A 72,089-nucleotide genomic window follows, 5' to 3' on the forward strand; every position below is an offset into this window, starting at 1 on the left:
GTAATGCAAGGTGTAAAGAAATGATGGACTTTGTGAGACCCAGAAATAGGTTGAATTCTAGATGAAAACCCCGAGAGATAACCTAGGAAGCTCAATAAGTCTGAAACTGACTTCTCTTGTTTGTTGGATTGTAAATTTTTTCAATTCTAAACACAGACATGCCTGTATACTTCACAGAGGCAGTTAAATGACACAGACGTGCTTGAACAGTGCACAGATGCATTTTTGAGATTTTATGAAAGCAATTTTCTTTAGGATGACATAGACGTGTTTTTGTACTTCACAAACACGATTAAATGACACAGACGTGTTTCTATCAGACACAGATGCGTTTCTGGAAATTGAGTGCAATTTTTCCAATTTGTGAAGTTGTTGTTGTGACCAAATTTGAATTTTTTGACTGTTTTTCATGACAAGATGACACAATGTTGATGAAGACTCAATGTTTGCAAGTGTTTAGACTCAAAATGACAAAGAAAAGTGTGTTGTTTAATGTAAAAATGTTTTGCATACACTTGAAGACACAAAAGACACAATGTTTTGATGTTTGATCTTGAATGTTTGATTATTTAAAATAAAACAAGCACAATTCTTATGGTTGGCCAAGACAATAGTTGTTGATCCCACATGGGGTTTCCCTCAAGGCTAAGCTATTTAGAGCGGATACTTAGATGCTTGACCCCACTGGCTCCACCCTCGGCACTTGCTTCTCTAGGGCAGCCAAGCATCAGTCCCCACGAAAACTCCCCATGGTGAAATTTGTATCTCTACTAAGAACTGTATGTGTGTGGGTCGCTCCAGAGGTTCGACCTCCTGCCCCAACAACTAGAAAGATTTTGGCTTTCTAAAACAAAAAGGTGCTAGTAAGGGCATCCGCTCGTGTGGCCATACATGCGGCACTTTCAGCTCTGTAAATACAGAAGGCTCCCAGCCGGTAGGGGTTACACCCTACAACTGATCAAATAAATTTGATCAAATAGGTTTATGGGGAGACATAGTGTCGATATGAACTAATCAACACACATTACCCATGGCTTTCACCATGGATACAGTTATTTATAGTGGTTCGGAAGAGGTGGGTTTTCCTCGCTACCACTTGGGTCGTTCTCTCCTCACTAGTAGTCCTAATAACCACACGAGGAGACAGGCCCTCTAGAGATTAAACAAAAAGAGTTTATTGCCCAAAACACAAAAGACACCAGGTTTCAATTTTAGTGCACCAATTGAAGTGTTTGGTAATCTATGAAATAAGGCACACAATAAAGATCAAAAACCCTTGCCAAAATTTTGCAACAAAGTTTTGTTAGTATTTTTTCAATAATAACCTCCTGCAAGCACACAACTTAGGTAAATTTTAGATCCAAAAGACTTTGTGAAATAGGGGTCTTCAACAATGTGTTTTTTGACAAATTCAAAGATCTGATTTTCCATGAGTTTTTTTGCATCATAAAAAAATAGAGAACCTATAAAATTTCAAGACATTTCCAGAAATGTAAAAAAATCCAAAAAAAATGCTAATTTTCTCCAAAAATTAATTTTTTATGAAAAATCATAAAAAAATTCATATAAAATTCACAAGTGATCCAAAAAATATGAAATTTTTACTAGACACTCCTGATATCCTTCCAAACATGCATAAAAAACATCTTACAAATATTCCAAGCAGTTTGTGAGATATGAACAAAATAATGCAAAACCCTAATTTTCAAAGATCTGATTTTCTAGGAATAATTTTGCATCAAATTTAAAATCACAAAGAACAGATCATGTGTATAATTCTGAGAGATTTCCAAAAATGTAAGAAAATCCAAAAAATTCGCTCATTTGCTCTCAAAATTAATTTTTAATGCAAATACATAAAAAATTCATAGAAAATTAAAATATAATCCAAAAAATCTAATTTTTTACTGAGCACCTTTGATAATGTTCTTGACCTGCAAAAAAAAATTGATGACAAAATGAAAAGTTGTTTGTGAGATCTGATCAAAATAATGAAAAACCCTAGTTTTTAAAGATCTGATTTTTTAGGAAATATTTTGCATGAAAATTAAAATTACAAAGAACAGATCCTGTGTATAATTCTAAGAGATTTCTAAAAAATGTAAGAAAATTCGAAAAATTCTCTCATTTGCTCTCAAATTTTTTTTTAAATGAAAATTCATAAAATATTCATGGAAAATGCAAATGTGCTCCGAAAATTCTGAATTTTGGATTGAGAGCTCTTGATACTGTCTTAAACCTGCCAACAAAATTTGGTGAAAAAATTCTAATCTGTTTGTGAGATTGGATCAAATCTCTCCAAAATCTTGATTTTGTGTCCAAAACCCTAGCCGCACAAGGTTATTCTCCAAATTATTTTACAAAAAAATAATATAGGGTTAGAAAAACCTGCAAAAAACATAGATCTAACAAAAATCCATGTCCCATCGAGCGTGCCAAAATGTTTATGGTGAAAATGGAAACAACAATATTGAAAAACTAAATGAATTCAACCACAAAACCCTAGCCTAACAACAACAAAGATCCACCATAACATATGAAGATTACCTAAGACAATGTAAATCAACAAATCATAAAGATTATACCATCACATGTCCAATAGGATTTGAATCTCCATTCTTCCTATATCCATTTATCTTGCTTGATATATTTGCTCTTAGATTTTATGTGTGCACAAGAGTTCAACAAAAAACGGAAATGTGGTTGCAAGTAGGCTTGACCACATATGAAAGTTCAAAAGCGCAGTTAGGAGCTGAATAGAATGATTAGGGTTGATAATGAAAAAGAGTATCCTCTTATATAGAAGACACTATAAGAAATGGAGGGATAAGATTGAGAGGTGTAAAAGATAAATGGTCGGCTAGGATTAGAGGGTAGGTAGAGGAAATAAGAAAATAATGAGAGGGTAGGTAGTGTAGGAATTAAGAGATAAATGACATGTGTCATGGGTAGAAAAGGCTAATGAATTAATTAAATAAATAAAGATTTATTTAATTAATAGAAGAAGTGGGATCAATTAAATAAATAAGATATTTATTTAATTTAGGAAAATGATAATTTAAATAAATAAATGTATTTATTTAAATGAGGAAAAAGGCTACAAGAGGATAAATGAATTAATTAAATAAATAAAGATTTATTTAATTAATAGAAGAATTAGGCTAAAATAAATAAATAACTAAAGATATTTTAGGTGTCTACAATTTTAGGTGTCTACAATCACAACCACAAAAGAATTGTATGGTCACAAGATAGCATTCATGGAGCTTTCACAGATACAACTACAACATAGAGCAATGATCTAGGACCCTATAGCAATGAGACACAGTCATAGTACCTTGTTATTCACTGTCAAGGTGAGATGCAACATTCATGAAAGTAAGGAGGTTAACATTTAGAACAATTATCAAGATTTCATTCAAACCATGATGAGTAGAGCAGCCACAGAGTTTCACAAGGATAAGCGCTCGAGGCATTTTAATAGCTCAACACCAGCCAATGACAAATACCGATGATCTTAGGCTCAAAGGGCAGTCATTGCTTCATGAGTATTAACGGAGAGGTTAAAGGTTCATGCCTAATGTATAAGTATGAAGTGCTACATTGACAGTGATAGTAGAAAGTAGTTTTGAAGCCACAACAACGAAGAGAAGCCTCGATACATGAATGCAATTATAGCCCATTATTAGGACAATCAAAGGATGAAGGCAATGTCGATAATGGAAACAATGAGCATGACTAATATAGAAATAGTAAGTTGAAATGGAAAAGATAGTATCATAACTGTCTTGACAGTCATAAGCATAAAGCCATGCCACATTTTTAGAGATAGCAGCTCACAGTCATGAGAAATAATAAGGGTTTGTGTGAGCAATCTAAAGAAATATTATAGCAGTCATAGTAAGATAAAGACAGTGAGAAGCTTTTTAGCAACGATGTGGATTGGTATGACAGTGCAGTAAGATAGAAGGGCAGAGGTCTCCATGATTGCTGCCATTGCAAAGGACAACCTACACTCCCATAACAGTGGCAAAGACGCATTCATGATTCGAAAGCCATTTTTTACAGTGAAAAGAAATTTGAAAAAATAGTCATCTTGATGGTCTTCAACAAAGACTATCATTAGAACAATAAAGACAGTGTTTCAAAGAGCCATAGTAGTAAGGGAATAAGCCACCAGGAATAATACCAAGGAGGACACAACCAAAGCAAATATCCGGTTTTTGTTGCCTCAAATACACAATCAAAGATCACTGTGACAAGGTCAAGAGAAAGGCAAAAGACTATCAAAATAATGATAGATAAGCAACAATATTAATGTAGCAGTCTTGACAATCTTGGAGCAACCTTCATAGCTTGGGTTAAAGACCAAAGCAATCTATTCAAGGTAGCCAATAAGAAATAATGAAGGATATTCAAGAGGCAAAGGCATTGTAGATACAGAGTCATAGTGTCTACAAAAAGACCAGTAGCAGAAAATGTGCAGCATATCATTGCTATGAGACAACCAAGAACCTTCCTAAACCAATAATCACCTATTGAGTTGTCTTTAGAAAACTTCAAAATTTTGGAAACAATCACATGCTAGTTTGGACTAGAGCTCAGTACAAACAACTCAGAAAACAACAAAAACAAATGGAAGAAGAAGATAATTCAACGTTCCAAACTTTCAGGTATACGGCTATTGATGAAGAAGCGGTCAATAACACCATTAGAGACCTTAAGAAAGATTTCAAATTTGATAGACTAATGGAAAAATTATTAGCAAAGCAAAAAGAAAAATATCTTTTGATGTTGGCAAAATCAGGAGCTAAATTGCCACATGAATTTAACATAGAAGGCTTGAAACAAGATGCGGAGACAAGTAATACTCAAAACACAGATGATCCAAATAACGAAGATATAAACAAAGAAAGCCATGAAGAAACAAGAAAAGAACATGATGATACAAGAAGAGAGTGTAGTAATAGAAGAACTTATGAAGAGACAAGGAGAAACCGTATAGATAATCCGTTGTTAAATCTCACTCAGCAAATGTAAACTCTACAACAGCAGATACAAGATATGCAGAATGGAACAAGCTCCAAGAAGTATTCATTGGAAGATATCTACCCATATCCTTTTGATAAAAGTTTGAATATGATACCATTTCTACAACATTGCGAGATCCATAAATATGATAAATACGATGGGAAATATGATCCTCAAGATCACATTAGGGATTTCTGTACTATAAGTATGGAATTTGCACACGGTGAAACTTACCTGATGCATCTATTCCCTAGGAGTTTAAATGGACAATCAATGGAATGGTTTTCAAGATTACCATCTAGAATCAAACCTTTTGAAGAACTTGTGAATAGATTTATTTCACAATACTCCTACAATGTAAGGAATGAGATAACAATGCTGGATTTATGCAATGTTAAACAAAAGAATGGTGAATCTTTCATGATCTTCTTACAGTGATGGAAACGAATGTTTAATAGGTATTCAAGAGATGTACCTGATTAAGAAAAGATGGACATATTCATTGATAATATTAACAGTGAAATGAGTTATCGGCTAAAAATGCAATGTCCTCCTTCTTTCGCTAAGATGATTGAGAATGGTCTAAAAATAGAAGACGCGATGGTAAAGAAAGGAGAGTTAAAGCTTTACAATAATTCTTACAACAACAACAACAACAACAACAATGACAAACCCAAGTTCTAGTCAAAGAATAGGAATGTCATCAATGGAGGAAATGACGACAGTAATGCTATGAAACAACAACCAATCTTTAATCTATCGAGTCAAATCCCAAACAATAACAATTAAGAAAACAATAAATCCAAGTCTTTCTTCTCCAATCCTCGCAAGAAATTCACAAACATTGGAGAACCCTTGGAATCAATTTTGAAAACTCTTCTTGCAAACAAATTGAATATTTTACTAGAAGCGAGAAGTTATGAGCCACAAGTCAAACCTAATTGGTGGAACGACAATCATTTTTGCAATTACCATTAAAATAAAAGACACCAAACTAATGATTGTCAAATATTGAAACACCTTATCCAAGATTTAATTGATAATGGAACTATCATAGTGGATAGTCATAAGACAAATGAATAACACCTAGCCTTCAAAACTCCGCTTCCAAACTATGAAAAAGGTGAACAAACTAAATCAAAAGATGACAAAGGCAAAGCCAAAGTGAACTACACTTATGCATATCATGATGTGGTAAATGTCATCATCGTTAAAGATAACACACCTTCAGATACAATCAACGTTATTACGAGAAGCAAAGCAAAGGTCACGTTTCCAGGTATAACAAATGAATCAACCTCTACTTCACGACAATATAACTTAGTGGAACAATTGCAAAGAATAATTGCTCAAATATCAATTTTGGAACTTCACAAAGTTTCACCTATGCATAAGGAAATTTTAGAAAAATCTCTAACGGAAACAACAATTTCAAAAAACTTGGATGTAGATCAGTTCCAAAACATGGTGGGACACCTTATATCCCCTCATTGCTTATCATTTCTGAAAATGGTCATGCATCCTTGCAATATCCTCACAATGCTCCCTTACATGTTGAAGTCGCCATTAATAAAACTCGTGTCAAATGCATACTCATAGATGGTGGAGCTGGCTTAAACATTTGTGCATTAAGTTTAATGAAGACTTTGGGATATTCAAAAAATGCAGTAAATCCAAAGAAGAAAATAACCATTAAGGCTTGTGATGAAAAGGAGCATTCTTCTAAAGGAACTGTGGTGTTACCAATCAAAATAGGACCTGTGGAAAGGAATACACTATGTCAGGTTTTAGATTTGAATCTCTCTTATAACATTCTTCTAGGAAGGCCATGGATTCACAACATGCAAGAAGTTCCTTCTACATATCACCAATGTGTAAAGTTTCCTCATGAGGGACAAGAGGTCACTATAATTGCAGACTCTAACTAATATTGCAATAATCTGAAGCCAACAAAAGATACAAGAGTTCCACATAACAGAGAATCAGTATATCCTACCAAAGAAATTCAAGAAAAGTTATGGGAAACTTTCGAGAAAAAGCTCAAATTAAATTATGAAGGAATGGGAAAATATTCTTTGCATAATTTTCCACTTTCACCCAAATCATATGGAAAGCCTACAAATATCCAACCACGGATCTCAGAAAAATCAAAAGAAATGTTTAATGGAGCATTTGTTAGAGCTGGAATGCTTGCAGAAGAAACTGAAGACAAGGACATTCTTGGTTGGTTGTACAAAGATGAAAATGAAACTATAGCAACAGTTGTAGAAGTCAATATTCCCATAGAGAAATATGGCAATGGTTATAAGATCATGCAAAAAATGGGATATGAAGGAAAATGACCAATTGGTAAGCGACATCAAGGTATTTCAGAACCTATTTGTCCTCACTCGCAATCTAAAGAAGATAAATCAGGACTTGGATATCCAAAATTAATTCAAAAGCAACATAATTATCAATAGCCAAAGTGGAGAATAAAATCAGTCCCTAAAGAAGAACAAAGGCAAGAATAGCTACATCAAGCAGCAGAAATAGTAGCCAATAAGCAAAAACAAGAAGAATATGAGAAACAACAAGAAGAACTTGCAATCAAAAGAGAAGAAGAATCTTGTAAACAAGTTCAAGGAATACGAGCAAATGTTAAATTTGAACAAGATATTCTAGAAGCAGTAAAAGAAGAGATGACATAAATCAAAGAACTATTTGCACCATACAATATTCTTGTATGGTGGTGTAATCCTAGACAATGGTTCAGAGACAGATTTAAATGACTATGAATGGGGTCCAGATGTATCATCTAGTGTATCAAGTGAAGAAAAGAATGAAGAGCAAGCAGCTATCACAAATGAAGACTTGTCTTTTACAAAACAAAAAATAGAGTTAGAAAGAAGACAAGAAGAACTCAGAATCCAAAGAAAAGAGGCATATACAAGACAACAAAAGGAAGAGGATGAAAAAGACCAAGAAATAACGCCACAAGAAACACAAACAGATATTGATCAAGATTCAGGAAATATCAGATTTCTATCAAATGATGAGCAAGATGTACCAAGGTATGGAAGAACCATAGAAGAACTAAGACATAGTCAAGTAGGATTGACTATTAGTCCAGAAGAAGCTGAGTTTGAGAGAAGACATAAGCTAGCAAAAGAATCCTCTATATCATGTGCACAAGTATGTCAACTTCAAAATACAAATGAATCTATTGGAATTAATGAAGAAGGAACTTACAGTATTAAAGATGTGTGTTTATATAATCCATTTGTTTGAGGGACAAATGTCAGATGAAGAGTCACTTGAGTGTGAACCACAAAATACTAATACTGATTTTGTTAGAACTGATTGGAGAACACTTGGGAGAGACTGTTCTCAAGATCATTCTATCTATGACATTACCTACTCTACGCCAAATTATGAATATTATGTCATGAACCTGGAAGCACCTAACAATGATGATGACTATGACTTACCCCTTCTTCATCCAGAACTAATTGATTGGGATAACCTAGAAAACCCTGAATTGGATGTCTTTTCCAATGACCATGACTTAGTTGTGTATCTTAATGTTTTCAAACCCATAACACCTAAGATATCTTCCATCGCGGAATCAAGTAACATTTCTTGTAGTCAGGAGAATGTCAAACTTTCCAGTCGCAAAATTGAAATAAGACAAGAAAAAAGACCTAGTGCTGAAAACCATTTAATGGCAACACTAGATCAATTAAGAGGAAAAATAAAGGACGTATCCGATGGTGAAAACCTCTTTGAGGTGCGAGAAGATGGAAAGTTTGGCATCCTTCCTGCATATTTTCAAGAGAGATCTGCTATTCTAATAGAACCAATAGAAGCAATAAACATTGGCACACCAAAGGATCCCAAGATACTTCATTATGTTGCATCATTATCAGATAAAGAGTGGAAATAATACATAGAATTATTCAGACAAAGACAAATAAATTTTGCTTGGTCCTATGCAGACATGCCAGGACTTAACCCAGATCTTATCATGCATCATTTCAATGTGGATCTAAAAGCAAAACCAGTTAAACAAAAGCTAAGAAAGATGCATCCATAGATCGCTGTCCTTGTAAAAGATGAGCTAAAGAAGTTATTAGATGTGGCTTTCATAAGACTTGTTGCCTATCCAAAATGGGTTTCAAGCATTGTGCCAGTGTAAAAGCTAGATAAAAGCATAAGAGTACACCAATTTCAAAGATTTAAACAAGGCATGTCCCAAAGATGATCTCCCACTACCTAACATTGATATATTTGTGGACTTATCAGTAGGACATGAGATGTTTTCATTAATGGATGGATTCTCAGGATACATTCAAATAAGAGTCACCCCTGAAGATCAAGAAAAGACAACATTCACCTGTGCATGGGGTACTTACTATTGGAATGTTATGCCATTTGGGCTTAAGAATGCAGGAGCAACTTATCAAAGAGTTATGACAATAATTTTTCATGATATGATGCATACATTTATGGAAGATTATGTAGATGATATACTTGTGAATCTCATACAAGAAAAGAATATTTGAACATCTTGGGCAAGATCTTTGATAGGCTTGAAAGATATCAGTTAAGATTAAACCCAAAGAAATGGGCATTTGGAGTAACCTCTGGAAAACTTCTTGGGTACATTATATCAGCTAGTGGAATTGAAGTAGATCCAAAAAAGGTCAAAGCTATCATGGAAATGGAGTCACCTAGGAAGATAAGTCAAATGTGTTCTTTACAAGGAAGATTGCAATCAATCAGAATATTTATTTCTCAATTAGCAGATAGATGTCATCCATTCACTCATCTTTTACATAAGAACGTTCTATTCAAATGGGATCAGAAGTGTGAAGAGGCTTTTATGCAAATCAAAGAATATCTCATGAATCCTCCAGTACTTGTATCACCAATCAAAGGGAAACCATTGTTACTTTATATCTCAATGACAAATGTATCATTAGGAGCTCTCCTAGCACAACATGATGAAGAAAGAAAAGAAAGAGTGGTGTATTACATCAGTAGAATACTTGTCGGCTATGAATTGAATTATACATCCACAGAGAAGACATGCCTAGCAGTTGTATTTGCAACTCATAAGTTGCGACATTATATGCTGACTCATTTTGTGAAACTGATAGCAAAAATAGATCCACTAAAGTATTTGTTGAACAAGTCAACTTTGACAAGCAGACTAGCAAAGTGGGTTATGGTCCTAAGTGAGTTTGATATAGAATATGTTAATCGAAAAGCTATCAAAGGACAAGGTCATTGTTGATCAATTAGCTAAAGCATCTTTACAAGATGGCGTACCATTGCACATTGAATTTTTTGATGCAGACATTCTAACAATAAGTACAAAATTTTGGGAGTTATACTTTGATGGTTCTTATACACAATATGGACCAAGCGCAAGAAATTTATTCATCACACCTCAGGGACACACAATTCCAAAATCATATAGGTTGCAATTTCCATGCACAAACAATACTGTAGAATATGAAACATTGACTATTGGTCTCAAAATGGCTATTGAATGGAATATCAAATAATTACATGTCTATGGTGATTCACAGCTTATCATCAGCCAAATAAATGATGATTATCAAACTAAGGATGACAAGCTCATGGCCTACAAACAGTTGGTAGAAGAGTTTAAACAACACTTTGAAGAAGTATCATTCACTCAGATCCCAAGAAATGAGAATAAAGTAGCAGATGCAATGGCTACAATAGCATCTCTTTTGCAGAATCGGGAGAATCAACAGTGTTATGGATTCCTGGTGGAAGATATCTTAACCCCTACCATTCAATCCCAGCATACCTAAATGATTTTCCATATATCGGGAACCAATCAATCCTTATACGACCAAACTTATCAATACTTAAAAGAGAATATGCTTCCTTCTGACCTATCCCGCAATCAGAGAAGAAATTTTATCCGTCAATCATCCCGCAATTAGAGAAGATTATCGATACCTTAGATAGGTGAGGTCTAGATAGTACTTTATTGAGATGTCTCGAACAAGAAGAATCTGAGAAAGTTCTTAACAAAGTTAATGTAGGTATTTGTGGTACACACTCAAGTGGATTAACACTAGCTAAGAAACTTCTTCGTATGGGTTACTATTGGCCTACTATGGAGAGATATTCATTCACATATGCCAAGAAATGCAAACAATGCCAGATCCATGGGAATCTCATCCATGCACCGACACAAGAATTGCATCCTATAGCAGGATCATGGCCATTTTCTCAATGGGGCCTTGATTTGGTAATTAAGATAAATCCTTCATCTTCTAATGGACATAAGTTCATTCTGACTGCTACTAAATATTTCACTAAATGGATTGAAGCAATACATTTGACAAAAGTGACAGGAAAACAAATATCATCATTCATCTTGAATTATATAATCTGTCACTATGGAGTTCCTATGACTATTATCACTCATAATGGAGGACCATTTAAGAATCAAGATGTGAAGGAACTATGTGAACGATTCCATATCCAACATAGGTTTTCTACACCATATTATCCATAGAGAAATGATCAAGTTGAGGCATCAAACAAGACTATCTTGAAAATCCTGAAGAAAACAGTCAATGAAGCTAGAAAAGACTGGCACATTTAGCTAAATCCTACTCTTTGGGCATACCGAACTAGCATCCGCACACCAACGGGGGCAACTCCATATTGCTTAGTCTATGGATCACAAGTCATATTACCAATAGAAGTAGAGATGCCTTCTCTACGAGTTTCCTTGAAAGGTCTTATACCAAAAGAAGAAGAAGAAGAAGAACGAGTCTCTAGACTTTAAGAACTTGAGCTGATTTAGGAACGTCGCCAAAATGAAATAGATCATTTGAAGGCATATCAACAGAGAATGGCAAGAAGTTATAATCACATAGTCAAGCCACGCATTTTTCAAATTGGAGATATAGTTCTAAGGGAGAATCTAAGAAATCAACAAGACTGAGAAAAGAAGGGTAAATTTGAACCAAATTTGTTAGGTCCTTTTGTCATAGTAGCAGCATATGGCTCAAGAGCATACAAGTTATCTACTCTTGAAAGTGATTGGTTTGATGAACCTATCAATTCTATCCATCTCAAAAAATTCTATGTTTGAGATATAAAGTCCTGGAAAAAATCAATAAAAAGCATATAAAGTCCTGAAGAAATCAGTAAAAAGCAGAAAAGCAGAAAATCCCTAAAAAACATAAAATAGTGAAAACAGAGAAAAAATCAAAATATGAAAAAAAAAATGCAATAAATTTAGATAGTGAAAATTTGGTAAACAGACGCTATCTAAAAAGTGATTCTTCCATCTATGAGATCACTTTGCACACCTATCCATCCATACTTTCGCATCTATAGCTTCCATCTATCCTAGCTCATCCATTTCATCTTTCGCATTCATTGCTCTGAACCATTAGCAGAAAATATGTAGCTTACCAATAATTATAAATCTTTGGCATACTTAGTGTAGTCATTGTCTTGGATTTTATCAATCAATCTGCATTTGTATCCCACCATGGTTTGGATCTTAATCAATTCATACATCCATAATAAGTTTTGTTTCTGCTGGAGGAAAAATCCTAAATCCTTTTGCTAAGGTGATCTTTTGAATCTTTGAAAATCCAAAACATTCGGAAAACTTAGAAAAACCAAAAATACCTAGGATTTTGAAATAGATAACGATCAAAAAAGCAACGAAGATCAAGGCATTTTTATAACAACTGAATCGTGAAACTCGAGAATCAACCAGAAAGTAATAAAGGATTATCAATGATCATTCATCAAGATGATTATATCAGTTAAATGACCATGAGAACATGTAAATGGCATACAAGATTCAGTGTTTATATCTTGATTTTATTGCTAATCATTTACTCTATGCGACTCAAGGATGTCCATGACTAGAGAAGCTATGATGGGGCATGATTATTATCTTTTGATTGTTGTATGTACTTGTCTAAGGATATGATTTGCAAAAGATCAAGGAGGACGTTCTAAGTCATGCATGAAAGGGGATAATCCTTGTTTGTTCTGCAAGAAATACTCAGGTCAGCTTGATTCATTATATCAAGTTGCTTGTATTTTCTTACAACATTTTAAATCTCAATGATGAAATTAAGCACTGTTACAAGACAACATATGAAGAATGGAAGTATCATTTTTAGTTAGATCATTTGTAGATTAGCTCATTATTCATCTACATTATAAGCATTCATTGTCAGTTGCATTATAAGCATTTCATTTCATTCACAAATCAATGGTCATAAATAAAGATTGAGTATACTTGGACAAACAAAAACAATTTGCATTCCATTAAGTACATTTCATAATCATGTAGTATATCATCATTATTATTTGCAGTAGGATCATTATCATTGTAGTTCTTTTTATCCATTAAGATCGTATAGTTGCATCTTTGCACTTTGAGTCATCATTCTCATTTGCATTTTTAAATCATCAAAATCAAAAACATTTCAATTACATATTAAATCATCATTCATTTGCATTCCCATATAGATCATTATATTTGTATCATTTAAGTTAGTAATCATTTTCATTTTGCATCCATGATCATCAAAAATAAATAAAAATCAAAAGCATTCATCATTGCATCATATAGAGCATCATCATCATAAAAGAAAAGAAAAGATCATCATCTATGTAATCAATGCATATAGATCATCATCATATAGAGTAACATGCATAATAAACCAAAGGTCATCATATAGAGTTCATGTCAGCATATAGATCATCATAAAATAATAAAAGTCCAAGAATACAATGATATCGGATAAAAAATTCAAGTGCCTCATCAAATATAAATCAAGTCAAGGTTGTCCTATGCTACTACTACCTAACTCTATCCATCTCTGTGGTTGTGGGTGAGAAGATGGACTCCAGATGCCTGTCTCACACGATCACCAGTCCTCTGAGGAGGTCCCATGACTCCACCGCTGCTAGTATCCATCCTCATAGTGGTATGATAGCTACCTGGCCTCTGGCTCTCTACGACTAAATCCTCATATAATCGTTGCCAATGTGATGTCTCCTTCCCGACCCAAAATAGTGCTCTAATGGTATCAGCTGAGAGAGTGCTCGATCCAACCTGCTGAATGTGATCAAGGAGACCCTAAGTATCCTATTGTCTCCTAACAGCCCTGTCTCTCTCTGTCATGAGTGTATGTACCTGTTCTCTAAGGTGATCTATCTGTGCTTTGAGACTCTCCAAGGTATCCTGCTCTGGCACATCTTGTTGAGGAACATGACCCTCAATCCTCTCATCTCCACCTCCCTATCCATCTGCTGGAATCTCAGCCCGAGTAGCTCTTAGAACCCATTGTCTAATAAGAGGAACATGATCCTTTGGATCCTCCTCCTCTCCACCATGAGTTGTAATAACCCTAGGGTTTGGCTAAATCTAACCAAAATCAATGCCTCTCCCGCAACCTCCATCTAGTCTAGTAATCCTGCAACCTCCTGTAGAGGGTAACCCTCTCACTAATCTCATACCTGCCCTGCCAGTATCCCTCCCAATTTGTCCTGCCTCTCGCCCACCCATGGGAAGTGGTCTCCCAATCCTGCCAACCGGTCCAAAAGGTCCTCCACAGACTCTTAATCAACCTCCTCTCCATCTAGGTCTCCTACCACCTTCGCCTCGATCTCCTCCCTCATCTCCATCGCCTTCGGCCTCTTGAGAAGCTCTAAGCTCTAATCTCTCGTCTTTGTCTTCGTCTTCTAATGATGGGATCATCTGAATCATCCTCCTCATCTCCTAAGATGGGAGGAGGGTCTGTTGGATTGGTAATTCAAGGAAACGGGTGTGCAAGCATGTACTGAGCATAATCTGCGGTCACCCTAGGATCTAGAATGTGTAATCTCAAATCATAAGCCACCCTAGGAGTAGCCAGAAACTCTGTGCGTGCTATCTCAAAAGACAAAGATGGTCCCCAATCTCGCCTATCTTTGTACCGTCGTGCATATATAGTGACACCAGTAGGCATGTGTTGAATGATACCAAACTATCTCAAAATGTGACTAATCAAGTGCCGCTCAATAATGTATGGAGTATGAGCAATGAGATATCTACTCTACATAATATATGGTAATGTTTGTGCATCATCCATCTATGGCTCACAGTCGATATAAGGTCTCCAAATAACGCTATCCAGTGAATCTAGAACCCAATGCTAATACTCCATCTTACACAGCTTATTCTAAGTAAGGATACTGATGCAGAGCATCTATCATAAACCATAAAACCTTCAATCAAGGGTATTACTGACCCAAAACTAATACAAGACCTTAAACTTGAATCAAGAGGCATATAAAAGATCAACCACTCTTCTCAACTCCAACCCAATTTCAAAGGTTATATTCCATCCCTGCAGACCTTGATTCAAGATTTAAGATCATAACATTCACCATAACATGAGAGAACAAATTCTTTATTGCCATGGAATACCCTAGTTCAGGGTTTCATCCTTTTAAAAACTATTTTCACCAAAATGATCACAAATTATTCAATTCTTAACCAAATTAAGTCAGACAAAAATAAATGGAAAGAGGATTCAGAGACTTTTCCAACACATATGGCCTTTCTTCATTACGATTCCTCATGTGACCACACCAAATACTGCAACCGGACTGTTGTTGCCTTCACCAGTCTATTTTTCACCATGAACTATAGCAAACAGTCATCAATAACTTTTTAAATATTGTTCATAAATAAAATCTCTCCAGTCCGACTTTAGATTAATGAGTTACACAAATTCTCTCAAATTTATAGCCAGATCCAACAGTTAAATAAAAAATTATGAGGATTTTTCCAAAACGGGTAACCCTTGTCAGGTTTTCGACAATTTTTGTAAAAACAAACATATCTTGTCAAATACTCCACAAAAATGCATAAGAAAGGATTAATCCGAAATATATTTCATTAATATATCATTCAATAACATCTACATATAAAAATTACACCAAATGTGATCCTCCATGGATCTATGATAGTCACGGATTCCTTAAAACCTTATGACAGTTTGAGGGTTTGATGGATAATCTGGTGCAGGAGCACCTAGCTTCATTCTCAGCTTCATTTTCATCACAGGTTTGATTTTTGTTACTTTTAAGTTGGAAAGTTGTCTAGGATGTTTTTGAAGCTGTTCTAGGTTGTTTGGATGAGTTTTGAACTCATTGTGTGGTTTTGGTTTCTTGTTTTCATCTTTTTGCTCAAAGTTGTCAGTTTGGTGTTGCCTGGCAAAATGATGGAAAAATGAGTTTTTAATGTGGTTTTTGTTTTAAAAAGTTTTAGACATGTTTTATGCTTGGGTTCTAAGTGTGAGAAGTGTTTTTAGGTGGTTGTTAGTTTTGGAGGTCAATCTTGCATTTTCTAGGCACCAAAAGTTGTCATTTAGGCATCAAAATGTCAAATTTAAGTGCCCTTGGACATGTACCTGTCCGTACAGGAGGCTAACCAACTTGGAAAGGTATTTAATCTCCTGTTTTAATTATTGTAAGGTTTGATCATTCGAAGTTATGAAGCATTTTGCAAACTTGCACTAGTTTTACTTGGTTTTTCTCTAGTTTTTAGCTCCATGTGAACAGCAGTCCGTACACCAACTGTACTTGGCCGTACTGTTCTTTCATTTTCAGATTCTAATATGTTTTCTTAATCTTTTCCCTTTGGTGGCATCTGATTTTATCAAGTTTTGAGTTTGTAGCAAAATTAGTTTGATTTGACAGTTTCACTGCCTTGTCTAGGAATTGGCAAGGATGCTTGACCAACTTGGCTTCTTGGAGTCCCAAAATGTTCATGGCTTCCCAAGAACCAATTGGTCAACTTGTAAATTATGTAAATACATGTTTTGTCTTCAAGAGTGCAGGTGTAAGGAGTTTTGTGGCAATGGAGCCCTAGGCAAGTGTGCCATTTGGCTAGGGTCTTGAAGAAATTTGATGCTTTGCTCTTCTATAGCAAGTGCATTTAATAGTTGAACAGACTTGCCTTGATGATTAAGTTTTTATGTCAAGGCAAAGAGACTTTCTAAGCCATAAGGAGAATGTTTTCATGTTTAGTTTGTGAAAATAATGTAAAAGACAGTGAGTCGCTGTTTTAGAGTCAATTTCCTTTCATTAGCCTACTCTCCATCATACATTGGAGCTTGTAAGGTTTTGTACCTCCTTCTAATTGCTTGCAAACAAGAACAAGGAGTGATTTTGATGTTATCTATGGGTTTGAAGTTGCCAAGATCAATCAATGATCTTTGAGGCAAGGTTGTAATGCTAGTTGGCTGTCACAGTCAACTAGGACTAAGTTTTACATTTTCTTTTGAAGTTATATATGTAATCTTCTCCCTCAAAATGATAGGTATGAAGGTCAATAAGCCATTAAAGACAGAACCTTTATAAGGAGCACAAAACAGACTTTTTGTAAAGAGTTTTAACAGTGAAAGTGCAGGTCACAGTGAACAAAAAAACTGTGAAAGGAAAAAGTGCAGTGACAGTTAGCATTGACAGTGAAATAATCTGTTATTTGTAATTGCCTAATGCTTGTATGCAGGGCTAACATGACTCTCCTTTGTTTCTAAATGGTAGACATGTCTACATGTTGAATGCAATTGGTTTTTGTTTGCAAATGATGTGTTTGGAAGAGGCAATAATGGAAAAGTTGTAAATTGTTGCATTCTCCTCATAAGCAACTTTTTGTAAAATCTTGTTCTCCAAAATTTGAAGTGTAAATATTCTTTATTGTGGCCTAATTAGTTAGTAGTATGATGGAGCTAAGGTTTTTTGTTCCATATTGGAGGTCTTTAGTTTGAATCTTGGTTTTCACCATCAAAACCCTACCAAGCCCTCCTTTTTCACCCATTTTTGGGACGGTCATGGAGAAGGCCTGAGAGACCCTGAGACTTTGAAAATCTTCAAGTATTCCCAAAAGGGTATCCATATATGTGAAGCTTTTAGTCTGGAAGTCCAACGCTTGAGCAGAGTGAGCACAAAACCCCAAATGGAGGGCTAATGCCTAGTAGCCTCTTTTAGGCCTAAAACCAAGTTTTTGTCAAATCGAGTATGCCAGTGAAGGTTGCAAAGCATGAAATCCAATAAATCAAGTTGAAACAGGTCAACCAAACATGAATTCAACCTATTTGGTGAGTTTGGCTTCATAAGTTGGTTTTGGAGCACTTGAAAGAATGTCAACAACCAGGGAGCTGGAGCCTTTGAGTAGCCAAGAAGAGTTTGACATAGGGAGGTGGATCAAGGTGAGTTGTTAAACTGCCTTTGAGCTATTTGCACTCTATCCTTGGGGACTACACCCCAAAAATAGTAAGGATCTATCACTTAGCAAACATACTAGCCACTTAACAACCACCTAGCACTATCCTCCCTATCATAATCCTTGTCAAATCCCCTCCAAACTGATATGCCCCCTTGATTTCAACCAAACATGGTTTTATAAACCATTTCCAACTCCTTCCTAACTACTCTAACCACCTCATGACCATTGGATTTCATTCTTACACTTTTGTTGCACTTTTTGGCAATGTTGCAACCTTGCATTTTTTACAATTTTTGCATTTTTGACATAAATGACTCTAACCCTTACATGGACACTTTTAACACTTAAAGATGGACCAAATATGACATCTTTGGACAAAATGGCTCATTTAGCCTTACATATTATGATTCAATGGACTCAAATAACCTTAATACATTATGAATGACTCAAATACAATAAAATTGCTCATATTATGACTTTTGACTTCCTAGTATGCTTGTGTGCTTAGGTGCCTCTGCACCAAATACTTGCATATAAATAGACATATGACTACCTCTCACCATGAACTCTATAATGGATAGTTTAATAGCAATGTGCTCCCAACACCATATTTGTAAAAGTGTGCATCATGTAGACAGACTAGCACTCTCATCGAAAACATCCTGATGAAGATCATGATACAAATGAGCGAGCATACAAACACCCCACACATATCGAGTCTGATGCTACATCATGCTCTGAATAATCTCACCCCAACCAATAGCAAAACCTCAAGATCTCATGTCTGGACAGATAAATCCACCAATCAAACTTGCAAGAATCACAGGGAGAGTCTCGTAATACATGAGCATATCCTCCCATCGGATCTCTCCTTTGGAAATGCTCTCATCACCAAATACGGCTCTGTAAGCCTCTGTCTCGAGGATGTAGAGAATCCTGTAGACATCCTCAAGTGTCACACTAATCTCACTAGTGGGCAAGTGGAAGTGTTATGCTCACTATGTCATCTCTCTGCTAAGGCAGACAACAATCCCCTATTATGGGTAATATCAGGCATATATAACAAATGGCATAATCTGGAGGCATCTATGTATCTAATCTCAGCCTGTGTAAGCTCTGGCACTAAGTGGCACATAGCTGAGAATTTCTCCCGACATTGGAGAACATTGAGTTTCTCCTGTTTAACAAGAGAATTTGATCTCTATCTATCATCACTCATCAATCTATCAAATCAAAGAGATCGTTAATCTATCACATCAACAATTGGTACATCTTTTCAAATGAAGAAAATCATCCTATCAAATCAATCTAAACCTACCAATCATGGTTTTTTATCTGTATGCGGGAAAAGCGGGTCGATAGAACTTGAAATGTGAAAAATGAAGCTCTAGGGAGACTTGGCCACACACCCACAGGACTTCTTGGTGCAAGCTATGGAGTCATGAAGTATGGCTCAGCTTCCCAAGGTTGGTTCCATGGTTCTCTATCTCACAAGGTCCCTCAAACCAATGTCTTTGCTCTCAGATCACTGAGCAAAGTGGTTTAGGGATGACAAATGCAAGAACGAGGGATGCTTTGGTTGATTTTAAGATGAAATGCATCCTAAGCTATGCATGATCCTATAAATGCAATAAACTAGATTATAAGATGACAAGATTAGTAGCAAGACTATCCTAGCATGATATACTAGTCTATGATTAAGCTAAATGATAAGGAAAATACTCTAAACATGCATATTTAGATTAATTCCTATTGAAAAGAGAGGCTAAATTATGAGCACAAATGATATATTAAAGCTTGGATGGATTTTAGTATAAGTATGATGCTAAAGACTTGGATCCTTAAAATGGAGGAATGAGAGCTCTATTTATAGCAAAAATAGGGTAATGAATGGCCAGGATTGAAAGAGGTAATCAAGGGTTGAGTTTGAAAGTTGCTCAATCCATGTTCACAATTTTCACCAATGAAATGGTGACAATTGGCAACATAGGGTTGGTTGAGAGGAGATGTAAGAAGCATTAAATGCTTGAGAAGACCTCATGGTTATCTTAGGGGGTAAGGGTTATGGTTAAGTTAGGATTACCCATTGGATAAAGGTTTTATCCAAAGGATAAACTCTTGTGCAAAGGATTAAGGATAACCATGGTCAAAGCAATAAATGCTTGATGAGACCCTTGGGTTACATGGAGGTTGAGTGTAGGGAAATTCTTTAATCATGCTAGAGGGTTGAGTTAACCATTAATGGTTTGGGAGACTTTCAAAGTTAAGTGATTGAAGCCTTTAAGGGTTTTCAAAGACTTTGAGGGTTTGAGAAGTGACTTTCCCTTGCTTAGGGATGTGGCAAAGTTTAGGAGATGGGTTAGGCTAATTGGAAGCAATTAGAAGAGTCTAGAAGGGGGGTTAGGAATAGGGTTTACGAAGCAAGTGGAATATGTAGGATTTTGCAAGTAGATGGAGGGATAATAGGATTTAATTGAATAAAATAAATTTAATTCAATTTGGTTGCAATTGGGGAAATTAAATAAATTAGATTTATTCAATTTAGGATAAACTATTTAATTAAATTTGAATTTAATTAAAAAGTGGATAGGGGATTTAATTGAATAAAATGATTTATCATATTAAATGGTAAAAGAGGTCTAGTGAATTTAATTTAAATAAATGGAGTAATTTACTTAATTTAATAGAGGAATGTGAGTAATTCAATTAAATTGGATTTAATTAAATAGAAAAATGAACATAAGATATTCATTTAGGAATATGGTCATTTTTATACGTCTACACTATTAATCAATGACTTCAATCAATCTCTGTTATGCTCTTCATCAGAAACTGCATCGGTTTCTTAGAGCTAATCTATCAATTTACCAATCAAATCAAATCAATCAATCAATTGTTTATCCTATCAATCAACATTATAAAATTTATATTAATCAAGACATCAATCAAATACCTTTCAATCACAATTGCGCATCAAAATGCATCAATCATATCATCAAAATGAATTTTAACATGAACAACATCAAACAAATTCATTTGAAACAAAAGCGCTAATCTTTTTAACAAAAGCGTTATTCTATTGAACACAGGCACTGAAACACACATATGCGTGAACCTTATTCGCAAAAGTGCTAACCCTTGGAACAAAAGCGTGAAACAATCATATGTGCTACCCTTTTTAATATATGCACAAACACTCAAAGCATAAGCACTGACATAACAAAAGCGCTAACATATGTCATAAAGGCGTGAACAAAACAAACAAATACGCTAAAACTATCAAAAGCGTTAACATCAAATGCAAAAGCGCTAACATACAAAACAAAGGTGTAAAAAAAAAGTCGAAAATCGAAAAAAATTCAAAATAGCCTCACATGCGCCGAAAAACAAGGAAAATCGTATGACAAGTTGCAAAAAAAAAAGAGCTCGAGATAAGGTACATACCGGATAACCATAGTCAGGAGGTCACTGATATCATTGAACGCATTCAAATCGATGGTTTTCGAACGGAATCACCATTTTGCCACCTCACCAAAAACAATTCTCTTCACAAGCTGACAAGGATGTAAATGAGATTAAAATTACCTTTGATTAATTTTATATTTACCATTTGTAAGGGTAATTAATGCTTTTAAATGGGGCAATTTTATTTATTTTTCATAAATGAATTTAATTGAAGAACCTTTTCAATTATCGTGAGATCAATAGCTTATCCAAAATTTTCAACAATTTCACAATCAATCTTTCGAGGGGGCACACAATCAGGATTTTTATCTCCATCAGGCACACTCAAGACTTGATTTAATCTTTGAAACAATGTTGTCTCGACATCATTTCAAAGAGGGGTAAAATGCATACACATAAAAATGGCTATGAGCAATTAAATAAATATTTTATATTTATTTTATATTTATTTTATATTTATTTAATAATTATTCTTCTATTAAATAAATAATTTGAAAAGATTAATTTATTTAATTCATTTCATGTCCTTCTATTAATTAATTTAATTGAAATATTTTATTAATAAATTCATTTATCTTTTTCCTCTAATCAATTAATTAAATATCTAATATTTAATTATTCCTTTAATTAATTAAATATCTTATATTTAATTATTCCTTCAATCAATTAATTATCTAATATTTAATGGTTATTCTTCTATCCAATAGTCTCAAATATTAAATGATTTTTCAATTATTTAATTTCATTTCCAACTCATCCTTTCATCTCCATTTCATTTTTCCTTTGCCAACTCATCCATCATGTGGCTAAATTAATTCAACAAAATTAAAATAAATAAAACATTTATTAACCACTGATCTTCAACTTCCCAAATAAATGAAATATTGTGTACGTACACATATTTCTTTACCTTCTTCTATATTCTCTCCAACATCCCTACATCTTAGGAAGGACTTTAGTCCACTTGTCCTCTCATGCCTAAATCTTCTCCAACCATCCCTAGATTTCCTCAGTTAGCAACCCAGTCAAGGTGAGATGAGTGACACTTGTCTTCTCCTTCCCCCTTTCTCTCAACCTTCACCTTTACTCACAACCATCCAAATCTGCAGATCTGATCATGAACGTTGATTTAGGCCACATCATCTTATCCTCTCAAAATCTATAAATGTGGAAGTTTGAGTTGAAAAAGAGTTAGTCTTCAAGTGAGTTTTCAAGTTAACAATTTAAGAAAAGTTATGCATCTGTGAGTTTTAACCTTGAAGCAATTTAGCATAATCATTTAGCTTTAAATCATTTGCATTGCATATCATAGTATTAGTTAACTATCAGTTATTAGTCCATTCTTCATATGTCATCTTGGAAGCTATCAGTGCTTTTCTGAGAGCACGTCATCTACAACCAAGAATAGTGGAGTTTGGACACAATGAGACTTAAATCATGAAGATAAAAATGTTTTTATTTTAATATTCATTCCATGTAGTTTCATTTGTTGAGTTTAGATTTCCTGTAACATTTCCTTTGTATTTTGTGAAACTAACATGTTGCAGGTAGTATTCTGATGATGAAATTCAAGTCGACACAACACTCAAATGGGAGTGTCCATTCTTATCACTCTTGAAATTGCATCTTGTACATTATGAACAAGAAAAAGCACTAACTTTCAAGAATTTAACTCAATACCTTCAATCTCACACGAGTGGCTAAATGTTTATGAATGGGGCTTCACAAGCTTGTCCTTAGCTAGCAACTTCATTTACTCCAAGAGTTTCATTTGGGATTATTTTGAGTGCTTTATCTAATTGATGTGAAAGGGAATGATTGTGTGACTCTTCTTGAACCGGCACTATTTCAATTCATTCAAGCCTATCAACTACCATGTCGGCAAAACTATCAAATAAATTTGAGTTGGCCTCATAATAGATTTGATCGACTAAGAAATCTTCTAACTTCAATAAAATGTCGATGGCTATATCTAATAAAGATCTAAGTTTCCATCCTTGCAAAAAAAAATCCTTAATGCATTAACTACTAGTGAGGAATCTCCCTGATTTTTTACTTTACCTATTTTTAGCTTTAGGCATAATTGCAACTCCAAATTGAATGCTTGCAATTTAGCTTCATTATTTGTTCCTTTGAGCTATTTTCTTGAAATACTACCAAGCAACATCTCGTCCCAATCTTGAATTATTCAACTAAGCCTAAAATACTTGAGTTTCCTTTGGAAGGCCTCGTCAAAGTTGAGCTTGAACCACCCATGTTGTGGTGGTTCTCATTTGGTCTCTTTTTCGTTTATTTTGGGACTTTAATTCTCTAAGCCCCATTAACGAGGGTAGTAAGAATATAGAATTACTATAAATAAAAACATATAATTACTATTAAGAATAACTTAAAGGGTCATTATGTGTTATGAGAATCTTTGCTTTAAACAAACTTTCAAAGAGAAAACATAAAAGATAATCATGAAGTAAGGAAATAATGTCCTTTTAAAATATATTAATGATGTTTTATTATTAGCAAGGTAGTTTAAAGTTAGTAGTTATCACTATCATTTACGAATCTCAATATTATAAAGTTTAACCAATAATTTATTATTATAACTTTTATCATATGATAAATGATTTATAAAAAATAGCTTTATAAAATATCAATAAATTTAATATTAAAAACAATTATAATGAAAAAGGTTACCAACCCTTGCCTTTAAGTGAAAATTGGATAAACATATTTGTTGAGTGCATGCAAAATATTTATAAAATCTTGGTAAAGCCTTTAAAAAAAAAAAAAAAAGAGGAAGAAGATACCTTAAAATTCAAATTCGAATAAAACATTAATGTAGATTTAATGATGTTTAAATAACAAATGTAAATCTCAAGCAACACATTGATCTCTAATATTCTATATTTTTTTATTTAACTTGATCACTAATATTCTATTTCATTTAATTTTTTTGAAGATTTTTAATCTACAAAGTCGTATAAAACATTAATGTAGATTTAATAATGTTTAAATAACAAATGTAAATCTCATGCAACACATTGATCTCTAATATTCTATATTTTTTTATTTAACTTGATCGCTAATATTCTATTTTATTTAATTTTTTGGAGGATTCTTAATTCAGTTATTTTTTAGCTAAAAGCTAAGAACTTAGGTGTATCCATTCAGCCAAATTTGTCTGAGTCACCATCACGACCTCACAAACCAAAGACCTGTTGAATGTGAAACCCAACAGTCGGTCTGTTTTTCCCTCCATAACTCTCGACAGTTCACATTCTGGATAATGTTGATATGGTTGTTTATAAAGAGCTTATTGCTGCTGTACGAAATGTATCTGAGAAACAATTGGTTCTTTCATTTAATTTATTTGTCCCTTGCTTTTTATTTATGTCTGATACTTATTTCATTTAATTTGCTGTCAAATTGTACGAGTATTAAATTACATATTATATTAGTTTATTTTTAATTTATGGGATCATTGAATTTTTCTTCCCGTGAAAATAATTTAATCTAGGGTAAGAATCGAGTAGATCAAATGTTTGAGTAAGTGATAGCGGGCTTTGGATTTAGGCTTTATTATTTTCGCTTCATTCCAAGCACTAGTATTTGACCAATTGCTCGAGGTCAACTAAGATTGTATACTTGGGCAATTTAGAATATCTTCCATGCATTGAAAATCTGATGTAAGGTGAGTCAAATGAATGACTTTGAATCTCATCCATGCTACTAGAATTCATAAATTATTGTACCAGGAAATTTTTTCTCATTAACAGCATCTTGCTTGCCCTGTTTCCTTCCAATGGAGATGTCATGATACATAGAATTTAATTTGAAATTTATTTATGTAGTTAAATTTTAATCACCCAGTTTTCTTACCAGTGGTCCTACTGGACTAGGTTTTGCTTTGGCATCTTGTATGGTGTGGATGCTTATAGTTCATTTCTTAAATTGTGATGATTCTGAGCGAAATTCCTTCAAATTTTGATTTGAAATCTTTCTACAGCAAGCAATCTGCTACCAATTTACTCCCTGACAGGCTAACTTAATATTCTGCCCTTGCTTGGCAGTGAAGAACTCTACTGGGCCAATGATAAGCTGTTCTGCCCTGGCTTTATGTCATAAATTTCGAAATTTCTGTACTTCATCAAGAATTTGATACCCGTTTAGATGTATTGGGCAAGTACCTTCACAATGATGTCTCTCAGACACCTTGACGTCTTCCAACATCTAAATGGTGAGATCTTCCCTACAAAATAAATTCTAGTAGACATAATTATATGAAAAAATAATCCTCATGTGGGCAATAATCCTCATGTAAGCCTGATGGTGAAAGTGTGGGCTTGCAGAGGAGGATAGGTTCAAATCCAGTGAAGGATAAGTCATAAATGTAATGCTGAATAATAAGGTAATGAAAAACCAATCCCTCTTCTGCACCAAAATGGTAGTCTTGCTCTGCAGGGGACCCCAGAACTATCTTTATCTTTATGTACATACAACTTTGATAAACATAAAACCCTTGAATGTGATTGAACACAACTAATGATCCTTGTAACCATGCTACATTCTTCCTCTAATATGATGACTCTATTGATTTGAAAAATCCACATTGAAATTTTGGAAATATGAAGATTTAGGCATAAAGACTGCAGCAAAAGGTACCCTATAAACCAGAAGATCGTTAGAATTTCCAAAGATTCTCTCTAGCTTGTGTGGCTGAGATAAAGTCCCAGACAATGAAAATCAAAAACTTATCAAACGACTGGCAGTTAGCGAAGCAAGAAGGCCGCATTTGTGCACAAATGTCAGCCCTCTTCAAGTGATCATCAAGCAACCAATACATCAGTTGAGATTATAATTTGAATCCATAGACAAAAATAGCGTAAGTACTCAATTATCGAGTACCTGGAAGCAGTCCTCAAGCATTAAACTCCCCTCAAACTAAAAAAAATCTGTCAATGAAATTTCGATTAATGAAGAGGAGAAAGAAACACAAAATTGATACTTTACATGATCAATAGGCAAATAAGTACACTCCTTGGAATCAATTATAAACATGCACTGAACTTTATGAGATGATGCTAAAATGGAGACCAAATCTCCTAGGTGCATTCGCTCTTTATTTCTTACGACACTTTCAATTGCGCCTCTCTTGCAATGACCATATTTTCTCACAAGTTGTGAAAAACAAAATTGGTAATTAAAATACAAATTAAGGATTCTGAATATCTTATTTATACCCTCTGGACTCTAGAAGACTGAGAGAGAAGAAAGTTCGTATACAGGGCATAAATTTATGCCCAGACTTGCAATTCATAGCTAGATACTACCTACATACTGTGATGGGCAGCTCATTGAAGACAACTTTGTCCTCATATATTCAAATGCATGCTTTGTCAGATATCTATGGAGAATGCATATCCTCTCTCAACGAGTTAATGCAGAGCTCAGAACCAGCATGGTTTGCCCCATTTGCAGCTACCATCCACCTTAACCAGCATTAAACAAATGTGTCTACTGCCTAAGTCCTTGAGTAATTCCGACTAATTTCAATCAATTAATTTAATTCCTATTTAGCCAACTATGCAGCATTCTTTGACATCTAATAGACTAATTCCATTCTACAAAACTCTGTACTTACTGAATCAATCCAAGAACTAAACCTACACTGCAAAATCTTTTGTTGATGGGAGAAGACAACATAGAAGCATGCATGATTTAAAGCACACATCAGATTTCACATCTGAAATTTTAATGCAATACCGAGTATAGCCTGCACTTAATTCATCTTGATCGAACTTTACGTGTCTGGGCATATTTGACTCTGGTAAGCTCTATTCTCCGCCTCCTTGCTTCAGCAGCAACAGCAACTTTATTCCTTGAAAGAAGCATTTCTTCATGAAAACCATTTGGAACTGTATCACACATAGCTTCGGTAGGAGCATTCAGATCTGGTAGGCCTAATAAACAGGAAGGATCCTTGGTAGGTCTTGAAGAGTCCCCATTCTCAGACCCGGATGAAGATTCAATTTCATGTGGATAAATGGGCACTCCAACATGCAGAGGTTCATCATGCACGGTGCTTAAAGCAAATGTGCCAACAAAATGGTCAGATGAGTTAAGTTCATTATGTCTCGATGAATCATCAACAGAAACAAAAGCTTCTGTACCATGGCTTGAACCCCTATCAGATGATGTTGGCTGGGGAGTGGAGAGCAGCTTTTGCTCTTGCCTTTGATTAAGGCGGGCTGCTAACTGCAAAGACCACAAGCAGCCATCTTTCAGTAAAAGTGTAATTTTTTATTTTCTCAACTCTTTGCAAAAAAAAACAACAAAAATGACAGTCAAATAACAGGATGTACCTCTGTTTTTAAATGATGGTTCCACTCTCGTAGCTCCTGATAGGTTTTCATCAATTGCTCTTCCTCCTGATCCAAAACATAATAGTCATGAGAAACATTTCCTTTGACCAAAACTAGTGCAAAACACTTGTTTGGATGCATCCAGAGATGGTACATTATTTAAAAATTAAAATAGTGTGGAACAAGTGATAAACAAGCCAACCTTTTTCAATCTACTCTTTTCTAAAGAGAGCGTATTCACCATTTCTTTCAATTCCTTATGTGTCTGCATTCATCAAAACCTATGTGTTAGTCACGTACAAGATCTCTTACCTTTCCAACAAGAGAGGAACATTTTATTCACACAGTAACACAAAAGTCTGTACATACAAAAATGTGCATGTATAAATGCAAGTGTGTATTTTCTCACTCAGACGTTCATATATATATATATATATATATATAAAGCCAGAGGCAAAACAGACATATATGTGCACATCTAAAAATGTGTCTGCGACTCTGCATACATATATATCCAAACCTAAAGGTGTGTTGGGGTGTATATATTCACTAATTAATATACAGTATATATGTAAACAAACATATATATTCATAAATATTATATTTCCAGGATTTTTAACAATTTATCTGGATTAAACTGTTGTGAGTTTTTTTTTTTTAAAACAACATTTTGGATCATAATACATGATCCATTATTAGGATGAGAAAAATGTATTTTAGAACATTGCAGGAGCAAGGTAGTACAAATAGAGAACGAAGAGAACATGGAGGGAAATGGCCAGCAAGAAGAAAGATCAAAAACAAGAAAAAGGCAAAAATGAAAAACAATATAAACCAAAAAAAAAAATGCCAATAAATAAAAAATAAAAAAAAATATATATATATATAGAAATTAAAGTTTAAACATATACAATGAAAAGAAATAAACAATGAAAAATGAAATTAGTACAACATTGTAAATATACCAAATCATGTAATATTTTCAATTTACATTTTTGCTTTAATTACTTCATCTATTTTTTATTTTTCTTTATTCATCAGCATTTCTTTTTTCTTTGTATTATTTTTCATTTTTGTTTTTTTCCTTTTCTTTTATCCTCCTCCTTGTGACATTTTCCTTCCTTGCTCTCCTCATTCTCTACTTATACTAGCTTGCTCCTGCAATTTTCTAACATACATTTTTCTCATCCTAATGATGGATCATGTAGTATGATCTGAAATGACAACTTTCTAAAAAACTTGAACACAGTTTAAACCAGAAAAATTGTTAAAAAAATATATATATATCATTCCAGGTTATGCTCAACGCAAGGTGCACACCTGTATGGTCATGATTGTCAATGTATAAACACATACTCACACTCTCTGGGACACGATAATGGGGCACTTAGAAGAAACCTCAATCAGAAAACACTGGGGTACAAAGAGGGGATGCCTGCAAGGCACCTCTAAATCCTGGCCAGACGAAAACTCGAAGGAGCGTTCATGGGGAAGGGTAGAAGTAGAAATACATTCCTTCAGAAAATGGGTGAAGCAAGAGCCTGTGGAATATAGTTGTATACATTTGTCTCCAATACATATTGGTATGCATGCTTAAAGTAGTGCCCATGTCTGTAGATAGAGTTGTGCGCACACATTGTTAGGTCATGATCTAGAGCAAGGATATATCACATGCAAAGTGTGGGATTTAAAAGGTACAAATGTATCTCTAGAGAATAGCACATACCTGCTCTATCCATGTATCTCTACAAGATTAGAGTATATCTGCTCTATCTGCATGGTGCAATTTCCAGTTCTTGCAATCAAGTGATGCTGGCTTATACTTGCATGCTTTTCAAAGATGAAGAAGAACAAGAAGACATCTCTAACTATCTACAGATGGTAGCCATCCCCATTAAGTACCCTGAGTAATTTGAGTATCAGTGTAGCAAGCACTGGGGTGCATGCTTGCCCTAATTTCATTCATATCTATGACATTTCAACATCCTAACTATATGCAAGGCCACACACAATCAATCTTCAGTATAAACATATATATACATATACAACAAGGATTGGGATGATTACTTTAGTTAATTTCGTTCATAATTATCACATGCCAATAACCGCAAGAAAACACACAAATCCATGAAAAAGAAAAGACAAGTGTTGCATGTATTATCTTTGCTCCATATCTAACAAATCAGATAGTCGATGATTATTGTACATTTTATGTGCTTCTTGCTTCCATTGATCAATATTGTACACTTTATAGACACCCGGAGAACCACATGCACATAAACACATGTACAGACCTAAAAAACAATACAATCGTTTTCAGAGTTCATACTCAAGAAAACAATACAATCATTTTCAGAGTTCAAAATACAGATCCATAAAGGAGCACAGTCAAACGTATGCAAAAAGGCACAACTTCTAACGTTTTCCATCAAATGTGATCAACTTCATTGGAACTGCGGTTTGGGAGGAAAAAGGTCGCAGAGTATTGGAAATATGGATACCAACCTTTTTCTTAGGCAGCCTTCTCCGAGGTACATTTTTTACACTCATATCCTGCAGAATTTCAAACCCAACTCAAAAACTAAGAAAAATTGCAAACCCAATTCAAAAAACTAAGAAAAAACACAAACCCAACTCAAAAACAGAGAAAATCTCAGACCCAATATCTCAAAGATGACTTATGGCTAATTCGTAAACTTTTGAAGAAACTAACAAAACCAATTCAGACAACACCCCAAACCCATTATAAACAACTTAAATCACCCACAACCCATTACCATCATAACCAAAAAAAAATCGAACCAGCCTAATGCAAAAATTAGCGAATCATAAAGACCCACTTACCTTTGAAGACGACGGTAGCCCACCTGCTCTCTCATCAAACTCATCACTTTCACTCCAGGATAAGCCAAGCGGCGTGGAGGGACTTCTGTTGGCCAGTTTGGATTGGTGGGTAATGCGGGTGTCACTAAAGCCACCTCTAGCGATAGCAGATCGCCTCCTTTTGACTGCCCACTGAACATAAAAGCAACCCAAATGACAAAGCCTTAGCAGAGCATCTGCTGCTTCCATTTCTTCTGCTGTAAAATCTCTGCTGCGCTTCTTTGACCACTCCATAGCTGTTGCTACAAATGCTTCTGCTGCTGATAAAACTCAGTAGGGCTACTCAACAAGGCTTAAATAGACATTGTTTCCCTGCTATTTTTGTGGGTGGACATGAAGATTGCCACCAGCATGGTTGGGTGTTTAGGGTGCTTTTTCCAGCGCTGAATGCGAATGAAGAAGAGGAGTTGGATGGGCTGTATTGGTGAAGAAATAAAATCCGTAGGATGGGCTGTGGCACTTCATGCCACGTGGCAAGCTGCCGGCTCATTCCCTCCTTTCCTTGCGATGTATTTAGGGTTTAAAAGGGGTGGGGTCGCAGCAAAGGAACCAAATAGGAAATATGAAGGAGGACGGGGTTGATTTTCATGTAGACTGGACCATAATTGTTTGTGAATGACACCGATGAACAAGCTACTGCAAAGTTTCTCCACTCTTAAACACCCTTAAAATGAGACAAACGGGAAAATTTACTTCAGTTTTTTTTTTTTTAAATGAATTCAACATATTGTGGTTTGGTGAATGGGTCTTTGTTTTCTTGGTGAAGTTGAAAGGTTCTTAATGATCCTACCAAAGATCAAGTCTTATTGAATGCAAAGCTCCAACATAAAAAAGAAATGAGGTTGAGATCGTGTCTCCAACGAATTTGAACTAGAATGATTAAATTAGAATTACAATTATATAATTGAAATAAATTAAATTTGATGTTTTATTTGAAATCAGAATGGATGAATATGTTGTTAAATACATTAGGAATTGATTTACTAATGTGTTAAAATTAGGACCTTGTCTAGGTGAACGCATCAAATTTTGTAGGTGGGGATCTTTGCACATGCACAACTAACCCAGCAACAAAATTAAATCTAACCCTACATAAGTGAATTGGTCAATAATTGACAATTATAATATATGCATCTCATCTTCTTGTACATGTGTATGCAATAGGATGGTTTCTATGGATGTTGTTTTGAAACTTGCTAAGCAATAATTAATTCTCATTTGGTCAAGCCTCTAGGTGGATTAATTCAATAGCTTTGAACCATGATCAAAGATAGGATGCAAACATACAAGGATGGTTAAGATGATGTATGTTCTTGTATGTTTTGATAATGTTATTATGTATGTATCGTAAATGTTCTGTGGTAATGCTTTTCTATAATTAAAACATTGTTATCTACTAGCACTTGATAGTTCTCACACTTTGTACTTACCCTGAGTGGAGAGGTTGATCAAGTGAGTCCTTGAGAGGTTGTCAAACACCTTTCGGAGTGGTTCTTTTTTCCCCCTCTACATTTTGATGAACCCAACATGAAAGCTTGTATATTGTTTGTTTCGTTTGTCTTAAAGTTGTTTGAAAATACTTTCCTTAAGTAATCATTTCAATACTTGTGTGAAGTTCCTCTATTGCACACTTACAAAGTTATCGAAGTGTTGTAAATCTTGTATATGAGCTTTATGGCCCAGACTATCTCTAGGATTTTTGTGAGGAGAACTTCTAGACCAAGAATCACTTTGAATCATTACAACCCTACTCAACTTGGACCGATGTTCTCGAGTACTACGAATCCTAATGATTTGTTTCCTTCTCGTCCTCTTAAGAGTATTATTACGAGGGGCTCTTCTACATTTGGCTCACAACCAAAATCTTGAAATAATACCCCAGCAAATACCCCACTGTCATCTCCTCTTGCTGTTGATTATGAGTTTGTTCTTGCAATTTTGTTTGACCATATTCAATCTTTAGAGGAGAACCTAAGAGACTTTGAGATATTTCTTGATTGAGAACATGTCCTCCCCTAGGCTGGTTTTGTTATTCATAATCTAAGATATATGCTTATCTCAAATAGAAAGGTCCTAAAAGTGTTAAGGGCTCTTTTTATGATTGTCAAATCTCATGTACCACTTGCTAAGGCCTGCACCCAAGATGATCAATCTGATACCATTAGCACACAACTTGGTGTCGATATCCTTGAGGTGTCGATCGATAGGGTGGATGTTGGACCTACTATTGATCTATTATCAAGTGGCACTATACCTAGTATCAATGTCTCTCAGATGCCCTTGGGATATACTGACATGTCTACTAGCTGCACTATTGCTACCTCCATTGTTCAGGTTGCTTCCACTAGCGTTGGTGTGGGTGTTGATACTAGTACTGGGAAATGTTTTGGTGTCATGCCTCTGCTGCTCCGCCTCCTCTGCCTAATAACCCTATTTTAAACACCATCTTGCAAAATATGGGACAATTGCAACAACAACTTACCACCCTTGCATTTGTTGCCAATCAACCTTTGTTGCCTACTTACTATCATTGCAATCCACTCAACCTGAGCATCTTGAACACTATCACCCCCCCGGTGACTAAGACATTGAAATTCGGTTGATATAATGGAGATGGAGATCCTAATGTTCACATCGATTCTCTCATGTCTATTTGTACAGTGACTATCATAGCTTGGATTTTGTTTTGTTAAAGCTATTATCTCAATCCCTTAAGGGAATTGTGCTAGAATGGAACAGTTCATTGCCTGATTATTCTATTAAATCTTTTGATCAACCCATGGATGCCTTTCGTACAAGGTTTCAGGTGAACATTGGAAGAAAGGTCACCATAGTAGACCTTGTTCACTATAAGTAGAGGCCTGACAAGAGGGTTACTAATTTCATTTTTCGTTATCAATAAATCTCTATAAAGATCCCCTTTTCCCTACCAGATAGTGATTTACAAAGAATGTTTATTGGAAATCTGCAATCCACATTAAGAGAGAAGTTGGCTCTTAATGGCTATTCAAATTTCACTAATCTCTATTCCATGCTCACTAACTATCAACATTTGTTGACTCAACTCAAAGAATCTTCTTTGAACTCTAACACAAATACTTTCAAGGGTGTGTCTTCTTCAAGAGGGTCTAAAAAGAATAAAGTTGTGGTGAATGTCATAACCATGTCTCAAGCAACTAAGAGATATACGTAGGAACCATAGCAAAATCGAGTTTTCACTAAACTATGTGATTCTTATCTAAGTATATTGCAAAAATTATTAAAGGATAATCTCATAACCCTTCTCGAAATTAGACCACTACTCAACAATAGACCATACCCTCAATGGTTTGATGGTTCCAAATTCTATTAGTATCATCGTGTGCCTAAATATGACATCGACCATTGTATTCATCTTAAATGTATAGTCTAAGATTATATAGATAATGGTGTTATCTGGGCCAACGATAGGAAACAAAAATCTAACAAATTTGTTGATAAGACCAACCGTGAGCTCTAGATCTACATTTATCCTTCCCTGCTCCATTCATCAAACTTCATCTCTACATCATCAGATCATGCATCGAGTGTTGGCCCTTATGTCAACATGGTCACTATCACTTGGATCTCTCTCCCTAGCCAGAGGATGAAGTCTTATGACACGTCTTTTAAACCTCTAGATGTTCCTTATAGAGGGGAGCTTGCTCCTTTATGCATCCTAGCCAAGATAGATGGTCACATTGCTACACGTGTGATGGGTGATCCTACATGTCGAATCAATGTCATTATAGATGAGGCTCTATTTATCAATGGTTTACATAGAGTGAGATATGACAAGTGTCATTTCTTTGTTTGTACGCATGACAAGGTCTTTGTTCCTCCTATGAGTAGTACCACCTTGACGGTCCTCATGGAACACAAGGACCGATGTTGAGCATTTTCATAGTCTTTCCTAAATTAAACATATTCCATGTTAAGCTAGGTATCCCTTGGTTGACCGCCATGGAAGTAGTCCACTTGGTTTTTCATAAGTGTTTGAAGTTTCCCCATGAAGGCACGGTGTCTGTTGTCTAGGATATTGGATACCAATTGCTCTTCGCCCATGGGGGATTTTCATTAGATCATGTTTGGCCTACTTTTATTGGGACTATGCTTTTCCATGGAGACTTGTTATATAAATCCTATTACAAGTATAAAATGGGGGAGTTGGCACCTAAGTCAGTTTGGCCTATGGTTTCTTTACCTCCTCATGCATTATTTTTTGCTCCCCCTTCCTTGTCTACTCTTGTGTTGCAACAAATTGCATCTTCTACCCCCTCTTCATCAGGAGATAAGGATAGACCCATTCCCTGGAGTAGACCTCCTCACTGTGTAGCTCCTAGTGGTGTCTTTTGTTCCTACATATGCACTTGGTGTAGACAAAGGAAAGGCACACGTGTTGTTGAAATTTGCAACTTGCCATCCCTTTGAGATACCAATAATTGCAAATATCCCTTGTCTTTCCCAATATGGTAAGGGTAGGTGTTCACCCCACTCTTGTCCTTCACCTCTAGCTCCTCCATCATAGCCTTTGAGGGTACCCCCCATTCCTCTAACTGCTCCTAAAGCAAAAAGAGGAAGCATATCTATGAGTGCACCTATAGAGCCTATTATAGTAGCACCTTCTAACTCATCGATTGGGCCTTTTCCTTTCCCGAAAATGTCACAGGTGGCCTCTCTTATGGAGCAATATGTTGTTGAGCCTTCTTATAACTCTCTTCTTGATTCCCATTTAGACAAAAACTAGCTTGTGCATGAGTGTAAGCCTCATTGATGGGCTATGGTCTGGGAGCATGAGGTCGTCTTAAAGGCTAAGGGTGAGTTGCTGGTGTCCACTCTTGCTCCTACTATTTTTCTGCCTACTCTTTCTCTCATTGCTCTAACTGCATCTACATCTACTTCATATTTCATGTTGTTTCCTATCACTCTAGGGATAATCAATGACCCTTGCCTCAAAAGGGTATAGGTTTTCATTGATCCCTCCTTAGAGTCACCCCTCATCACCTCCTTACCTAATATCCCTTCATTTTCTTAGTCCATTGACATGTTGCATACACAAGTTGTGTCAAGTGCAACATTGTGTACTCCTCTTGCTTCAAAACCACATCCCCATTACAGCTTTTCCGAGGCACCCATTACAACTTTCTTCAGGCACTTAGACTCATTATGGCTGATAGGAGGCCTTCACCTCCGCAATAGTCAAAGCCAAAGTTTGAGCAAATCCTCATTCTTGAGTTTTATCGTAAAAAATTCTCTAGTTACCTCTTTGTCAGATTATTTGCCCATTTCTTTGTCTACTTATGTTTGTGTTATTGAGAAGGCTCTACCTTCTCTGGAGTTTGTCTTTACCACCTCAAGTTGAGTCACTTTCCTCTTCTATAGAGGGACATTTGTTTGACTCTTTAGAGGACATTTTGACATTGTAAGGATCTTCACCTGATCATTGAATCTTGCCTCTCAAGAGTTTCTAGATGAGAATGTGGAAGATGCATCATCCTTGGCTCTTATTGTCGGTGAGGTGCCTGGTACTGCCCTCGCGAATGTCCCTCTTTGGGCTCACCCTCCCTCCCAATATGATAAAAAATTAGGAGAATGATGATATGATGGTGGAGAACTTGTAGGACGATACTCTTCTTATCTTGTAGATTAGAGTGTGCTTGTCTTTATATGTGTTGTGCCCCCTTAAAGGACCCAAGTTACTTTGTCAGTACTTGGAAACAGGGGGTGATGAGTGTCTTTATATGTTTGTTCTCTCTTGGAAGTCCCAACTCACTTTATAGGTGCTTGGGAAGAAAGGATTATATGTCGTAACCTTCCTCTATTTGTTAATCATCTTTTTCTATTTGTTGTATCTTGTTTTTTGACATTAGGGGACGATACAAAGCATTGGGGGTGTTTAGGCCTTCTTCCATATTGACCCAAATTTTTATTTTATCTTTGTCTTTATGTGCCTTATTTAGATCCGAAAACTTTGAGACCTTGATGAGTAACCCATACGCATTATTTAATTTCACTATTGCAAGTTCTTCTAATGTCGAACTATTGAATCCCCCTATGTCTTTGTATTTTTATTGATGTTGTGGGTATCATGTGTCATTTGTTGCAACGTGGCATTCCACAAAAAACATATCATTATGTTGAAGTGACACATCTCTTCTCTTGAGAATGACATGTGCTCCCTTCATATAAAGCATACTATTCAAAGGGGGGCCTCTCATGTCTACATTTCTACATATCTACATTCATATTCATCTCGGTATCTATCTCATGATATTTTAATCATATATATTATCTTGTTGCCTTTGTGGGGGCCAAACCACTATCTCAAACTATCCTTATTATCTTATCATCTTCGTGGGGGCCAAACCACTATCCAATCAATCCTTGTTCACCCTATTGTATGGCTATCTAGCATAACACAACTTGCTACCCATATTGGCGAAATCATTCTATCTAAGTGATCACTATCTTAGTGTCTAATCATATCATTTATGTTTTATTTTTTGTCTGGCATGTTTGTCTACAACTAACATGTTTGTGATGGAACAACCTATCAGTATCTCACAATGGTTTAGGTCTCTTCCATGGGGGCAACTTTGCGCAAATAGAGGATTATGCTTCCCATTTGTGTCTTGATTAAATATTTTCAACTCAATCTCTCTACTTTAGCTTGCAATTCTTACTGATGATATGCTCACTAAAGTGGGGGGAAAATGTAACGTCGTAAATTGCACTCCATGAAATTCCATGCCACATAGTTGCCTTCACTTTAAGATGATTGGAGAATTTCCCTAGCTTTCCATGACTTGCTCACTTGGCTTGCCCTATCAACTTTTTGTTTGTCGTTTTCCTAATCGTATTAATTGTCTAACTCGGGGACAATAGCGCATTGTGAAGATGTATGTGTGTCATTCTAGCATCTCATAAAAATATTGTCTAAAGGTGGTTGTTGGAGCATTACACTTGCTATTTTCAACAGTAGTAACACTTCCTTTAGTGCACACTAACATCAGATTCCCTTCTAGGTTGCATATGTTGCCTTTCGAGGCTTCATTTTGACTCTCTCATGATCTTTTTCATTTGGTGAAGCTCTGATTGCTTCTTTCTTCTTCATCTCTAATTTTACTTCATGCTTGAGACTCCATCATTGGTTTCGTTGTACTTTCTACCATTGTTGCATCCCATTCATTGCGTCCTCATTGTCATTGTAGCTTCGTGCCTTGGAAGATTTTATGCTTCTTCTTCACTCTACCAAGCTCTTTGCTTTTTGAGTGTGAAAGGGGCTCTTGTTACTACACTTCTATCATTTTATCTCCATAGCATAATAATTATCTTGTTCATTTGTATCTTTTTTGTCATATTATTCATTACCCATCTTGGTTGTCCGTGGAGGTGGGAACACCAAAGTGGGGGTTTGACTATGGTAGACCTCTTTACACAACCCCAACATTTTCATCTTTGTTTTGTTATGTGCAGGTTCATTGGAGAAGAAGTGAGCTAGCTAGAGGCTTCATTCACAGGCCCATTGTAAATACTTTGTCCCTTTCCATTGTCTTTTTACTCTTCATGTACAGTTAGTTTAACTCTTGTTATTTGTTCATTACATTTAAAAGCATTAAAAAATCTTGTCCTATTATTCTATATTTTTTAGTATGAAATTTTATACTTTGTCAATACAGGATACCAGTGTGTCACATTGTCATCCATGACCCGCATGTAGATCCTAGAAAAAGAGCTAACGGGGACCACCAGAAGATCTCTATGACTTGTAATTTTAGGTTCTATAATTAAAACACTTTTATCTACTATCACTTGATAGTACTCACACTTTGTGCTTATCCTGAGTGGAGAGGTTGATCAAGTGAGTTCTCGAGAGGTTGCCAAATGCCTTTTGGAGTGGTTTACTTTTCTCCCCTCTATAATAAAATTTATGAGAAATTTTAAAAAATGAAAACATGTTTCATATTACCCCATCATATATGTGTAATGGTAAAAAATGCATACTTGTTCCTTCTCCATGATGATTTGAGCCCATAACAATGAGGTTATCTTTTATGCATCAACTAGTGTGTAAGATGACATATTTCATAGGGAAGTTAGCAAATAGGATTGTCCAACCTCAATCCTATTATTACTCTACTCAAAAATTGATCTTGTTTTTAATATTTTATTTGCTACCTTGGTTCTTATCTGAGAAAGCATTAATTTTATCCAAATAAGTCTTCTTGTTGGAATGGATGTCTCATACACCTTGCAATTCTAATATTTGTGTTTTTTTGTTATTTATTAATATTATTGAGCACTTATGAAAAAGGGCATCCTATCAAGTCGGATATTTTCATACATGTATACATTAGTATGATGTGTGTAAGAGAATTTATTGCCAAGTAAGATGTGTTGGAGCATCTATGAGAATGTAGGAATGTTTAAGAGATATAAGAAACACATAAGACTTGTAAGAGGGGAGTTGCATATCTAATTTGACTTCTTTATCAACTTATGACACATGTTACCACACATCATAGAGCATTTTTGAATGGAGATAATGGAGATAAAATGGAGTGTTCGTGTTGCTAAGGTGGTTATGACATCTTATGAAAGTTAATACTAAGGAAGATATTAGTTTTAGTTGTTGGATTGAGATTTAAAAATCGTAGACCACTGAATTTGAGTGTCATACATTGGGTGGTTTAGCTCATGGTTCCCCATTTACTATTTGGTGACTCCGTGTATTGTTTATCCAATTTATTTGGTGTTTGAGATGGAGATATCATAATGTATTTACAAACATTGTTATTCTTTTTTTAATCTCCAAACATGTAGTTGGTGAAGCATGAGAGTGGATATAAAAGAGAGTTACAATTTTGTTACTAGGATTTATCCTAAAAAGGTTTTAGCAAGATAAATTTATGTGGCATTGTGAATATTCTTGTGTACATTTTCCTTCCTATAATTGTGATCATATTTTATGTACACTCTTCTCATAGATTAACTTGTAGAGTGTTTCTATTATATTAAAGCTCCCTTTCATTTGGTATCGGAGCTTGATCAACTAGGGTCATAGGCGGTAAAAACTTTTTTGAGCTAAACTTAATTTGATTGGGAAAATGTATAAAGGATGTCTTTATTTCAAGGAAGATAACATCACATATTGACTTGACATGGAACATTTTAACGATAAGATTTATGAGCTTTGGAAGCTTAATATGAAATATTTGCTCATGGATCAAGTTAGTTGTTGTCTCTCCACCCGAACTTTTGTCTATTTCACTCAATAAATGTGTTGTGTTGGATAGTGTTGGGACCCACCCTAATTGTGTAAATTTTTCTAAGTCTCGTATCATCTTTGTTTTCTTGAACTCACTTTAATGGGCCTACTTAATAAAATTGTTCTCAGTGTGTACAAACAAATTTTAAACATAAACAAAAAGATTCAAACACTTAAATCTAAACCCTATTTCACACCTAAGTACAACCTTACGATTAATTTGAACAATTTATGATAAGATGACATTAAACAAGAAAACTCTTACTTAAAAGTGTTTTATTGCATCAATGGCATTTTTTCTTAAAGTGAATTAGTGTGTGAGACATTTAATGTGGTTTCTCACTTGGATAGCATGATATTGTATTCCAAGAAGACCCCCCTCCCCCTCTTTTAAATGGGCTTATATGTTTATTATGTAGATTTAGAGGATGGAGGAACAATAGATTTGATTGATTTGGAAGATCAATGGCTAGATTTGATTGAAAGGATTAAATTTATGAGAAGACTCCAAGTACCTTCTTGTGATTAGTGCTCATGAGAAGGTCATTGATTCAAGGTATTTGGATGGTGAAGATTTTTTGGATTGTATAGATGAATAAGATTTAGTGAGAGGATTTTATGGATCCATGTACAACCTTGAGCCACATGTGTAAGCTTGAATTGTCTAATAATGCTTAGGGTTACACAAGTGATTAATTAGTTAATTGATTGATTTTACCCAACTAAGAATTTGAGGAGGAATTTGAGAATTAAATAAATAATTTGTATTTATTTCTCTTTTGAAAGATTGGAATATGAGTGATGAACTTAATTAAATAAATATTTAAATTATTTAATTAAGAATTTGACTATAGAGAAAATGTTGAATTAAGTAATTAATTAATAATTAAAATTTATTTAATGAACACTAGGAAAATGATTAGATTGGCTAATTAAACAATTATTTTTATTAAAAAATTGTTGGAAGGGGATATATACAAGATGAAATGGGTGATTTTAGGATATGGTCAAATTTAGGTGTTTGCATTTTACTCCTCTTAGAGAGAGTGTTTAGTAAGAGAAGTAACAATATTTCAAAGAAAAATAAGTATTATTTTTGGGGGGAAATAGGACAACTAGATGCCCCAATCTTTGGGAGGAGAGTGATGAATATTAATGATGTAGGGATTCCCCCTTAATAGAATAGTCAGGCTTGAACAACACAAGTGTTCTCTTGAAAATATTAAAAATATTCTCAATGGTGCATGGAGAAGAAAGATGGGGGTGGGAGGGATTGGAAGGTAATATAAACAAGAAGATGAAAGGATGGAAATATTAGGATGATAAGATTAGTTGAGAGATAGAGGGGAGGGAGATGAAAATGGATAAGGGGGGATGGTATTGCTAGTCAAATGAGAAAATTGATGTTTGATGTAACAATTGACATTATATACCCAAGTACAAAGAACATGATGTCAATGTGTCATGCATGTAATGGATTGTCCAGGACTACAGACAGAGGGCCAACTAGGTGATGAAGAGGGATATAAGAAGGTGTGGGAGTATTATACTCAACTCCCCCTATGCAATACAAAGATACATTTAAAAAGGATAAATAATGCCTTCCTCTTCCTCATTATTATAAAACTTACGAGTGATGCAAGATACCGAATAAGCCCAGAAGCTATGGTCGTAATAAGGGAATGGGCATGTTGGTTCATCCAATATCAATGGTCCACATACATTAGGGTTAGTGGCTTCATAGGGAATCCCATGCTACTGCCTAGATATTGCAATGACCAGGTGATACTCTTAGAGTAATATGTAAGGCAGATGGTTGGGTTGCAATCATTGTTGTCCTCCAAACAAAAAAATGGTGTGGACTTCTCCATTTCAATTGGTTATTTTTCTTGCTCAAAAATTCAAGTAGCTAAGACAGTCAAGCAACAATTACAATATTTGCATTTACAAGAATTTAATTATGCTCAGGAACACTATGATCCATATGGAAAATTGAAGTGTATGATGTTGAAAGCTTATGATGGGCATAAACTGATGTTAGAGGACTTTTGGGCCAAGCTCCAAGACAATTTTGAAATTAGAGAGAAAAAATATTCTAGGCTTTGTCCCACAAACAAGGAATTTTAAAATAGAGACCAATCTCACTAAATAATTGAGGGATGGTGGTGAATTGTTAGACCAAGCATACAGGGAACAAGGAATCGATAAGAATCCCCTCTCTCCAATAAGATGATTAGGCCAGGAGGATATAAATATAGAATCAGTGAATAAAAATGTCATAATGAGGACTAGACAATGGTTGAATTCAAGGATTAGACCAAGCACTTCGAAAGGAAAATAGAAATAACCAGCCATGGATAATCCCCAATCAAGGGTACACAGAGAGTGTTCCCGAAGAACTAGGTCGAGTTCAAGAAAGATTACATCCACTGAACCAGATGAGACTGTTGGACCTGAGCCAACTGCAAGAGAGATTTTGGAACAGATCAAGGTACAAATGAGGAAGGTTGTGATATTGAAAAAGGTAGCAGACTTTGGAGTAAGAGAGGGGCTAGGAGCTATGCCACTTGCAGAAGTACATCTCGTTAGGGCTGCTATTAGGCAAGTACCAGGAGAAGGCACTAAGGAGAAGGATGAGCAAAAGAAGGTTGATAAAGAAACATCTACATCTACATTTGCTCAACTCCCTCCTGATACAACAGTAACACCTACTCAGCCTCCACCTACCACTATAGCACAGGCTCCAATTTTGACATCATCAGCCACTACAATCCCTGTAACAGCCCTGTGTCTGCACCAATTGACATTTTTGCTACAACATCAATAACATCGCCTCCATTAATGAAAATATTAACTCCTGCTATGGAAAAGGTTACCATTCATAACATCGAATCTGATTCTAATCAGGAGGATGAGCAACCTATTATACAATTGGTACAAAGAAAAGCTGAGAAGAAGAAAAGAAAGAAATTTGTTCGGCTCGGGAAACCTGCATCGATGGATCCTATGGATGTAGATGAACAAAATCTACCATAGAAGTAGTCAGTTGAAGAAGAAAGAGAACAAGTTGACCCCGAGGATGAACATGATGCAAGGTTTCTTTTAACCTTTGAAGATCAAGAAATTTTGTTAAAGGAAATAACAACTGAGGGGGAATTGGAAGGAACAAGAAAAATTGATAAAGGATTTGAAGAGGAAGTAAGTGATAAGTTGGGAGAGTTGCACAAAAAACAAAAGTTGAATATTGATATCGCTCTCCAAGCCAACCAAGTTCAACTAGGTACATCAACCCAAAGTATTCAAATTCCAGAGCAATATGAGGAAGAGAAGGAAGAAGAAAAAGAGTAATCAAAGGTACACAAGGTAACTGCAAAAATCATACCACATGAAGGTGATAAGGACAAGGACACACCATAGTGGTTGAGATTCACCTTTGAGAAGAAAAAGAAAGTGGTACTATTGAAGATTACCTTGTAACAAGCAATCACTAAAGAACCCATGAAAACAAAGAGGGCAAAGACCATGCATCATTTGTCTAGAACCAGTTTTGGTGAGGTGATTATTGATATTGTTGCTCCTGTAGAAGTTGAAGGTCAGAGCTCCCCTAAATACCAAGTTTCACAAGTAAAATTGGGTAAACAGACCAAGTGGGGAGAATTGGATACTCTAGAACTGGCTACCAGTGTGGTGAGGAACATGATAGAGAAAGAACATATTTCTCACTCAAAGGTGAAAGAATAGTTGGAATAGTACAAGCAATTACTCATGGAGATGGGAAAGCCATTGGATGTGTGTGTAGACGATAATTTACCTTCAACTTCATCGCTTCCGGAAGGCGACTTGAAGACACTCATTGAAGTGATAAAGGTGGTTGCAACTGCAAAAACATGGACACAAAATAAAGCTTCTAAGGTTAGATTGTTTTTGAAGAATACCATGGAGGTATATAGGAGAGCCACATAGGTAGGCAAAGCTCTAGCTTCATGTTCACAGCAGTGGGAGCGAAAGCTCCATATTTTTTATAAACAAAATCAGACTTTGAATAAAATTTTGAATCTCGGGGAGCATATCATAATGGGTGAAGATCTCTTGCGAGGAGATAGTGTTGAAAATTTGCACTCCTATATATACATTTTGGAGTTGAAGAATGAAATGCTTTAGCAATATGGGAAGGACATAACAAATGCCCATTCTCCTCTCCTTAATGCAATAAAGAAGTATGCAAAGTTTGTAGGACAGTTGTTGGGTATTTTTGGGCTTGGTATCCTTAATGTTGGACGCTTAGAGGAAGACTATGTACTTTGTCAGTGGGATGCATATGTGGCACAATATTTTACAACTTCTACAGAGTTTAATGTTGAGTTAATGGATGGATATATGTACTTAATAACTCATTGTCAACAGGCTTAAGAGATAATAGAGAAGTTAGAAGATAGAAGTAAGAATGCAAAGGAGACTTTGAAGAAGTACAAGTTTAGAATCAAGCATGTTGTTGATCATCTTGCTGAGGTAGTTGCATGCATCATTAGCAACTACAAGAGCTATAAAAATAAGTAGAAGTTGAACATATAGTTGCTAATGATATCATGGTATTTTTGAGGAATTTTGAATGTCACTGTGACTGGGACTTCAACTGCTGCTCCAGCATGTACCTTGATTATTGAGCAAGTTTTGCATGATTACGAAGTGTTGGCTCATGTAACACCATTTTCATAATGCTCACCCAGTCACAGTTTCGTAGTAGTTAACTAGAGTTCCAGGCAGAGACTTGCAAGTCAATTGTAACTCGTTGCTTTTTTAGTGATAGGTTTATTTCCTAGAAAGTAGGACAAGAAACTCTATAAATTGGATATTTTGATTCGTTGTTAAGGGTCCACTGATGATTTGAGGCCCAATTAGATATTCTTTTAGAGATTTTTATGCGTATTTTATGAGTTTGAGTAGATGTTATTGTAGTCACATAAATATGTCCATTTTAATTAAATGAATATTTCGTATTTATTTGATTAAAAATCCACTAGCCATCAGTTAATTAAATTAATATTTAATTAATTCATCTTCAAACATTCTCCTATTAATTAAATAAATTGTTCAATTTATTTTAATTCATTCATTCAACCAAATTCACACTCAATTAAATGAATAAATACTATTTATTCAATTTAATCATCTTTCCTCTTTTAAATAAATTAAATAAAGCATTTATTTAAATCTGTTGGTGTAAATAATTATTCATCATGGATATTATTACACTTACTTAAGTTTACTTAGGATAATGCATTTCATAGTAGTTTGGATATGAGACACTTGGGTGTTTGTGCCACATTGGGATAGTGTGTGTAGGAGAAATTCCACCTCTTATGGTGTTGATCTTGTTATTACACTATCATATCCACTTATTGTGGAGTGATAATTCCACCTTCGGTGGGTGATCCACCTCATGTGGAATATTATATTATTTCTCCTACCTACCCACACCTATTTCCTACCTACCCTTGTTTCTTATTGAGCCACATGTCATGTTTGTGTGCTCATACATATCCCTAGCCTTGCCTATATAAGCAGGCTCATCTACATTGTATGTAACTAATAAGATAATCCAGTTGATTGTTGATCATTTTCTATTAATGAGAATACAGTTTATTCTTGTCCCATATTATGTCTCTATCATGTACATTTCAATGACTTCTTGATCTTGGCAAAATCCAACATGGTATCAGAGCTATTGGAGCTTCATTGATTCGTCTTGAAGAGGCATTATTGTGACGTCAAGAGGCAGATCTGAGGAGCATCGTCATTTGGAGGCGTCCTAGACCAGATCCGACCTCTCCATTGCGTCCGGAAGGCCGTTTCCATGAATTTTGGTTATAAAGTTGGCCTATTTTGGTGAGGAAAAATTTTTTCCCCAATTTTGCTTATCGTACGGATTTTTCGAATTTCAGATATATTTTTCAAAAAAAAAAAAAAAATTTCATTTCTCTGAAAATTGTTTCAAAAAATCCAAAAAAAAAAAAATTGAAAAATTGAAAAAAAATTCGAAAAAATCAAAAAATTGAAAAGCAATCAAAAAAAAATAAAAATCATTTTTGGGGGGTCCGCAGACCCCCCCCCTGCGCACGCCGTACTCCTTTTTGCAGGCATCGGAACGTACCTGTCAGTCTGCGTTGCTCCGTACCCGCCGTCCGTGCGCTGTCCACTCTCTGTCGTCCTCGCTCTGTCAGCACTGCACAGCTCGTTCGGCGTCCTCGCAGACCGCGCCGAGCACAGGCACCGCCGACCGCGACCACCAGCGACCGCAGCTCCGCCGGCGAATCTTCCCGGCGCCTCCCTGCAGTCGCCGGCGCCTCTCCCGGCAGCTTCCACTACAGCCTCCTCCCGGTCACCGCTCATCTCCTTCCGGCCGAGTCCGCTGCCGTCACCGCCACGCCCAAGCTCCCGGCCGCCTCTCCACGCAGCGCCCGCACTGTGTTTTCGACGCCGCCGCCTCGCTCCTGCCCGTGCAGCACCGCCTTCTCCCGGTTCGCGCCACCACCCTGCGGCTCCTCCTGCGAGCCGCCTCCTGCGTCACCCGCGCCACGCGGACATCTGACCGTTCAGTCACGAAGACCGGAGGCCGCGTCCGCCATGTGGCAGGAGGCCACTGGCCCGCGGGTTGAACACAGACACGTCAGCTTTCCGTACTATCCGTACACACAGTCATTCATACGGACACCACATCGTCTGCCACATCATCATCCGTACGGTACGGACGCCCAGTCAGCCAGGCAGCGAAGTTTTGGCGACGGTCATACGGCCGTCAAATTTAACCCAGTGAATTGCTGACGTCAGCACGACATCAGCAGGGTTTGGAAATTTTTTGACCCCCTCTCATTTGCATTTTTGATTTTGCAGTTCAACTTCAAATGGCCATAACTTGCTCATTTTTGCTCCTTTTTGGGTGCAATTTTTTTTGAAATGGGCTATAATTTCGTGCTCTCCGCAGTGGTGAAAGAATTTTTTGATTTTGATGCACGGATTTTTCAGAAAATGCAGTTTTTGGTGACTGTCCCTGAGTAATCCCAGTTTTTGCAACTTTAGAGGCTTCGTTTGGGGTCATCCGACCTCCTTTTCAGGTGCCGTTTTTTTTGAAAGTGCGTATTTTTTCGTCTACTTTCACATGATGCTATCAAATTGATGTCATTGTAAGTAGAAATTGTACTTTCAGATCTTGGCCATTTTTGGCTCTCTTGGTACTTGTATATTTGCTTGAATCTCAGTTAGATTCATTGCACTATTGATTGAAGTCTCTTGTATCTCATTTGAGAAGTTGTAAAATTTGCATCATAAGTCCACTTTGCCTTGTTTTGCAAGTGGCTCATTGTAATCGCACTAAGTATAAAGTGCCAAAATCATCACTTTTGGGGGGGTACTTTGATTGATTGAATTTGGGGGGTGTCTCTTGTGCTTTTGTGCTCTTGTGTTCCTTCCTTTTTGCTGCTATGAGTTCTTCTAAGTTTCCTCTCTTAACTCCACATAATTATGCTACTTGGAAAATTGATGCATGGAGTAAACTTATGGAAAAAGGACTCACTCATTACATTGATGGAACTATTGTTGCTCCAGCTGATCCTAAGGCTGATCCAGTTGGTCACTTAGATTGGCTCACTAAAAATATCATGGCAATTGGTACCTTAAGAAAGTATGTATCAAAGGATCTCATATTTCATATTGAGAAATGCACTCTAATCAAGGATGCTTGGCAAAAGTTTCAAGACTTGTATGGTCAAGTTGATGAGATTAGGGGATATCAAATTGATAGTGATCTCACCATGTTAGATCCCAAGAACTTTGATACTATACAAGATTATGTCACTAAGGCAAATGAGTTGAGGGCACAACTCAAAGATTGTGGCATTGATAAAAAGGATACTCAATTGATATTCAACTTGATAGGGAAGCTTCCACAAGAATATGCAGCATTTGTTTCTAGTTTCCAAACTCATAGAATGACAATGGGTTCAAGCTACAAAATGCCTACATTTGATGCTTTCAATGAAATGTTGATGATGGAACAAACTAAGTTGATAAGCATGGGCATTCTTAAGACTTCTTCTAAGTCTCAAGCATTAGTGGCAAATCAAGGAAACAAAGGAAATCAAGGAAAGGACAACTCAAACAAGAAAAAATGGCAATCAAAGCCTAAGGATAAAGCATCATCTTCTCCACAACAAGGAGATTCATCTTCTTCCAAGAAAGATAATTCACCAAAGAGAGAGAGACCTACTTGTGCTTATTGTAAAAAGATTGGTCATGAGGAACATCGTTGCCATACTAAGAAGATTGATGAGCTCACACATATCATCAAAAAGCATAACATTGATTTGCCTAAAGTCTACAAGAAGGATGATTCATCAACTTCCACTTCCTCACATTCAAAAGGAAAAGGGCAAGCATTCATGGCTTCTACAAGTGGAAAGACTCACTCTTTTGGAACAAGAAAAGGACAAGCTCTATGTGCTACAACAAATCATACTTCAGAGAGATGGCTTCTAGATTCAGGGGCTTCTCATCATATGGCATCTTCACAATCTATGTTCTCTACATTTGAGTCTTGCACCATGCCACAGATTTTGATGGGCAATCATACATACATGGATGTGATTGGGAAAGGATCTATTGACATTGGGGATAACTCCTTCAATGATGTGTTGTGTGTACCCCACTTGACAAACAATCTCCTTTCTATCTATCAAATCACACATGGCGCAACTAAGAGAGTTGTGGAGTTCACACCTGACTCAGTTTTTATTAGAGACATGGAGACTAGAGCTATCATTGCAACTGGGGTGGTTGATCATGCATCTCGGTTATACTCCTTTTCAGATTTTGTTGATGATGATGATTACACATTTGATGATTCTACACATTATGATCACACTTATTGTGATGATTCAGATTTTGAGGAGAACTTTGGACACTTGAACATGGGGATTCTCACATGTAACCCAGTTCTTGATTCTTGTACTTCATCTTCTCATATTGATATCACATCGCCTATTGCACCTGATGATGTAGATAGTGCGACAGTTTTGCCTTCATATGATTCAGTGCAGCAGGATATACATTGTCTTCCAGCTTTAGATTCATGGGATGATTACATGACAGATATTGCAGGTTTGTTTGTGGAATCCTACATTGCAGATTTGGGAGACATCATTGATGACATTCATCTTCTCTTTGATGAAGATGATCCTTCTTTGATTGTTGCGAGGGCACACTCTGACCCTCTTGTTCATTCTCTACATGATCATTCTTTCGAGGTTGACATGATTGTGGATACTTATGTACAGCAGTTGGAGGAGGTCTCTTTATTCTTTGAGGAGACACATGAGTCTTTGGACATTGTTCTACATCCATCTTCACTAGATGTTGGAGTTCCTTTTTCAGTAGTATGGCACAGTTTACCATCTTTGGAAGGGGTATCTTTCAGCATCGACATGGGGACACTTGAGCAGTTTTCAGAGATTCCTTTCATCATGAGTTTTCTTCATACATCTTCCCTTCATGATTGGGGAGACTTCATGGATACACCTTTGATTTTGTTTCTTCCTAAGGGGAGGAATGTTGTTCGACGTTCGTGGAGCAGTTTCTTCATACATCGAGCTTCTATCATTGGTGCAGATTCTTCATTGAGGGATGATCACAGTTTGACTTCTCTTCTTCTCTCATATGGGGGGGACTATTTCCTCACATGGGGTTTTGTTCCTCACATACTTCTTTGAGAGTTCTCTTGTATAGCTTTCATCTTCTTTTGGGGGAGGGTTTTTTCCCATTGGGTTTTTCTCTCTTTCCCCACTTTGTGAGAGATTTCATTGCATTGGTTTGCATGCATTTGCATTTGTGCATGGGTACCTAACATGGCCTCGTAGCCGGGACCCATCTTGCATTGCTTAGTTGCATTGTAGACTTAAGTGCATTCCCCTAAGTTGCACTTAAGGGGGGGTGTTGGTGTAAATAATTATTCATCATGGATATTATTACACTTACTTAAGTTTACTTAGGATAATGCATTTCATAGTAGTTTGGATATGAGACACTTGGGTGTTTGTGCCACATTGGGATAGTGTGTGTAGGAGAAATTCCACCTCTTATGGTGTTGATCTTGTTATTACACTATCATATCCACTTATTGTGGAGTGATAATTCCACCTTCGGTGGGTGATCCACCTCATGTGGAATATTATATTATTTCTCCTACCTACCCACACCTATTTCCTACCTACCCTTGTTTCTTATTGAGCCACATGTCATGTTTGTGTGCTCATACATATCCCTAGCCTTGCCTATATAAGCAGGCTCATCTACATTGTATGTAACTAATAAGATAATCCAGTTGATTGTTGATCATTTTCTATTAATGAGAATACAGTTTATTCTTGTCCCATATTATGTCTCTATCATGTACATTTCAATGACTTCTTGATCTTGGCAAAATCCAACAAAATCATTATTCCCCCCCCCCCCCCCCAACTTGCATTTTCCTAGGAATGCAAGTTGCAACCACAAGTTGAAATAAATTAATTTTATTTTAATTAAAATCCTATTTTCCCTCACCCACCAAACCCACTTGCAATCCTAACCTCCTTCTAGAACCTATATAATCCTAATCAATTAACCTAATCCATCCCCTAATTATTGTCACATTTCTAAGCAACTTGGAGTCACTTCTCAAAGACTTCAAAGTCTTTGAAAAGCATTTAATGCTTTGTGTGTTCAGCAATTTAACCTCTAAGGTCTTCCAAACCACTTATGGCTCTTACATGACCATTTATGGTTAACCCCTAACTCAACCCTCATGTGACTCGTGTGTCTCCTCAAGCATTTATTGCTTTGACCATGGTTATCCCTTTAACCTTTTCACAAGAGTTTATCCATTGGATAAAAGCTTTATTCTTTGAATAAAGAATTTATTCATTCAACCCAATCTTGACCTTAACTCCCAAGTTAACCTTCAGGTCATGTCAAGCATTTAATGATTATTCCCTCTCCTCTCAACCTATCTCATATTGACACTTGTCATCCTAGGATTGGGTTGAAAGCCATCACATGGATTGAATATCATTCAATCTTGACCCTTGTTGAGATTACTCAATCTCAACCATCCATTGCTCCATTTTTCCTATAAATAGAGCCCATTTCTTCATAATACAGATCCTGAAAACTTGTATGCATTTAATCTATAGGCATTTCTAGAGAGCATTTAGCATCATATTCACTCTTTTGGTTTAAAATCAATTAATTAATTAGATAAATCTCTCATTTCAACTTTTATTCACACTTGCATAGCATAAGTTATAAGCATTGTTAATCTTGAACCTCCATAAGCATCCATAGTGCAAAAAGCTGCTGAGAGCTACACTAATTTGGAACTTGGAGAGGAGAGAAACAAAGAAGAAGAAGCTAAGAGCATGTTAAAAGGCATTTGGAGATGTCTTATTGTATTTACTTCCATAGTTAAATCATTTATCATGTTTTTAGTGTCTCTTTTGATATGTCTGCTTAGATTAGTTTTTGGTTGATTAACACTAACAGTTTCTTGTATTTTTGTGTGCTATACGACCACAGGCTTTAGTCTAACCCTTGTCTATTTTGCAGAGCATCAATTATGATACATTATTTGGAGTTAATACAAGAAGTAGCTTATAGATTGCCTGATCTATGCGTATGTGCTATAAATTTATTCTTTGCAATCTGGTAATGTCTATTGTTTGAAATCAACAACTTATTTTGTTTTTATACTTTATTGCTTTATGAATCACATTGTGCATGTAAGTGGTGTATGAGAATTAATGTGATAGAACAATATTGTGGTGGTATTCGTTTCCATGGATTTGTGAGGTTGCATGACTTTGCATGTTTATTGGAGGTCCTTTATTGAATGTTGGTTTGAATGATATTGATGATATTTAGATTGAAAGGTGTTAATTGGTTAGTTCGTTAATTTGTTATTGTATTCATTCCATTGTTATTTTATTGTTTCCCTGATCCATCTTTTGCAGTTTATTTTGAAAGAGAATCTAAACCATAAAAAAACAAAAAAAATAAATAAGTTAATCTATTGGAATTTATTTCAACCAATAGGCCCCTTTAATAGGTACAACTGCATCAACCACTGAGCTTCCCATCACCATCGAGAACTGACTATAGAGACCTTGGTTTGTTCCCAAAATATTATCGCTTTTCAGGAGAGGGGGGGAGGTTTCACATAAACTGCCTGACTGTTGGTGAGTGTGTCAAAACACCCATCAACAATTCCCTCTACAATGGATCAGGTGATTCTTTCCAAGGATAAATCTTTGGATTGGCAGGTTGAGGCTGTCAGGATTGAAGATGGTTTGCACACTATGAAAAGGAAAAAATAGTGGAAAGTGAAGAAGAACCCCTTTGATATGGTCCTTCGTTCAAATTCAAAGGGTGGTGCTAATGTCAAAATTTAAATTTTACTTTGCATGTGGTTTTGGGTCTTTTCTATTCTTTATGATCTATTTAAGGATCCTTCTGCCCTATTTTATCTTTGGGATGGTGGTATCCTTGGTTGTTACCACCCTTGGTCAGGGCCAAGTCTTTCCCTGGTTACTATTAATATAATCACAACCTATTACCGACAAAAAAAGAGAGGATGTTTCCTTTCAAGACCTCTATTTATAGGTTGTGAAACCCTAATTGGTCATGCTCGCCTCTCATTTCCGTTTCTTGCCTGTCGATCCCTTTTGAGTCCAGTTTTCACCCGCGTAACCCTGTCGTCCGATTCTTAATCCCTTCTAGCCTTTTCTTTCTTTTTGAAAGATTGTCTGCACTTTTTCACATTTTTTCATCCTATCTCTCGAGGGGGCACATCACTCCCATCCTGGGGCAACTTCGTATCAGTTTATCTTATCTTCTTTGAGCCAACACGAAAAGTTGCATTGTCTCAAAGAGGGGAAAAATGTAGACACCTAAAATTGCCTTGTCTTGATTAAATAAATATTTTATTTATTTAATTAATTCATTTATCCTCTTCTAGCCTTTCCTTGTTTAAATAAATATTTTTATTTATTTAAATTATCCTCTCCTTAAATTAAATAAATATTTTATTTATTTAATTGGTCCCGCTTCTTCTATTAATTAAATAGATCTTCAGTTATTTAATTAATTAATTATCTTTTTCCCTCAATGACACTTGTCATTTATCTCTTGATTTTATCCTAACTACCTCTCTAATATTTTATCCTTTTCCCTACCTACCCTTTAATCATATCCGACCATTTATCCTTTCACCTCTTAATCTTATCCCTTCATTTTCTAAAGTGTTCTCTATATAAGAGGGTTCCTTCATCCTTTTATGACCCTAATCCAATAGCCTAACTAATGACATATGCAATCAAGCTTTCTTGCGATCAAGCAACTTCACAACCACAATCTGTTCTTTGTTGAGCTCTTGTGCGCAATACAAAATCTAAGAGCAAATATATCAAACAAGATCAATGGATATAGGAAACAATGGAGATCAAACTCTACTAAGCATGTGAATGGTATACTATTTCTATTTTGTTGTTATTTTCATGTTTTAGGTTCTTCATTGGTGTATGGTGGGTTCTTGATTGTACAACTAGGGTTTTATGTGGTTGGATTGTTTATAGTTTTACAATAGTTTTAATCTTCCAAATTTCATTGTATACACTTGTTACATGATTATTGAGCTTGTATGATCATATTTTTTACACATCATTGTTCCCCTCTCTAATTCCTTACATCATTCACATGTAAAATATTAGAGGGGGGCATATAATACCATTAATGTTTCTTGATTTCATGATTATAGTGAGAACTTCATGCTCTCTACAAATCATGCTCTTTAAAACTTCATGCCATTCTAGTTTTGTGCTCTTTTCAATTTTGTGCCATTACAGCTCATGCTCCATGTATAAGATTCTTCACAACCACATTTCTTATAGGCACATTTTTTGAAACCATGTATCTCTTTTTATGTTTACCTCTTATTTGTTGACATTGTAACTAGTTATTATCATTGAACCAGTTTTAAATTTTCTTAAATGTTACTTTTGGAATTCCTTGCATGTAGCTTTCAATATGTATACACTTGTTACAATGAACATGCACAAAAATTCCATCCATATCAATATCCTTTTAATGAGTGTTTCTTATTTACTTTTATGCTAATTATTTTTTTTACTTTGATTGTTAGTGTGAATAAGGTTGTTTCCTTACGATCCTTAGTGTGGACTTATTCACAAGTTAAGTTAACTTAGGTTTTAGGTGTCTTTCTAGAAGTTAGTTGTTAATGGGGTCATGTATCTCATTTACTTCTTGTATCCTAGGTCATTTAATATTTGTTTTAAGTGGTTGTCTCATAACATAGTGATGCTCTACAAAAAGGATCATTAGGAGAGTTATGCAAACACAAAGACAACACAAGAAACAAGTTCAAACGTTAGTGTTAGCAATCACAAATCAAATACTATCCTAAGCAAGCATATCAAGAGAGATACTAAATAAGAAATGGAAAGCATGCAAAGACAAAAGAGGTAAACTAAATTTCTCCAAATGCTGACCAAAATATTCATAGTGGCTCCTCCCTTGTTCCTCTCCTCTCCAAGTTCCCAAATGAGTGTAGCTCTCAGTAGCTTTTTGCACTGTTTTTTTGGATGTCTTATGGAGGTTCAAGATTGTGAATGCTTTTAAACTATGCAAATGCAAGTATAAAACAAACTAAATATGAGATATTATGTAATTAACTAGATTAGTTTTAGCCCAAAATGGCAAATATGAAATGATTATGCTAAATGCTCTCTAAAATTTACTATAAGTTAGATGCATACAAGTTTTCAGGATCTGGATTATGAAGAAATGAGCTCTATTTATAGGTAAAATGGAGCAATGGATGGTTGAGATTGCGTAATCTCAACAAGGGTCAGGATTGAAGGGCTTAAGATCCACGTGAGGACTTTCAACCCAATCCCAGGATGACAAATGTCAATAAGAGATGGGTTGAGAGGAGAGGGAATAAGCATTAAATGCTTGACATGACTTGAGGGTTAACTTGGGAGGTAAGGTTAATGTTGAGTTGAAAGAATAAAGCCATTATCCAATAAATAACGTCTTTATCGAATGGATAAACTCTTGTGCAAGAGTTAGTGAGGATAACCATGGTCAAAGCAATAAATGCTTGAAGAGACCCATGGGTTAAATGAGGGTTGAGTTAGAGGTAAAGTCTCTAACCATGAGAGCAAGTGGATTTAACCATAAATGGTTATCTAAGAGCCATTAATGGTCATGTAAGAGCCATTAGTGGTTTGGAAGACTTTAGGGGTTATCTTGTTGAACACATAAAGCATTAAATGTTTTTCAAAGACTTTGGAGTCTTTGAGAAGTGACTTCAAGTTTCTTAGGAATGTGACAATATTTAGGGGATGGATTAGGCTAATTAGGAATGATTAAAAAGTGGTTAGAAGGGTCTAGAAGGGGATTTAGGATTACAAGTGGATTTGGTGGGTGAGGGAAAATAGGATTTAAATGAAAATAAAATTAATTTATTTCAACTTGTGGTTGCAACTTGCATTTGTAGGAGAATGCAAGTGGGGGGAGTTTTATGATTTTAAATAAATGTTTTATTTATTTATTTATTTAAAAGAATAAAGGGGTTAAATTAAATAAATATGATTTATTTATTTAATTGATTGTGAATTTGGTTTAATGAATAAATTAAAATAAATTGAATAACTTATTTAATTAATAGGAGAATGTTTGAGGATGAATTTAATTAAATGTTAATTTAATTAACAGTTGGCTAGTGGGTTTATTAATCAAATAAATAGTAAATATTCATTTAATTAAAATGGACAGATTTATGTGACTACATTTGTCCCTCTTTGAGACGGTGCGGTTTATCGCGTTGTTTCAAAGAAAGAAAAATAGCTGTGAAGAAATATGCCCCATAAATATTAATTTAATACGTGGTATATCCCCTCGAGAGATGGGCCGAAATTTTTTGAAAAATTGGGCGATCTCTTGAAAAGAATGAGAATTGGTGGGGAGGTAGAAGAGAAGAATTTAGCAATAATAGTGAAAGAATAGAAGAAATTGGAGATAACACGGAGAAATGAGAGGCGCTGGAAGTTCACGAGGACCACGGCGGTGAGCAAGGTAAAATTAGGTTTAAGGGCGAAGGGTATATATGGGGGTGAAGGAGTAAAAACAGGGTCACTTGCATCCATCTCCACAGTGATTTAGAGCTCTGATAGTGACTTTGTTGAAAGAGCGAGCAACGGTCAGGATGCCAGTACCAATAGCAGATCATCGACTAGAGCAGGTCTGTTGATTCCAGTGGCCAAATGACTACGGACCAGTGGTACGCCAATTTGAATTTTTGCTTTTTATGTCTTTTTTCAAGTGTCCAAGTTGAGTCAAAACAATAGCGCTAAAACTGTGTTTTAGGGTTGTTGTCATATAAACTAGCGCTTTTGTGTCGCTATAGCACTATTGCATAGTGGTTTTAGCGCTATCGCAAGGTTTAGTGCATTCGTGCAGTTGTTTTAGTGCTACTATATTTTTACCGTGATCGAGTCAATCTTGTAGCGTTGTTGGCTTGGAATGGCGTTGTTGTGCAATGGTTTTAGTGCTATTGGTTTGTTAGTGCTAGTGTGTAGTTGGTTTAGCATGATTGTCATCATAATGACGCTATTGTTTTGTTAACGCTATTGTGGGCCTATTGTAGAGCTTTTGTGTGTTTTAGCAAAGTTGTACTTGTGTAAAAAATAGATGCCCCGGTGTGTAGCAACATGATCTCTTGATGCCTGCGTTGGGTGCATGGATGGATAAGTTAGTTATTTTGAACCATAGCAGCCTCGTTGAGACTAGGTCATTATGATAAATGCATGTTGTAGTCTAGGTTTGCCATGATTGCTTACCTATTGAGACCCGAAAATACTTGATCAGAGTATTTGTTGATAGTCTAGGTTTAAACTTAAGAAAGTTTGAAACAAAACAAATGATGTTGACGCGAATGTGTGTGATATGTAGGAGGATCTTCCTATCTTATAGATGCAGGAGAGGCATCTAGCCACACAGCAGTTGAGAGATCGGTTGACGAAGGTCAAGATTGATTGCATTGCAGTGACAAGCATTTATGATGTGATGTACATGCTCGTGATTTGGCCGAGTCACGACCTGATGACGACATTAGCAGAGGGGTGGCACAACGAGACTTGCATGTTCCATTTGGTTATGGGTGAGATGACCATGACACTGGAGGATGTATGGTGGATCTTGCACATCCCTATCCAAGGGAATCTGGTGACATATGACTGAGCATGAGGGACAACAATTGTGCAACAGATATTTGATGAGGATGTTTTTATTGATGATGGCTCGGTAGTGTGGGAGGAGATAGCAATGTTATATGAGCCACTTACAGTTGTGTTATCAAGGATTATTGGGGGTCTTCTATGTCCTGATTGACGATCACATGGACTGGTTGTGGGTTGGGGCTAGGTTATAGAGCAGATGGTGACTGAGGGGACTCGATTTGCATGGGGACTGTGCGTTCTGACACATTTATATCGGGATCTGCATGAGGTGGTGTACCGAGAGATGAGTTCTTAAGGAGTTTGGATCACTCTGCTGCATATCTAGGCATGGGAGCACCTACCCATGACACAACCTGTTAGTCTGATATTTAGGACAGTAGATCAGCCCTATGTGTATATGTATGGAGGTATGATGAGTCAACCCCACCTTGGGAAGTTAGAGTGGTGGCGGTGGGCATTAGATGATTTAGATGTAGTGATATGGAGGCCTTATATTGAGTGTGAGCCTTGGGATGATGATGTAGAGGCGTTGTCTAATGTATTTATGACATGGTACTTGATTGGTAGGACATCCTACAATGTTGAGAGATAGGTACCCGATAGAGTAATGAGGCAGTTCGGTCAGAGGCAAGGAGTGTCGAGTGGATCAAGGGAGTATGCACAGGTGGTACAGGAGAGATTCCAGTGGGGGCCAGTGTTATCGTATGATCAAGCCTTAGCCGAGTTTTGGACTTTATAGGAGAGACTATGGCATATGAGGTCAGGGATTGTAGATGCAGGGGTTACAGATGAGTATACACAGTATATGACTGCACATCCTATTCCACGTATATCGTATCTGGCGGAGCTAATTCCAGCTTTTGAGGATGATAGGAGACAAAGACGGAGGAGGAGAGGAGGGCGAGGACTTCTAGTAGGTAGACAAGGTAGAGGTGATGAAGGAGGAGGTGGTGGGGGAAGTGGTGATGGAGGTTTTGGAGGAGGAAGAGGTGGCGGAGGGGGTGTGGTGGTGGATTTAGAGGTGGAGGTGGTGGAGGAGGACGGTTACAGTAGAGAGGGAGAGGTGGGCAGTCGTTGCAACTGTCACAGGTTTCGTTCATTCAGGGAGGAGTCAGATTAGGTGGAAGGGATATGGGGGAGGGAGACGCAGCTATGGATACAGGAGAGGGAGCTACAAGCGAAGGAGATACGTAGGAGCATATGCTAGTATATATGTAGACTCGACTTACAGTAGCTGAGGCACGGGTGGAGGAGATGGAGGCAAAGGTTGCAGCTAGAGATGTTCAACTGTTTGCACGGGAGTCAGAGTTGACTATAGTGTTGCGAGAGAAAGATGATGTGGTGGAGAGATTGATGGAGCTGCAGGAGAGAGTACGAGTTGGGGCAGGAGCATAGGGTCCTACTGGGGAGGTGATGAGGGATATACGATGATCTCAGGCAGAGATAGAGTATTGGAGGGGTTTATATGAGTAGGTGGTGCCATTGAGTCAGTGTGCACTGAGCTATTCACAGATGCATCAGGCGAGATCAAAGTGGTCTCAAAGGATGCAGAGAAGTGGTAGTGTTATGAGTCCTCCACGACGAGATAGTGGTGCAGGGGTAGTGGGGGAGCAGGTGGTGATGGTGGTGCAGCATCTGGTCAGAGTGTCATTTGAGAGAGCTTTATGTATTTTATTACATTGTCATTTTGGACTGTGACTTGGATGGCTCTTGATAGCTGATATTTTTGACATCATTGTACTTTGATACATGTATGTTTTTGCGAGATGATATATGATGTGATATATAAGGAGATCCCATATTTTGTGATGATATGTATGGATTTATGCAGGATGATGAGTTTATGCATGTTTATGAACGTGATGCTAACATGTGGATGTTTTTACTTGCTAGATGTATATGTTGATGAGATGATTTCTATATGCATATCATGATGATGTATGCAAAATGATGAATGAATGATGTTGACTATGAGACAGATAGTACTTGTGTTTATGATATGATGATATGGAGTTGTGTTTGATATGATGAAATGTAATGAATCGAATGATTTATGTACATGTGTTTATAGATGCAAAATGGATAAACAAATGGTGATTCAAATGTTTATGTGATGATCTTTAAATGAATGCATGTGTAAAATGAGTAAACAAATGTTGAGACAAGTGTTTATGTTATGATTCTAAATGACTTAAAATATGACTTAGTGAAATGATAATGCAAATAAATGCAACTAAGAGACAATGAATAACTGCACCTTAATGCCATTAAATGGATAATAAATGTATCTTAATGAATCCAGAGGAAACTTGTAAAGCTGAGAATGAAAATGAATGATTATAAGAATATACTGGATTGATGGATGAATGTACTTGAATAATAGATAGATAAATGTAAATGAATGCAACTAAATGAATCTAAATGAATGTATTGTAAATAAATTGAAATGATGATGAATAATTTTAACTGATTGTAAGGATGCTAATCTAAGTAAGTGATAATGAATGCAACTTGTATGCAGGAAAAGCGGGGCAATGAAACCAAAATGTGAAAAATGATGTTCAAAGGGCTTGTCCACACACCCATAGGACTTCTTGGTGCAAGTTATGGAGTCATGAGGAATGACTAAACTTCCCAAGGTAGGTTCCATGGTTCTCTATCTCACAAGGTCCCTCAAGTGAATGCCTTTGCTCTTAGATCACTAAGCAAAGTGGCTTAGGGATGACGAATGCAAGAACGAGGGATGCTTTAGATTGATTTTAACATGAATGCATCCTATTTATGCATGATTCTACAAATGAGTTAAACTAGATGATAAGATGACAAGGTTGGTAACAATGATATCCTAACATGATATAGTAGTTAATGATTTAAGCTAATGATAATAGAAATACTCTAAAATGCTTATTAGATTAATTCCTATTATAAAGAGAGGCTAGATGTATTGATAAAATTGAGCGTAAATGAGATACTAAAAGCTTGGATGATCTTGAAATAGAGGAATGAGAGCTCTATTTATAGGGAAAATAGGACAATGGATGGTCAAGATTGGAAGAGTTAATTAAGGGTCGGGATTGAAAGTTATCAATCCATGTTCACAATTTCCACCAATGAAATGGTGACAATTGTCAACATAAGACTGGTTGAGAGGAGAGGTAAGAAGCATTAAATGCTTGAGAAGACCTCATGGTTACCTTAGAAGGTAAGGGTTAAGGTTAGGTTAGGGTTATCCAATGGATAAAGCTTTTACCCAAGGGATAAACTTTTGTGAAAAGGTTAGAAGGATAACCATGGTCAAAGCAATGAATGCCTGATGAGACCCTTGGGTTAGATGAGGGTTAAGTTAGGCAAAAAGTCTCTAACCATGCCACTAAGGGTTAGTTAACCATTAATGGTTTGAAGACTTTGGGGACAAATTTGTAAGAGCTCTTCCAAATTTGGGGGTATTTAACAAGTTAGCTTGTTGAAGGCATAAAGGCTTTAATTCCTTTTGAAGACTTTACTCCAAATTTGAGAAGTGACCTCCTCAAATTTAGGGAAAGGGGATAATGGATGGGTTTAGGCTAATTGATTAGGATTAGATGGATTCTAGAAGAAATTAGGAAGAGGGTTAGGATGCATGTGGGAGATGTAGGAAAATGCAAGTGGATGAGGGATAATAGGATTTAATTAAAATAAATTGCTTTATTTCAATTTGGTTGAAGGTTGGGAATTTAAATAAATTAGATTTATTTAATTGGGGTGAACTATTTAATTAAATGTAAATTTAATTAAAAAGTAAAGAGAAGGAATTTAATTAAATAAAATGATTTATTCAATTAAATGATAAAAAGGGGTTAAAAGTGAAATTAAATAAATAAATAGAGTAATTTATTTAATTAAATAGTAGAATGTGGATGATTTTATTAAATTAGATTTAACTAAATAGAGGAATGAGAATAAAATGAACATTAAATATTCATTTAGGAATATGGTTATTTTTATACGTCTACATTTTGCCCCTCTTTGAAGTGAAGTGTGTGCACATGTTGATTCAAAGAAAATGATGTGTCGTCATGATTTGTTTATGATCAGTGTGATGTCCTGTTGAGATGTTCATGTCGTGCCCCAGACTTGATAAATGATGTTGATAATGCCCCCTCGGGAGATGAATCAAAAATTTAAAAATTTGATTTGTTTTGATAAATTTGATTGCATTTTAAATTTTTGTCTATGTTGAATGCGATAAGTTGGGTCATCTCCTGATAATGATGTTTGTGAGGGTTAGAAATGAGACCATGAGCAATTTACATGCTCGTCCATGCAACCCTTATTTTCATTTACCCTATAAAAAGGCAAAAAGTGATTTATTTTGTCTCATTTGTGCTTGTTGACTTCGGAGAAAGTGACACTTGGAGAAAAAGACAAAATGTTGATTTCGAGCGCGTTCGAAGGTATTAGAGGCCTGCAACGTATGGACCACCGATAATTCATCCTTTTTGACCCCTTTTTTATTTTGGTTTTGTCATTTTTAGGCATGTATTTCAAATTTTCCACGCGGATTTAACGGTTTAGCGTGATGGGTAAAAACCGTAGCGCATACGATAAGTTGCATAGCACGTAGTGCTTAATAAAGTAGGGTAGCGTCCGGGTAGATTAGGATAGCACAAAAGTAGGTTAGGGTAGTGCATAGAACTAGGTTAGCACATCAAGGGCACAGGGTAGCGCGCAGGGGAAAAAGGGTAGCGCGTAGGTATGACCTAGCACGTAGGGTCAGGTTCACAACGCGGGGACCAAGTAGGATAGCGCATAGCTTAGAAGCGACGCAGAGGGTAGTTTAGGTGGCTTGTCGATAGGATAGGGTAGCGCATAGGTGCAGGCTAGCGCATAGGGTTAAGGGTGTAGCACATTGATTGGACAGGGTAGCGCATAGACAACAACTCAATGCGTAGATAAGATTGTTTAGCGCATGAGCGGAAAAAATTGGGTAAAGTAGGATTTTGGATGAAGAAAAATAGGTAGGTTTTTACCAGTTTTGGCGGGATGGGTGCGAATTGCCAGTCTGTGTGTCTGTTGTCATTGTTTTGATAAGTTATACAATATGATTTCTGATATGGTTTTTGGATAGATAACTTGATTTGATTTGCAATGTTCCAAGTTGATGTTGATTTGATGTTGATTTTATATGATGTGGTTTTTGATATGGATGTTTGATATGAACTTGATTTGATATGCATTGTTTCAAGTTGATATATATGTGGAACTTGAGTTGTTTTACAAGGTAATATGATTGTGGAACTTGAGTTGTGTTACAAGTTGATATGAATGTGAAATTTGAGTTGTGTTATAAGTTGATATGAATGTGAAACTTGAGTAGTGTTACAAGTTGATGTGATTGTGGAACTTGAATTGTTTTACAAGTTGATATGATTTGATATGATGTGGAACTTGATTATATTTTCAATGTTTCAAGTTGATATGAATTTGATTTTGATATGAATTGATTTGATGAGGAAACTGATATTGGACTTGTTTTGTTTGTGACAGGAGCGCATTGGGGTTGTTCAGTCGCGAGAGCAATTTTTGAGATCGTGGTCATTGATACCATGATTGGCATAGGCAGACCAAGATACCATTGAGAGGTGTGGTCTATCCTCTTTGTTAGAGATGCCCTGGTTTATCATTAACCAGGGTTTATTGACAACGTTGGCCGAGAGGTGGCATAGTGACACCAACACCTTCCATTTGGCGACAGGTGAGATCACAGTGACACCTGAGGATTACTACTAGATTCTATGGATTCTTGTGGTAGGTGCACTTTTACCATATGAGCAGATAGAGGAGGGCGGGACATAGGCACTTCGCCAGATTCTATAGGATGATACGGTTTACAGATATGAGATCCCCTGGCAGGAGTTCCTTGATTTGGATTATGCTCCTCTACTATCAGTGTTGGCAGGGTTCATAGGTGGTTTCTTATGTCCCAACCGTAGGTCAAAGGGACTGGCAGTAGGATGGGGGTTGGTCCTAGAGGACATGGTGACACAGGGTCATCGATTTGCATGGGGGTCAAATATGTTGGCCCACTTATACAAGGATCTACATCAGGTGGTTTACTTGGGGTACAACAGTCTATCCGCTGGAGTGACATTGCTATAGGTATGGGCGTGGGAGCATATTCCCGTAGCCAGGCCACTTGCGGACAGAGATAGGCCTGTTGGGTGTGCTTATGCATATGGATATCAAGGGATAGTTGTCCAGCGTAAGCTAGGCAAACTAGAGCATTGGAAGAGAGTGTTAGATGATATTGATACAGTCGTCTGGAGACTGTAAATGGAGTGCAAGGTATGGGCAGAGGATGGGATGGAGATGCCCCATGTCTACATGTCCTGATTTTTTATAGGGTGAACACCCTTTTTGATTGAGAGATTCCTGCACAACTGAGTGTTGCGACAGTATGGTCGTCAGCAGGGGATTCCATGGGGAGCATGCTTGTATGCTCGACGAAGATAGGATATACCAGAGTGGGGACCCACTATTGATAGTGCGACAGAGGTTGAGGAGTTCTTTCACTTAGCCGACCGGATATGGGACTATGCCTATGGGGTAGTGGACGCATGGATGACAGAGGAGTTCGCCACACTGTTTGCGGTGCATGTTGTGGCTAGGATATCATATCCAGTGGAGATGATTCCCACTTTTGATGATGATGAGGATGAGCAGCCTGAGAGACTAGGGAGACGGGGAGAGGATGGAGAGGAGCTAGATGAGGGAGGTGGGGATGGTGGAGGTGATGATGGTGGAGATGGTAGAGGAGGTGGCCAAGGTCAGTGAGGGGATAGAGGGAGAGGAGATCGGGGGAGGAGAGGAGATAGGGGTGGTGATGGTGGGGACGGAGGGATTCGGGTGGAGAGAGTAGTGCGGCGAGTTGTGGTGGATAGAGGGAGAGGAGGTTTGGCTATTGGAGTTGTGGGTGAGGAGCGGGTGGGAGAGGTGATAGCAGTGGTAGGAGGGACTAACGAGTTTAGACGACCAACTTAGAGGAGGAGGTCAGATGTGTTACCCCCACCAGTACCGAGGATAGGGGGAAGGATAGGGGGTACCACTTCACAGGTACCCATCCAGATGTGGATTCTGATGCACCGTGAGGACATGCAAATTAGGTTGTTGCAATTATCAGTGCAACACTTGCAGACACACCTACTAGCGCATATCAATGACAGATTACACAATTGACCACTGAGCGGGATACAGTTTTGGAGTGGTTGGGTTGATTTGAGGCTCGAGCAGAGGCTTTGGAGAGAGCAACGATGGTTGGATCGATGAGAGATACCTTGAGAGAGAGGCATTACGAGGATGCGGTGCCTAGGGAGCACCAAGTTCCAAGTTTTACAGCTTCGAGATCTAGTCGATCTAGAGAGACTGGGTCAAGGATAGAGAGCAGAGGCGTGACAGGGCCTACTAGATAGGATCCACCTGGAGATCCAGGTGCTGGGACATTTGTTGTGAGACTGTCACCCTCAGAAGATAGTCATACCTAAGAGACGTTGTCTCCATTGTATTTTGATCATTTTGTTGTATGGGCACGAACATGACATATTTTGTACATTGATCTTTTTTGAGATATATATGACACCATTTTCCTTGATCCTCATGTGATGTGTTATGGATGATGATTTATATATGATTTTGATGTTTCTATGATGATGATGCAATGCTTAGATGTATGTGATTTGATATGTGATCAATATGATGTGTTAATGCATGATGTTATGAGAGGTATCTTGAAAATGAGATGTATGATATGATATGTTGTGAGATGTATCTTGAAAATGAGATTTATGATATGATATGTTGTGAGATGTATCTTGAAAATGAGATGTGTGATATGATATGCAATTAATTGTAAAATGATATGCAACTAATTTTAAAATGATATGCAACTAATTTAAGCATCCTTATTCTTTCGTTTGTCATCCTTGTATAGTCACATGTTTTTGCTTTCTTTGTAGGTATCATCATTGAGCATTGATTTGTTGGGATATGTTGAAAATTTATACAAGCATAATGGTATAATCAAACCATAATGACTTGAGAAAAATTTACATGATTTTTGATTTTGCAAGATAGTACAAGCGTCAAGGTATAATTGAACCAAGACGACATGAGTGTGGAATGCGTATAAACAAACAATATTAAACCATTTGTATGCGTAAAGTGGAATCATGTCTTCAGTGATATGCTATGAATCACATCTTGAGACAAGTATTTGCACAGTACAAGTGATTGCCTCATAGACAAAAAACTAAAAAAATATTGGAGTCCCTATGACTTTCTCTAGCTTGATGCATTGTTGAGAAAATGTAGAGGATTCAATAGTTCAAAAAGTTTAAGCGCAAAAATAGTCAAAACTTCATGCAAGATGCAAACATTTGATACTTCAGAAAATCATCCATCATGTTCTGTGAATCTTTTTAAGTGATCAATGTTTGTTTTTGTGATTGTTGATTTGTTTGCTAGATATGATTGTCTGAGTTTGCTGCAAGTTTTGATTGAAGATGAAATTTTGATCAATGTTGCCCCTAGCTGAGTTTTCCTCTTAATGTGGATATGTATAGTGATTACCAAGCCATGGTGGGATACGATGAAAGGATATGTGGATAAACCAGGATAGCGACTACGCTAAGTATGTCATGGATAATGCGATAAAATGTCGGGCGATGACTGATAGTGTTAGACTATGGATATAACAACTTGTTAGTAAAGATAGATAGAGGAGCTTTCCCTTCACAGTAGTGCCTGTTGCTAGGTTTTCACCAGTTGCTTTTATTGTACCTTTTTATTTGTTTTTTCTTGATTTTTGATATTTTTTAATTTTTTGATATTTTTGACTTTTTCGTGCATTAGACTGCTTAGGTGTATTATTTCTTCAGATGGATGTTGTTAGTTGGTTCATCGAGCACATCTCCTAAAGTTGTTAGCTGATAAGCACCTGAACCATAGGCTGATATGATGACATAGGGACCTAACCAATTAGGTTCAAATTTCCCTTTCTTTTCTCGATCTTGTTAATTTCTAGGATTTTCCTTGAGTACTAGATCACCAATTTTAATTTTTTTGGGAATGACCTTGTGGTTGTAGCTTCTGCACATGCATTGTTGATATGCTTTGAGGTGAGTGTAGGCATGTTGGTATATTTCATCTAGAAGTTCAAGCTCTTGCAGTCGGTTGACTCGATACTCTTCATCTGGAATTAGGCCTTTCAAAGAGACTTTGAGAGATGGAATTTCTACCTCCAGGGGTAAAATTGCTTCTGATCCATATACCAATGAATATGGTGTAGCTCCTATAGGTGTGCAAATGCTAGTTCTGTATGCCCAAAGTGCTAGATTGAGTTGTACATGCCAATATTTGCCTACATCATTTACTGTTTTCTTTAGGATTTTCAATATTATTTTGTTAGATGCTTTTGCCTGACCATTCCATTGTGGGTAGTAAGGTGTAGAGAAACGATGTTGAATTTTAAATTTTTCATATAGTTCTCGCACATCTTGGTTCTTGAAAGGTCGTCCATTATCTATGATGATGGAACTTGGAATGACATATCTACATATTAGATAATTAAGGATAAAAGAGGCAATTTGTTTCCCAATCACTGTGGTCATGGGGACCGCTTCAATCCATTTGGTAAAATATTTTGTTGCAGTTATAATGAACTTGTGTCCATTTGAAGATGAAGGATGAATTTTTCCAGCTAAGTCTAGTCCCCATTGGCAAAAGGGCCAGGATGTTGTGAATGGCTGCAGTTCCTGTGCTGGTGCATGTATAAGATTGTCATGGATTTGGAATTTAGGACACTTATTTGCAAAATGGTAAGAGTCTTTTTCCATCGTTGGCCAGTAATATCCCATTCTCTGAAGTTTTTTAGCAAGAGTAGGACCACTTGAATGTGTGCCATAGATACCTTCATGAAGCTCTTGTAAAGCGGAGTTAGATTCATTACGATCAAGGCAACAAAGAAGAGTACCATCTAGACCTCGATGGTACAAAGTATCAGCAGTGAGAGTATAACGGGTGGCTTGTCGGATAAAGTTGTGTTTTTTGTTTCACAACAGGTCAATGGGTAGGATATTGCTTTTAAGATAGTCGTATATTGGTCCGTATAACAGAGAGTCAGAACTGGTCAAGGCATAGATAACATGGGAATCAAAATGGTCATAGGCTGGGGAGAACGGTTTCTCTACCAGAAACTCATAACGACTTTGTTGCTCTAGAATTTGTAGTAGTGAAGCGATGGTAGCATTGCATCGGCTGCTCTATTGTCTAACCTTGGTATTTGCTCAAAGGTGATGTGTACAAAATATTATTTGAAATCATCCACCATTCGTTTGTATGGTAGCAACTTGTCGTCCTTTGTTTGATAGTCATTGTTGATTTGATTGATGACTAGTTGTGAATCTCCGTAGACTTAATTCTGTGATTCTCCATTCCACGGCCATTTTGATGCCTATAACCAGTGCCTCATATTTAGCAATGTTATCTGTGCATGGAAACACGAGCCTATAAGATCTTGGTATGGTGTGCTCGTCAGGAGTGATGAACAAAATGCCAACACTTGAGCCATGTTGAGTATAGGAACCATCAAAGTATAGGGTCCATTATTTGGTGGAAATAGTAAGAACATCCCTGTCCAAAAATTCGATCTCCATTGGTTGTTTTCCCAGTAGCGGTGCTTCAGCTAGTTGATCTGCAATTGCTTGTCCCTTGATAGCTTGTCGCTCTGTGTAGTGGATATCAAATTCACTGAGAATCATGACCCATTTAGCCAATCTTCCTGTAAGAGTTGCTTTGTTGAGCAAATATTTGAGAGGATCATTTTTTGCGACTAGCTTAATTATGTGAGCTAGCATGTAATGTTCGAACTTTTGAGAAGCAAATACCATTGTTAGACAAGCCTTCTCAATGAGCGTATAGTTGAGTTCATATCCGTTAAATGTTCTGTTGATGTAATAGATAGCTTGTTCCTTGCCTTGTTGATCTTCTTGTGCTAATAATGCCCCCAGTGATATATCTGTCGTTGAAATGTAGAGAATGAGTGGCTTCCCTTCTATTGGCAGTACTAGAACTGGTGGGTTTATTAGATATTGCTTGATTTGATAGAATGATTCTACACATTTGGCTTCCCATTTGAATGGTACATTTTTATGTAGCAAATGATTGAATGGTAGACTTTTATCTTCTAGTTGAGCAATGAATCGCTTGATTGACTGGAGCTGTCCTTGTAGAGATCTGAGTTGGTTGATGTTCTTTGGTGGTGTCATCTCCAGTATGGCTTGTACCTTTGCTAGATCCACTTCAATGCCCTTAGCTGAAACTATGTAGCCTAGTAATTTGCCTGATGTTACCCTGAAGACACACTTCTTAGGGTTGAGCCTGACTTGGAATTTCTCCAATATGTCAAAGATCTTTTCTAAGATGCTTAGATGTTCTGCCCGAGTAAATGATTTAGCTATTAAATCATCCACATAGTCTTCCATGAAGGTATGCATCATGTCATGAAAGATTGTCGTCATTGCTTGTTGATAAGTTGCCCCTGTATTCTTTAGGCCAAAAGGCATGACATTCCAACAGTACGTTCCCCAAGGACAGGTGAACGTTGTTCTATCTTGATCCTTTGGGGCTATCTTGATTTGATTATAGCCCAAAAACCATCCATTAGTGATAGTATTGCATGGCCTGCTATGAGGTCTACAATTATGTTGATACTAGGCAAAGGAAAGTCATTCTTTGGACAGGCTTTGTTGACATCTCTAAAATCGATGCATATCCTGATATTGCTATCTGGTTTAGATACTGGTACGATGTTGGAAATCCATTCAGCATAGTCGATAGGTCGAATAAATCTGATGTCTAATAGTTTCTTCAGCTTAGCTTTGACCATGAGTGCTACATGTGGATTCATTTTTCTCGATTTTTGCTTGACTGGTTTAGCTCCTGGAGTAATGGATAAGTGATGCATGATTAACTATGGATCAATTCCAATCATATTTGCATATGACCAAGCAAAGTTGATCTGCTTTTCTTTGAAAAATTGGACAAACTCTGATCTTTCTTTCTCTGTCAAATATTTTGCAAGGTGTATGTTTTTGGTTGCTTCTATTGTACCAATGTTGATTGATTGAGTGGGCTCAATCAATATGGGTGATCGCTCCTAATAATGTTTAGGAAAAGTGTCAAGTCTCCCATCTTTAGGTGCCTTGAAAAGGTTGTCACCTTCAAATACGTCCTTTATTTTTACTTTTTTGTGATCTATTGCTGCCATTGACTGGTTTTCAGTAGTAGATCCTTTATTTTGTTCATTTTTGCGACTGATAGACTTGGCATTCCCCTGATTGCAAATGTCATTTTTCTGGGTTAACGATACACAAGTAATGGAAAATAGATTCATCATTTGGGAAAATGGGTATGTCATGATCTTCAGGTTCATCCCAGTCTATGAGGTCAGGAAAGATAAGTGTTAAAGAGTTATTAGGTGGAAAGATAAGTGTTAGGATGGAGGTATAGTTGTGGTTGGCCAGGATATGAAATAAGTTAAGGATTTCATTGAGATCTTCGATGGTATCATCTTCTGTGTAGACTTGCTCGTAATGTCGCTACTCATTTTCTTTGGCATCATAGATATTTTGTGGACCAAATTCAAGAAGTCTAGGTTTTGTGTCGTGTTCTTCTTGAGAAATGGGTGTATGACTGTCATTTGCAGCAATATCTTTAGTAGCTTTAGAACAACTGCCCCATTCATAATCATTTGAATCAGTCTCAGAGGTATTATCCCAGATTTTGGTAGTATTGTGGATGGGTATGTTGTAGGGTGAAAACAAGTTTTTGATGATTGATACAAGTCTGATAGTTTTCTCTGATTATGTGTCAGATCATGCTTCCACTCTTTGCATTTTCTCATATATTGTCTCTCCTCGAGGAGGAATGATTTTATCAGGAGGTGATTCCTCTTTGTCGAACACTAGTTCTTGAACATGATGTACTTCAGCAGTAGATACTTCCTTCTTTTGATTGATGGGCTTCCCTTGATGTTGCTTTCTTTCTTGATATTCTTGTTCTTTACGTATTGTCTCTACTAATTCAAATAGTGCTTCCTACCATGAGTCCTCCTTGTATTTCTTCTTTGCCTTCCACTAAGGTTTTTGGTATTTGCTTGGTGTCTTCCTGGGTGGTAGAGTGTGTTCATAGACCAATCTTGTTTTGTCTTTACTGAATTGTGAAGGAGGATCTAATGGTTCTATGACACCTTCCTGACGCTTGTTGATAGGTCCTTTGCCATTGTATCCCATTTGTTGCATGATTAAGTAGCCTTTTCCATACAGGTGTGTTGGTATAGCTACCTCTAGAGTAGTCGCTTTGTCTTCTTTCTCATCCTTGTATAGCCAACTAAGGATGTCTTTTTCCTCCGATTCATGTGCTAGAGTGCCTAGTTGGATAAATTTGCCATCAAACTTGGTGATGGGCGATGTTTCTTGATGTGCTGATGTTGTAGGTAATCCATGAGATTTAGGCGATGCTGGTAAGTTGGCTAAACACAAAGGTTCCAAAGAGTATTGTCCCATGCCTTGCTCTTTGATTTTCATTTTCTGCTTGAAATCCATAGATAGCGATTTAGACTTTCCTTGTTGAATAGTTGGTGCTGAGGAACTTTGTTTTTCTCTATTATGTGGAACCAAGCTATCTTGGGCTGCCCCCATAGCATTACAATGTTGAAATGGGTTATGATTTGCTGATACAGAAATCTCCTGTCCATTGTAGGGGAACTTAACACACTGGTGATAAGTAGAAGGTACTGCTTGCATTTCATGTATCCAAGGTTGACCCAATAAGATATTATATGCGATATCTATGTCTAAGACTTGGCACACAGTGTCCTTTTGTATTGGTCCTACTTGAATTGGTAACATTACTGTTCCTTTGGATGATCTTTCTTCATCATCATATGCTTTGATAGTGATCTTTTTGCGTGGATCAATAGATTGATCAGAGAAGCCTAATGCACGGATAAGTTTAAGGTACAGATATTGAGTCCAACTCTTCCATCTATTAATACTCTTTTGAATCGATGTTTATAGACCAAGACTTCAATGTGGAGTGGAGTATTGTGTGGATGGCTCAATGAGATATTATCATGCTCGGAAAAGGTAATATTATGAGGCCCTGTCATATGAGCCACCATGGCTTGGAATTTGTCAGCATCCAAATCTTGAGGTACATTTATTTCCAATAGTGCTTGTTCTAAGATGTCTTTGTGTTTTGGCGAAAGTTTTAGCAACTCCAATATAGATATTTGAGTAGGATTTTTGTGCACTTGACTGACTAGAGCATATTGAATTTTGGGTATGGTGTTTGTTGTTGATGTATGCCCCTTCAAGACATATTTTTGAGCTCTGGTTGTT

The 72,089-nt window shown here is 36.5% G+C and overlaps 1 protein-coding gene across 2 annotated transcripts; it reads right to left on the reverse strand.

Annotated features, from left to right (window-relative positions):
- Nucleotides 1-26,854: 26,854 nt before the first annotated feature.
- LOC131054707 (uncharacterized) lies at nucleotides 26,855-31,542 on the reverse strand. 2 transcript variants are annotated; one of them, XM_057989265.2, is made up of 5 exons: nucleotides 30,985-31,539; nucleotides 30,646-30,693; nucleotides 28,343-28,405; nucleotides 28,141-28,206; nucleotides 26,855-28,033 (listed from the first exon to the last, which is right to left on the reverse strand). In XM_057989265.2, exons 1-5 carry the CDS (start codon nucleotides 31,255-31,257, stop codon nucleotides 27,563-27,565), a joined length of 921 nt encoding a protein of 306 aa, XP_057845248.2. In that variant the 5' UTR covers nucleotides 31,258-31,539; the 3' UTR covers nucleotides 26,855-27,562. The 2 variants fall into 2 exon arrangements, with proteins under 2 accessions (XP_057845248.2, XP_057845249.2); XM_057989266.2 differs by lacking the exon at nucleotides 30,646-30,693 and having other exon boundaries at nucleotides 30,985-31,542.
- Nucleotides 31,543-72,089: the final 40,547 nt, after the last annotated feature.

The sequence above is a fragment of the Cryptomeria japonica genome, chromosome 5 (genome assembly GCF_030272615.1).
Source record: "Cryptomeria japonica chromosome 5, Sugi_1.0, whole genome shotgun sequence".
Taxonomy (NCBI): Eukaryota; Viridiplantae; Streptophyta; class Pinopsida; order Cupressales; family Cupressaceae; genus Cryptomeria; species Cryptomeria japonica.

Excerpts from the sequence above, each read along its gene's own strand:
- LOC131054707 (XM_057989265.2), bottom strand. The coding sequence starts at position 31,257 with ATGGAGTGGTCAAAGAAGCGCAGCAGAGATTTTACAGCAGAAGAAATG. Across the intron at positions 30,694-30,984 it reads GGCTACCGTCGTCTTCAAAG|GATATGAGTGTAAAAAATGT; the intron begins GTAAGTGGGTCT and ends GAAATTCTGCAG. Across the intron at positions 28,406-30,645 it reads GAAGGCTGCCTAAGAAAAAG|ACACATAAGGAATTGAAAGA; the intron begins GTTGGTATCCAT and ends TGATGAATGCAG.